We start from the raw sequence: 72,089 nt of genomic DNA, 5'->3' as shown, positions 1-72,089 counted from the left end.
TCAATAACAAACATTCAAGAATAAAGAAGAATTTTCTTTTTGTATGTGAAAACATGTATCTTGAGAGAGAAGCACGAATATCTGGTTTTCAGTTATATCATTTCTAGTTAATGATAAAGGGTCTCTGAGTTATTTTCAGACTTACGTTATAAGTAGGACTCACTTGAGACGTTTTGTTATGTTGTTTTATTCTTTTTTCCTGATAATCAACAAAACACTAAATGGAAATTATCAGATGCGTATTGAAATCAATGAAAGCTACGCTGCCTCTATAGGTAATCTCCATAATTGACTTTTTCATTGCACTTGAAAACACATATGGGATATCAATAGTTATTCCCGTTTATTGTATCATCGCTTTTCGTTCAAAATGCAAGTTCTGTTAGTTTTAAAAATCTTGACAGATGACAAAATGAGGCCTTTAAAATATATTTTTACTACGCAATTTACAAACAAAAGACACAAATGTTTTAGACGCGAGACTTGAATATGTACATTATATTAGAAAAATAACTATTATATGTTATATTTAGCTTAAGGTATTGGTTTTAAAATCAAAATGTATAGGGATTTTTAGTTTAAACAAAGTATTTCGAGTGTAATACTTCTATTGGTATTTCACGACTGTTATATAAATGACCTAGTACGAAGGGAGAAAAAAAAAAAAGAAACACACGTTCAATATAACAAGACATGGTATCTATTTTTTGTTTAAACAACAGGTGTTCTGCTGTTGGAGATAACGATGAAAGAACTGCTTGTATTGGCAGCTTTACAACACAAGCAGTTCCTTCGACCACATTGTTTGTAGCAACCGGGAGATTCTTTGTACTCTAGAACTTCTAGAGTACAAAGATAAGAATAAAGCAGCTAACAGAACACCCCTTGTACTCACTTACCACCCTGATTTTAAAAATGTGTCTTCCATTGTTCAGAAGCATTGGAAAATTATAGAAAATGATTCAAATCTAAAAAAAGTATTTTCCTCACCACCAGTCATGGCCTTCAGAAGACCTAAAAACATCCGTGACAAATTAGTGACATCTGTTTTAGCAAAGCAGCCTACCCCATCTCCCGGTTGCTACAAACAATGTGGTCGAAGGAACTGCTTGTGTTGTAAAGCTGCCAATACAAGCAGTTCTTTCATCAGCTCCGTTACTAAACACAATTATACCTACTCGAATTCCAACTGTAAAACGGAGAACTCAATTTATATATTAACATGTGACACTTGTGGCAATCAGTATGTGGGAGAAACAATGGACAAATTTAATATTCGGCTCAATAACCATCGTTCATGGTACAAAACCAACAAAAACTGTCCTCTCACAAGACATCTTCGTTCAACGAAACATTCTTTTGATAATGTTACTTTCCAAATCATAGAAGTCAACACCGAGTGGGACACCACGGCGAGAAGGAGAAGAGAAAATGTTTGGATCCACCAACCCCACACTTTAGAACCTGATGGTCTGAACGAAAAAGATGAGAAAAGATACAGGAACGATAAAGAATAATTTAGTACACACCATCGTCCTTTTTATCCTGTAATATTGGCCAATGGACGTTGCTAACTTCAACTACCAATTTTGTAAAAATCTTGAACTTCATCCAAATTATGTATTATTTTCAAGGCAGCTAAATTCAAGTGCAACATATACATTGAGCTGCAAAAGTTTCTTATCATCTACATTCGATTTCACCTGGATAGATGCACGCTTGATAAAGCTAGTTAGTCTAGCGAAATATTGCGTTTATTTTCATCATTTTGTAAATATTTTAAACATTCTTATATTTACATACTAAATAGTGTGTTAAAATTTCATTGTTAGGCAATCTATCTATATATATATATATATATATATATATGTATTAAAGCATAGAGAAGAATGAGATTTAAATACGATGGTATCAATATACAATTCCCACGATGATAGACTGTGGACTTACATACAGGAATTTTACAAAATAAATCTATGAAATGTAAATGATAACCATCCCGATCCTATTCTTTATAACTGATGCGTTGCATGAAACATGTCATGCTGAATGAATTAAGTATGATAGGATATTTATTATTCAAGAACTTTTTTCATTAAAACAACTGTATCCCCAAATCATGTATATGCATAATATGACGATTCACTGTTCCATTTTACGAACGTCTTTTTGTGTAAATACCGACAAGCTGGTCTTTACTTGAAATCAATTATAATTCTATATCATTTCAACAAAGAAGTGATAGAAGATTTGAGATATAGTGTGCCTATTACTTCAATCCGATTAAAGATAGTTCGACGACATATTAATTGTAAAGATAAATCATCAAAAGAATGTAACCATATGATAAAAAGATTTTTTGACAATTGGAACTAAACAATACAAATCATTTCACGTTGGGCAATGGTTAGTCATTTGTAATGTTTGTGTATTATAATGTAATCTGATAATTTGGATCGCTATTGACAATGATTTACTGGTATTAAAATAAAGGATGAGTTGTATGTCTTTCATACACTCTCCCACAATTTTTCCACAGAGAACAAGCCTTAATAAATAACATTAGGATAATAATACCTAAAATAACACTGAAGGATTAAAAAAAAACCTGATAAAAAAAATCAAACGGTCGAGAGTGGATAAATATCGCACAGTATTTGGTGTTGGAATCTGTTGCTGTAATATAGTTTAAACGATATGCAGAACAATTTAATCATCCCTTTCGAATGTTCTGCCTAACATTGTGTTCTTTCATCGTGCCGTTATCAGGTATGGTCGCCTTTTTTCATGACGTCACAGTATGAAATTCAGGGAAAAGCACACACATTTGACGTCATTATCGAATGTTTGTCAATTAAGAAATGAAATATATTGGAGAAGGAAAGTCTATTCATACACAAATACAATCAATGGAGATATTCTAATTGATAAAGGATCATCTTGAGTATTGTTCTGTTATGGTTATGTCTAATCTCAAAACAAAATACCGCTCTAAGTTTACTTTTATGCCTTTGTCTGTTATGAAAATGAACTTATCACCAACGTTTTTCATTAATCTTAAGCGTATAGAAAAACAAAGTGTAAAATCAACGAAACTTAGATATAACTGTTTTTTTCTGAAGTGCGTAATTCTCTTTTAAAACATGACTACCTTTGTTTGTATAAGCGATCTTTGTCTCAAATGAAGATATTGAATATTATCCAGCATTAGCCCACTTATTTTGTATATACATTTTAGACAGCATTTATGGTCCCGAATCCTGCCCATGCTTATTGTTTTGTTTTAAACTGCAAGATAAATTCAAAGGGGGGAGGGGGGGGGGGGGGGGGGGGGGGGGGGGGGGGGGGGGGGGGGGAGTTCATGCAAAATTACAAAATCAAACCTTATACTACATGTTCATGCAGATGCAGATGCAGATGGAGCTTGGATATGCTAGGATATGCATAAGATCAAGGATGATTATTATTTTGTTCCATAAAGTTCATGTTCTCTGTAACAGTTTATGTAGCCAAATTTTACAAAGACTCATCAAAACCCCGGCATTGTGTTTTCCACACTTTCAGTATATTTGTGTTGTTAGAGACTAAATGTATTCCTTTCGAAATAATATGTTTGAAAAGTAGAACATTTATCACTGTAATCTGAGAAAAGGTAAACTTTGAGAGTAACAATGTGACAGTTACATTGAAAGGAGGATTTTGAATACGTCCATTGCATTGACCAACACATACAAAACTTCAATACACTATTTTTTTGTGTATATGGAACCTTGGTATTTGCATTATCTCCGGAATTGTGTCGTTAGCATTGTTTACGATATTATTTCTTTTGGGATTATTCTAGTATAAAATCAATAATGTTTGGAAGATCTAGGATTGGTATATGTTTGTTTCTTAAGAAATTATAAACAATTTTGTATTGAAACTTTGACATTTTTTGTTCTTCTAATCATTTCAATTTTCTTTAGACTACATTTTAGACAAACACCACTGTGTCCTTAATTACTTTGCTAGGTTTCCTCTCCAATAAACATAGTGTCTTTCTTGTCTACCATTTAAGAAAAAAACAAGTACAGTATTGGACTTTTCATATTTATCATTGTTATCTTGAGCTTTCTACATTATTTTAAAATTTAGAAACGAAAATAACTTTTTATATCAGCATTTTGTGGTCATTGACTGAACTGATTGGTTCAAATTTGTGAATTTGGAAAATTTTTGTATTGAACGCTTCTGAGAAGTGACTATGAATAATATGAATGTTTGTAAAAAAAAAGAGAACAATATAGTTTCAAAATCAACACCAGTCAGAAAAATACAAATTAGGCATAATTGTTTCCTTGTTAAAAAAAATAAATGATAAATCGAGAAAAAATTCCAACCAAGACAAGTCAGAATCAGAGTATACGAAAAAAAAAACACATTCTAGTAGTTGTTGCAAAATATCTCTTTCGATTTTTTTTTATATTTTTATTTTAAACGTGAGTTTGGCATGTTCAATCTTCCTCATGTATCTCGATTGTATTTAGAATAGTTCATGGTCATACGTGTTCTATTTTGTTTGTGAACATTTGAAAGGATTAAATAACATCATACATCTTATTCACATTTTTATCTTTTACGAGACTTTTCGTAAACCGGTTTTGCAACATTGACAAATGACTCAAGATAAAAAAATAAAATAAAACACAATGTAAGCTATCTTAAAACGTACATTATTAAAAACTAAAAACTTGCACTTTTTACACGTATTCCCTTGAATAACGTTCCTCATTTAAAAAAGATCAAGGATGAGTATACTTTTGTTCAATAAAGTTCATGTTCTCCTTCACAGTTATTCTAACCAAATTTTACAAATCCTCACTTTCAGAATGATCCTGCTTCACGACATTTGTAAATACTAGACATACTCATTTTACACCTCTATATCTAGAGTTTAAATGTTGCAATTGTTCAGAAATTATGATGTCGGATGGGGCGTCACTTTTATTTATCGGTACAGTTGGGTACAGACCAAGCATTACATGTAGACGGATGGAAAAAGTATTAACTCGTGTGCACTTCATGGAAACGCCGCGTTTACTCTGTGTTAACTCTGAAATTGCAGTAGACATAAAACGTAAACGGTCGTTTACTTTCACATTTACCTCCGTGTTCACGAGAAAACGGCGCGTCATCTAATTTTGTAAAGAGTAAACGGGCGTTTCCTTTCGCGTTTACTTCTGTGTTAACGTTAAACAAGGCGCGTTATCTACTTTTGTAACAAGTAAACACACGTTAACGCAGATTGTCATCTTATCCTGGATGCACTGACCTAACACATTGGATAATAAGGTACATCAAAATGACCAACTGTCCATTTTCGATTGAGATATTGACGATTACACCTTTTTAATTAATTGAAAATGTACAAATAGTTTTGCAGTTTTCAATTTTGGCATATTTTTTTAAAACGTATTTGTGAGTCGATATTTGTACATGTAAAAAGAAAATCTGCTATTTTAAGTAATTGGAACTGATTTTTTGCAATTAATAGAAGATAACGTTTCTAATTTAAAGTGTTTTTTAATTGTTACGGTTTTAAACACACAAACGTAAAATATTGAGATAAACGTCATTTTAACAAAATAAAAAAATGTACAAATGAACACGAAGTTCATTTCATATTTCACACAATAAGTTAACGCGAAAAGTAAACGCGCGTTCACTTTCAAGTGCAAGTAAAAATACACTTGTAACATCTGTAGTAAACGCCCGTTAATTTCTAAGTGCACGTGAATATAAACTCGTGAAATCTGAAGTAAACGCCCGTTTACTACTGACTAAACGGACACAGAGTAAACGCACGTTTACTCGGTTGGACGCGAAAGTTGAAGTTAACTAACGAAATATGTGCATAAGACGTTAACATGCCTTTACTTTATGTTATGCTTGGTTTGCACCCAACTGTAGATGGCACCTCATTGTGGTCACACATTTTTTTTAAATTTTTTATTTATTTTTTCAATAGTCAGGATTTTACATCACCCTTTCAAAAATCTCAGCACCACCTGACTAAGGTGTTACAGGGTCTAAAATATATAACAACAAAAGATTATTGTTTTACCAAGATATAAACAAACTAAAATATAAATTATAAAATTTCTTTTTGTCTCTCTGATTCTCTCTCTCTCTCTCTCATTCTCTCTATCTCACTCTCTCTTTCTTTCCTTTTTCACAATTTTTTATATAGATTATTTAATAGAAAAAAAGGTTTATATGTGCTATGCATATATTACATGTTGTTTGCTCTGTTCCATAAATAGGTAAAAAAAGATATATATTGATAAAAAATGTAGTTGTTAGGCTACCATTCATAATAAATAATTTGCATAGGGGCCCAAAGTTTTTCAAGTTCAAAAACTTTGTTGTATTTTCTTGGTGTATAAAATTCTAAATTATAAAAGTTTTTCTGACTATTTTTTAATTCAATTGCAATTGGAAACTTTTCTTCTGGCTTGCATTTATAGATGTATTTTTTGGCAAAAATTACAAGAAAATTAAAAAATAAGCTTTCTTCTACAAAACCAAGAAAAATGTTCCTTTTGTTAAATTCAATGTTTACATAGAATTCTTTTTTTCTCTGAAATTCAAACTGGGCATACATTCTAGATCTAAAGAGTAATTTAATTCTAAAACCTTAAAGCTTGAACAGGACCAGCTTAGATTTTTTTCAGGACACAAACCAGGCCAGAATATCTTTTACTTCCAATCCAAACAACTTTTGTTTTAGTTGTATTTATCTTTAACCGTGAGACTTTATGAAATTTCCAAAACAAGAAAGGGTCTCTTTTAATGAATCTTCACTTCCATCAAGTGTAAGAAATGTATCTTTTGCATACTGACTAATCAGTGGCAGATTCCCATTTATATTCACCCCTTTTGTTTTTGGATTCCCTTTTAGCTGTATGGCAAGTAATTCCACCCCAATAATAAACAAATAGGGAGATAATGGGTCCCCTTGGCGACAGCCTCTTTCAAGGTTGAAAAATTAGGATATATTACCATTATTAATGACATACCTCTTAGCATCTGCATAAAGCACATCAAACCATTTACAAAATGAAGGACCACAATAGGTCACAAATGTTGGCTAAATCTGACAAGGGTGGACACAAGGAAACCTTAACCAGTTGGAATTTTAGCCTCTTTTCGAAATAAAAACCGACCAAAAACTGATCAATTCGAGAATTGAAATGGGGGATGTGTCAAAAAGGCAACAACCTGACATAAGAGCAGAACATTATTTTCCAACCCAACGGAATAAATTGCGTTTTTCAGCTTTCAATTTTTTATGTAGAAACATCCAAAATTTTGAGCATTTTAATTGATGAGATTAGCTAAAGCTTGTTTTATTTTTAACAATCTAAATTTTAAATTATTATAATTATAGGTATACCTTGAATTTAAAATAGACCTACTCTATCGTATGTTAGACATGATAGCGAAAAAAAGCTGCAATTAGCCTTTTGCGAGTTATTATGTTGCCATCATGAATATAATTGATTTCTACAGTGCATTTGAATGTTTTAGTGATATTTAAATCAGTAAGGAAACACATATACCCTATCATCTCTGTTTGCCATTATAACATATCATTGTGACGTCTCTTACTATCGGTCGTTAAGTTAACGCATATGTTATTGCTACGGTTGGAGGTTTTGTAAATCGTTGAATTAGGTTACTTTTTGTTTTAGCTGGATAATTGGAATAATAAATTTTACATTGATGATGTAAACGCATTAAATTAAACCATTAAAAGATGAAATTACAGATATACAAATAAATCGTATTACTGTCATTTGATTTGTTGATTTTAATCTTTGCATATTATGTTTAAACTTAAAGGGACCGGTGTCTGATATTTTTTCGTATTTAAATAAACTAACGTGTAATTTCAATAATAATATATATTCAAATTTGTACCAATGTCATTAATGTAAATCAGTTTTAAGCAATACATTATGTTCAGCACATTCCTATTCTTCTAAACATGTTTTTAAATATTTGAATGGTTTTAAATATTTGACTTTTATGCATGTTTTAATATAATGTACCGGTAGTCAAATTCATATCTTTAATTTGATTTGTTGATTTTAATCTATGCATATTGTTTCAACTTAAAGAGACTGGTGTCTGATATTTGTTTGTAATTAAATAAACTAACGTGTAATTTCAATTATAATAATATTTTCAAATTTGTACCAATGTCATTAATGTAAATCAGTTTTAAGCAATACATTATGTTCAGCACATTTCTATTCTTCTAAACATGTTTTTAAATATTTGATTGATTATTGGTTGGTTTTAAATATTTGACTTCTATGAATGTTTTAATATATAATGTGCCGGTAGTCAAATCCATATCTTTAATTGCTTACGTGGGATAGTGACTGTCATAATTAGTTTTTTAACAATTGTAAAATCGAAAACAATTGTTTGCAATCCTCGTAGTCATATATGATTTGGTTAAATGTTGCTTCCAGACATGTATATAAGGTGTTGAATGTAACGAAACAGCCTACATTGAGTCATTGTAAGTAACAGACTACACACGTTGCCCCATGAATATTTCCTGTGCTAAATACTTTTACCGTTTGTTAGATAAAATGGCGAAAAACATTTCAAAATTCTGCTAAACAAATGAAGTCATTTAACAATTTTCCAACAGGTCGTATCATAATAAAAATAAAAGTGATAATGCTTATAAAAAGAATTACTGTTTAAGATAGCAATATATAAATATTTTTATTAAACTGTTACATCTGGATAATTTTGCGTAATAGTTATAAAATTGAGAATTAGAATGAGCAATATGTCAATGAGACAACAACCCGACCAGAGAGCAGACAATAGCCCAGCAAAGTGCAAATATGGTCAGTTTTATTTTTTGCGGTCAGGTATTTTGATATACAAACCAGCTTGAGATACGAAGCTATTATAATTTATAACTACAAGTAAGTGTTGTTTGTAAAAGGGGTACATATTGGCACTCTAAATTGATGCCAAAATAGGTTTTAGTCAGTGTGTCCAACTATTGCTGTCATTTGTAAAATGAAGAATGAGTTTACATATTTACCTAATGAAATATACAATTTTCGTAATAAAGTACAGATATAGTCATCTTTGTTTGATGCAAGCAAATAATCGTATTATACAAACCAGTCTGAGATATGAAAGCTGATGGTATGATGAAGACACTATTTTTCAATCAGTTTGAAATAGATGTGGAGCTGGCATGTGAATTATTGCTAGTGGTCCTTTGTTAATTTATGTATCATTTTCATTTTGCTTAGTTTCTTTTGTAACATTATCTGTCATCGGAACCGGGCTTACTGTGTGAATACTGTGTTTGTTTATTCTACATGGGTTTAAGGTACAGGGGGAGGGTAAAGATCTCACAAAATATGGTTAACACGCCGCGTTTCTGCGCCTGTCCCCAGTCAGGAGCCTCTGGCCTTCGGTTGTCTTGTATGATTTTTAATTTCAGTTCATTTATATGTTATTGAGTTTAGTATGACGTCCATTTTCACTGAACTAGTACACATATTTTTAGGAGCCAGCTGAGGCCTACCTCTGGTTGCAAGATTTTCGCGCTTCATCAAAGACCCATTGGTTGCCTTTGGCTGTTAGTTGCTCTTTGCTCGGGTTATTGTCCTTTTTACATATTCCACATTTCTATTCTCCATTTTATGATTTTTGATGAAAGTTAATAAATTTGAATAGAAGAAGGAAAACACTGGCATTTCAGATTGAATTGTGGTAATTATTTTCCAATATTGCTATCGTTAGTTTTATTTGTATTTCTGATCGGATATTGTTTTGTGTCTTATCGTTTGTAGTTGTGATTCTATTTTTGTTTTCTATTCGTATGTGAAAGTAAAGATAGATAACCAAACTCTTCATTCATATAATTATAGCTTGAAGCAACTATGTGCAAAGGATTTATTTGTTTTACATTTTGATTCGGAAGAAAGGCCGACATAGCTAGTTTCACTATTCTTGTAATTCTTATGAAATACACCAAATAACATAATTAGAAACCTAATCTTGATAATATATCCATTTTTTAGAAATTAACCTGTGTTGTTCTTTTTTGTGGCGTTGATCAATTCGTGTTACAGACACACAGTTCGTAATTCTATTAAGCTGTTTTTGTGTACTATCCTAAATCAATTTTAGTTATTCGTTGATATTCTGTGATTAACATGTCGAAATTTACTATTATATCATCTATTTATGATTTTTTTTGTCTTTCGTGTTCTTGTATTAATTTGTACTGTATTCTCGTCATGTAACGTGGTTATTTTAACTGTCTATTTAACATTGCCATAAAGTGCGGAGGTCTGGCTCGCTACAAAATCAGGTTCAACCCACCATTTTGTCTTTAAATGTCAGGAATAAGGCACTTGTGTCTAATAGTTTGTTCCTATGTTTGTTGCATTGTTGTTTGTTTGTTTTTTTGTTTTTTTTTGTTGCATTTCAGTTTTCTATTGTTTCGTTTTTTTCCACTTATAGTTGATGTGTTTCCTTCATTTTTAGTTTGTTACACATATTTGTTTTTCTCAATCAATTTATGACTTTTCAACGGCAGTATACTACTGTTGCTTTTATTAGTTCAATTTATGCGGAGTTGACAAATTTACTGATCGATGATACGGCTATATAATTTCATAATAAAGTGTTAATATGGTCAGTTTTATTTGATGCAGTCAATTATTTGTGCTTTACGAACTGGCCTTAGATATGAAAACCACTAATATTTCTTGTGACAGTTCAGTAAGTTAATCAAGTAGAGGAGAGGCAAACATTCTTCCTTAATGCTTAATATTATTTTTTGTTCTTTTTGGTCGATGGTAACTGTTTTTTAAGGGTTTTTTGGCTTGAAGCCTTATTTCTTAATATCTTATTAAACACAAGATAAGATTATAAATTAAAGCTTTTTCAGTAATAAAAATGCAAAAAGGCATATTTCTTTTTCTTTCTTTTTTTTTTGCAACACTCTTCTGCGGTATTTATTTCTAAATTCGCGTAACTTAGTATTATGACATTTGAAAAAAGGGTTATATTTGGTCTTTGTGCATGTAAAGTATCAAAACAACATACTACCAGTATGATTGAAATATCTAAACAAAGACATAGTAATACACCTACATCAAGCCAATAACCTCAAATGAAGATGTTTTTTTTTTTATTTTTATCATATACTTGTAGAAAATAATGGTATAAATGTACCCCTTGATAAAACTAATTTATACATATATTTATTCAATAAATTTGAAGAATTGTCTTAGCCGTGTGATATGACTTTTGTTATCAACTGCTTCCGGTATATATCAACTATTTCTGGTTTATATCAACTGCTTCCGGTTATTATCGCATGCCTTTCTTAACGTAATCGCAAAGCATTTCGACGTCATTCTGCAAATTCCGGAAAATAAACCTCAGTGGTACATTTAAGTGAAAAACATAGCTAAGTAGAATAACAGAAGGAATATTAGGAAACGGGAAAATATATTATTAAAAAACGCAAAACAAATAATACAATAAATGAATTTTATAACGTTTTAAAAAAGTTTTCATGTCTGTATGGCTTCTGCTGAAGTATATGATAAAAAGAACATAACATGTCATTTTTCATATCAGACCCCTTATCAGCTCATGGTCAAAATCATCCCTCGAGCCTGTCGGCTCTCGGGCTGATAAGGGGTCTGATATGAAACATGCCATGTTATGATCTATATATATATATAACTAACTAGCCGTTAATAACACTTTGTTGTTTTTTTGATTTTTTATACAACTTGTCTATCATCAGCTTTTTTAAGAGCTCATTATATATAACACACTGTTGAAGATGGTATTTTGAAGTATAGTGTTCGGTTAGGTCCGTAAACTCAGAAACCGTTATTTGTTTTTTGGTCAAGTTATTGTCTCTTCGACATATTTCCAATTTCCATTCTCAATTTTACTTTGGATCTTCACGAATGATCATATACTTAAATGTCATTTAAAAGGGCAACATTTAAGGTTGTCATTGAACTTCGACCTTGTTTTGGAATAATCTCTTAAATAGAGATACTTAAGGAAAAACGTACATTATATTAGATGTTCATTATATCAAAATGTAACCGTCTTCATTTTATGCTATTTAATGGAGAGAAACATTGCTATGATTGAGTACTTCAACATACGCTCACATAATGAATAACACATGTGTTTGCTGCATAAGAATGATTGTTTTAGTTTTACGGTTAAAATTGTATGTTATTGTGTTGTTGTATACCTGAAAAATGGATCAAAATCTGTATTTGCCATTTTATATATATTCCTTCAGGTTGCGTTGCACATATTGAATACAATGAACATTCATATCATTTTCAAAACATTTAATACAAAAGAAAACCAACGTTCACAAATAAAGTATTAAATAGCATTGTATATGGAGCAAATATTAGTCTTCTTAAATAACCAATTATTCAACTATTTTGTCTAAAATAAGACAGCTGCACATCGTCATAAAGTGAACTATTTTTTTGTTTCTTAATCTAAAAGCTTTGATGTCAGTAAATATATATAATTCTACCTTTAAGCTTGAATTTAAATATCATTGAAATTAACAACTTAACATCCTGATTATTCTTCAATTGATGTATAGTATATTTCACAAACCACAACAAAGTACACAGATTAATTTAGCATCAGGTTCTCTAGCAAAAGTCGTGGCAAAACGGCATGTGGAAAAGATTGCAAGTTCTGGACTTCACAAGCAATGCATTCTATATTTAGTTATATAATATATTATCTTATACTATAATATAATATAGACAATAATTGTGTATTGACTTGACATATCAACGATATAAGGATGAGGTTTAGAAACGGGGAAATATTAGGCTCCGCCGAGCTTTTTCCCCGTTCCGAGCCGAATCCTTATATCGTTGATATGTCAAGTCAATACACGATCATTGTCTTTATACTGCAATCTAGAACAAAAAATGTTCAATTATAGTTTATTGTTGTATTGTCATTATGTTGATTTAAATATTCGAAAAAAGACCTTTTAAAGAACCTCCACATCTGCTGGAGAAATATATAACACAAAAATGTACATTACCTGGTTTCAATGACACCAATCGATGGTGAACGAATTCGTTTGAGTATGTACAACATATCAACAATAAGCATAAAACATAATTCTAGTTCATTCTGCTCAAATATACCGAGTGCAGTATAAATGATATTATATTATACTATATTGTATACTATACTATACTTGTACATTATATTATATTATATTATATTATATTATATTATATTATATTATATTATATTATATTATATTATATTATATTATATTATATTATATTATATTATATTATATTATATTATATTATATTATATTATATTATATTATATTATATTATATTATATTATATTATATTACACCATATTATATTGTATCACATCATAAGCTTTACACTGCAACTATTCAATATGTATTATCTTTATAATATCAAACACACCAATAACAGATTTCAACGTCTATGAAAACAGTTTCTTCTAGAAATTCACCAAACTAAATTAAGGTCTCTCCTTCTGTCTTCTCAGACTGAAATAGACAATATTAACATTACAAATGCAAACAGGTTTTGAAGATTAATTTCAACAGAGGAATGATAGCAATGAAGTTTTAATTAAGGAAAACAAAACTTATTCTCGTTACACTAAAAGTTTTACGCTATATATATTATTTCATCGCTAGTGTTGCGATAATATTCATTATAATGGTACTGTTTATCTTCTGAATGTTAAGGTCTTTACTTTTCCAAAGGGAAATATATTATAGTTCTTCTGATTACAAAGGTCATTCCTTTTTCCAAAAGAGAAAGACCTTACTGTATGTCATCTACTAATTATAATTACCCCTTTCCACAAGGTTAATATACCTATGTCGGATGGCTACTTAAACTAAAAACGTGTAAGTCGAATAAACTTCGAATCATCTATAATGTCCTTTAATTCAGTTGACCATTATACTGCCTCAAGGTGACAATTATAGGTTGACCTCAACCGCTGACTACACTACAAACCAGTAAAAGTCTGAAATGGCCTATATCTGTACTCGACTGTACTGATTTTTACTCGACCAGTCTGAATTGGTCTGAATTTTACTCGACATTACTCGACCCCAGTCTTAACCATACTCGACTGTACTGATTTGTACTTGACCCTTATCTTTGCCATTGAAAATAGTCTGAACTATTACTAGACCAGTCTGAAACAGTCTTAACCCATTCTCGACCTGTACTCGACCTATTTTTTTCAGTCTAAACCATACTCGACCAAAGGTCTGAACAATACTCGACCAGTCTGGACCATACTTGACCATATAACCTCTACTTTTTCTAAATTTTAACTGTTAAAATAAATTTCTTTTTAACTGACATGACAACAGCCACAATAAAATAAAGATATATTCTAAAAACAGATTTTTACATTCTTACATGATTCTCAGATTTATCGAATAGAGATAGTTAAATCAAATTATCTTATATAATAATTTAATTATATTTATTTTAAAGTTTTAGAGTTTTGTTAAAAAAAGATTTTCTTTTACCTAAAAACCACACCTATACTGAGGGTAATTAAACCTTACTAAGGTGCTTCTTGTTTGGCATGTGTTTTTTTTTTAATTTAATTTTCCAAAATTCCTAAATAAAAACTACATAGGTTTCATATTTACATACAAAAAATGTACAATAGTTGTATAATTATCTTTTTAATGAGGTAACAACAGCCAACAAAATCACTGAAATTGTTTAACCTTATTTAAGAAATATATCTATTATTATAATTTGGGATATATTATATACAATATATATCAAAAAGGGATAAAAATTAAAAAAAATAATAAAATTGTTCTTCTGATTAGTGGTGAAGTATAAAGTAATACCCCCTGCTTGGGGCAAACTCATGAAAAAGATCACACCTGGTCAGAGAGTATTAAATTCTAAATAACATTCATTCAAAATTGCAACATCCTGTGAAACTTAAATCGCAAGGCCTTTTGAATTCACTAGATAAGTAATACACGAGTTTAAGAAAAATAGGGCTTTCTTTTTACCTGTAAAACACACATGTACTGAGGTAATTAAACCTTATAAAAGTGCTTCTTGTATACCATGTCTTTAATTTTGACAAAAATTATTTAAATTTAATTGAAATAAATTTTTACTGTAACTTTGGAACACATTTCCTTTTTTAAAAGTTTATCACCGGATTACTATGGAAGTTCTATTATCATGATTATATTAAAATCTTGGTTTAACAAAACAAAGGTGTCATTTTTAAAATTTATTAAGTTGCTTTATATGCTATTTTATATATATTTTAATTAAAAAATGTGTTCACTGCATTATTAGCTTAACTCAACTGACACCATTAATCTATACGAGGCTTAAGTTAATGGTGAAAATTGTCCAGTAATCATAAAATATATCTGAAACATTCAAAAAATTTTGAATAACATTGAAAATATTAGTCACAATTCAGTTTTGAGATTATTTGATCAGCTTGTTTTATTTTTATTTTAAAGGTTTTATATGTGTATGTATATAAGTGTTGATGAATATGGTGATGAAGTTATATTATGTTTATTGTGAAATTTTGGTTTCAATGCTATATCATGTATATTGAATACATTTTTAATTTCAAATTGTTATTCAAATTTCTAGCCAGGGGAAATAGCTGTTGTTAAAAACAGTTCCTAAATTGATGAAATTCAATAGATAGATACAAAAAATAGGTCTAGGTTGGTTAAGACTTGGTCAAGTATGGTTCAGACTAGGTCGAGTATGGTTCAGACTAGGTCGAGAATGGTTCAGACTAGGTCGAGCATGGTTCAGACTAGGTCGAGCATGGTTCAGACGAAAATAAAATGGTTAAGTACTGGTCGAGTAAAGGTTGAGTACAAGTTCAGACTGTTAAGTATGGTGCAGACTACAGTCGAGTATTATCAAGTAAGTTTCAGACCAATTCAGACTGGTCGAGTAAAAATCAGTACAGTCGAGTACAGATATAGGCCATTTCAGACTTTTACTGGTTTGTAGTGCTATACGGCTTGTTGAGGGATATTGGTATCAGTTAGCATTCTTACAGAAGTCTTTATTTCTTTTCGGCTCAAAGGTAAGTAAATACTACGGTAAAACCCGAAAGAAATTTCAAGATTCAAATAACCTTTATGGTGTGATATCCCGTACTAAGTTTTTTTTTCTATTTTGGAGAATAACTACAAACCATTTAAACAATTAAATTCACTGGTCGAGTTATTCTCCTTTAAAAGTTAATTTGTAACGGTTGGTAACTTAAACTTAAAAACCCTACAGAAGATCATCAATTCATGTGACCTTCAACATGCCTCAACGTTAAATTTAAATTGATCTTTCTCTTTGACTGCACACCTTGTTTAAAACACAACTTCTAAATTCATTTTTGCATTACAAAAGTCTTGACTGTTAACATTAATTTGATCAAGGGGCAACTTGATTATATTCAACCATATATTCCGTAAATGGCATAACCCCAGTTGAAGGTTCGTTCCTGAAAATACACTATAAACTACTTAAACTGAAAATCCTGGAAGGATGGTGTCTTCAGCAATAACATTGCGGACTAATGACGCTGACAAAGGTGAAGTCAGGTTCTTAATAATGAATGTTGTGTTTAGTGATCTCTACGTATCTCCTATATATATATCCGTTTATTTGGCAATCGCCAATGGCAGTCAGCAGGGTTTAAGAACATCAGTTGTTCGACCTGCTAGTCAAATGCGTTTTGTTAAAATATACTTTTTCACTTATTTTGTCTTTTGGAAAATGTTGTTTGTGCTGTATTTAGACCCCTCTACCAAGAAATTTGTTTTGCATGCACACGTTTAAAAATTGCGGTTTTTATCCAACGCAATCATATGTTTGAACGTTGTTTTCAATTTAGACTTGTTTATATATATACATATATATATATATATATATATATATATACTAGTCAAACACACAAACGTTACATGTTTGTAAGATCATTCATATTTTTATAACCAACAAATGATAACAATGATATTACAATGGAATAGTTGGCTAACATCATTTTAAGAGTACAATAACAAGCTTTCTCTATGTAAATCAATATTGCACATTTTCGGACAATTTTAACAGGACGAGCACATAATTCAGGTTAACATGTCAGTATCTTCTATAACCACCCCTTGCATTTATAACCGCCTGACACCTCCGTCGCATTGAATCAATAAGACGTCGAATAAAGTCTTGAAGGATGTTGTACCATTCCCTGAAAAGCGGTGTTCGGAGCTGGGCGAGCGTTTCCGGTGAATTTTGGCTATTCTTGATACGTAGTCCAAGTTCGTCCCAAAGATGTTGAATTGGTGATAAATCGGGAGACATTGCTGTCCATGGCAACACAAGAATATGGTTCTTTTCCAAAAAGGTCATTGGAATGAGTGCCACGTGACAACGGGCGTTGTCCTACTGAAAACGTGATTAAACGATGTCTTCGTAGAAACGGGAGAACAACTGGAGTTAGAATTTAGACCTTATACCTTGTTGCATTTAGATTACCACCGATGATTTTGAGCTCTGTGCGTTCCTGGTACGTTATTCCGCCCCATAAAATAGCTCCACCACCACCACCAAACCGATCTGTTTCATGTACGTACGCATCAGAAAATCGTCCATTGTGCCTCCAGAAGACCCTGGCTCTGCCGTCGCTTAATTCCAAGTTAAATTTAGATTCATCGGTAAGAAGAACCTGTCTCCATGTTTGCCTATTCCATCGAATCAGTACCCGAGTCCATTGAAGTCGCGTCATCATGTGACGCTGCGTCAGGATAGATCCTTTCAACGGACGACGAGCTCTTAGACCAACTTGACGCAATCGGTTACGAACTGTTTGGGCAGATATTCTGTGGTTATATCTTCCGTGGGTTTGTCGTGCAGTTTGTGACGCGTTTACAAATCAATTCCGGAGATGAATGATGCGGATGTGCCTGTCTTGGCGGAACGTCTTTTCACGTGGTCTGCACTAACGTTGTGGTACTAGTATCTCTTAGAAGAGCCTTAACCCTTGTAATAGTAATTCTAGATACATTAAAATCATTGCACTTGAGTCATTCCTGCTGCCAACATCTCAATAGCTCGTCCTCTCTCAGTTTGGTGTAGACAGGACATTGCCTTACGTGTAACTTTTTCAATTTTTTAATGCGACCTTATGTTAACAATCGTGTTCGACACAATTAATTACATAAAAAGGACACCTCTATACAGGTTGATTTTTGAAAAATAATGTTATTTGTTTGAAATCAGAAAATGACGTGACGTCATTTCCGATATTTTTACAAATGAGTAAATTTGATAGATAAATCATACAGGTTACTAGTTTTAATCTTAAAAATATTTGAAATTAATATATGTGATTTTTCTCAAATTAAAAACTAATGAAACGTTTCTGTTTCTGCCTAGTATATAATTACAATATTAAAAGCAACGACATCCCAAATTTTAACGAACGAATGACAAGACGTTAAGATTGTTTATTTTCAAATCAATTCCCATGTTTAAGGAATACATTTCTACTCGAGAAGTGCATTCGTAAATATTTCCTAATCAGGAACGCAAAAACCTCAGCATATAAAAGCCAGAGATGGGTACATACGCTGCAACGTTAATAAACATATTACCAAAACAGAGCTCACATATCCCATTCTATACACTACGATGATTCCAATGTGTCCAGTTATTAAGAAAATCATTCTGATTGTGAATCTCTTAGTCACCGCAAACAATTAGACGCGCGAGGTGGGAAAAAACTATCATTCGAAGAAATTTACTCTTAAATTATTGTAGTAGTATTATTTATTATGTGTGGGGTGAAAGTTCCTGAAATGGGATACCTGTGCTGTAAACTTAGAAACAAGAAAGTTGTTATGGGGTTGCTGACATTTTTTTTCAGAGGACGGACTGTTTTTGTTTTTGTCGTTGCGAGAATATATTGTTTTTGTTAAGGGTAAAACATTTTTTTTTCATTTAGACACGAAATATAAACGAGTTCCTCCTTTATCTATGTTTAACTGCAGTATGTATTTATACATTAATGAATAACAAATACTTTATGTTTTATCTTTCGACCTAAACCTTTTACCTTAGTACAATGTCATATAAATGATGCCATGACTCATTTTCCATGTACATACGCAGCAATACATATATATATTTATATATATATATATATATATATATATATATATAGACCTCCCTATCAAGAAATTTGTTTTACATGCACACGTATAAAAATTGCGGTTTTTATCAAACGCAATCATAGGTTTGAACGTTGTTTTCAATTTAGACTTGTTTATATATATATATACATGTATAAAAATTGCGGTTTTTATCAAACGCAATCATAGGTTTGAACGTTGTTTTCAATTTAGACTTGTTTATATATATATATATATATATATATAAACAAGTCTAAATTGAAAACAACGTTCAAACCTATGATTGCGTTTGATAAAAACCGCAATTTTTATACGTGTGCATGCAAAAACAAATTTCTTGTTAGAGAGGTCTAAATACAGCACAAACAACATTTTCCAAAAGACCAAAAAAGTAAAAAAGTATATTTTAACAAAACGCATTTGACTAACAGGTCGAACAACAAATGTTCTTAAACCCTGCTGACTGCCATTGGCGATTGCCAAATAAACGGATCACAAGGTGTAATAAACGGATCTTAATTTAAAATTTAATACCAAACAGAAAACAATAAACTTGCGGCAAAGATGGTATACCGCAAACAAAGGTGCAAAGATTTGTGTACACCATATCCGGATTTCGACAATTAATGTCTCATCAGTGATGTTAGGAATCGAAACAGTATTTGGAAGGCCATGTAATTTACCTCAATTTAGGATAGACTCTCGAATTTTGAGGAGTCAAATAAGGATGAACGGATCATATAAACCCGAAGGCAAATATAATACAAGCCCAAACGAAAAAAATATAAACAAGTCTAAATTGAAAACAACGTTCAAACCTATGATTGCGTTGGATAAAAATCGCAATTTTTTACGTGTGCATGCAAAACAAATTTCTTGTTAGAGGGGTCTAAATACAGCACAAACAACATTTTCCAAAAGATCAAAAAAGTGAAACCGTATATTTTAACAAAACGCATTTGACTAACAGGTCAAACAACAAATGTTCTTAAACCCTGCTGACTGCCATTGGTGATTGCCAAATAAACGGATCACCGATAAAATAAATGGATCTTAACTAAAAATTTAATACTAAACAGAAAACAATAGACTTGCGGGAAAAGATGGTATACCGCAAACAAAAGGTGCAAAGGTTTTTGTACACAATATCCGGATTTCGACAATTAATGTCTCTTCAGTGATGTTAGGAATCGAAACGGTATTTGGAAAGCCATACAATTTACCTCAATTTAGGATAGACTCTTGAATTTTGAGGAGTCAAAATAGGATGAACGGATCATATAAACCCGAAGGCAAGTATAATACAATAACATATATAAATATCTGAATGTGAGATGTAAATACTAGTAGTTGAATTCAATGTTTTATCGTAAAAAAATAATTCATCAGTGCACTAAGCATATACAGAAACGATAAAAAGATGATAAAAGATTTAGTCTTGTATTTATATATATATATTCTTTATTCGAATTCGAAACATACTACATAGAAATGGCATAATTAAGAAACAACTTCTTTAACCTTTAAGCATACTCTGAATGAAATCATGTAAAGGTCAAATTGCTCAACTTCGTATTAAAGATTGTCTACATATGAAGATTTTAATAACCAACATGAGTTCAGTATATACATAGAGTGACAAGTACAAAACTTATTCCGTTTTTTAGCACTCATAACCCATGTAATCTTGACATATTCAACGTCCTCAAGCAAATTTTCCGGTTTTACAAAAGACGAAAAAAAATTAAAAAAAAAAAAACGCTTTTCACTCAGACAAAATCCAGAAAAGTGAAAGACTTCCTCGAAATCTAAAATTAATTTTAACAAGAGCTAAACTTTATACCCAAACTGGAATAAAATACAAAGTTTCAAAATGTAATGACCCTAGATGTGGTCTTTGTGAATATATGGAAATGATGTTGCAAATAACATTATTAAACAGCAAAAACATTGTTCAAAATACAAACATTAATTGCAAAATGGTAAAACTCATTCACTGTATCGTATACTTAGTAGGAATAGTACACCAGAAAGATTGGTAATTCAATTTGTCAAAGAGTCCGTATTCACAGGCATTATAAACTAGATCCAACCATACGAATACAAGATGTCAGCGAACATTTAGAAACGTAAAGTAGTGGAAAATTGACCGTGTTTCCTTTAATAAAATGAAAACATCTTATAAATATAAAAGTCGAATTTGAAAACAACGTTCAAACCTATGATTGCGTTAGAAAAAACAGCAATTCTTATACATGTGCATGTAAAACAAATTTCTAGGTAGAGGGGACTAAATACAGCACAAACAACATTTTCCAAAGACCAAAACATTGAAAAAGTATATTCACTTAACCTTTCTAAAATTGTCCGTTTATAAATTTCGAAATTATAAAGAAACTAAGGTTTCAACTCCCTCAGGCAAAATTGACCTTAGATGAATTTGGCTATTATTTTAGGTATTTTTGTCATATAGCTCTTCAACTATTTCGGTACTTATACATCCTCGGATTTCAAATGTTTGGCTTTGAGCGTTCCTGATGACGGTAAATCAAGAAAAGCTCTTCGGACGCATGAAATTATTAAACGTGTTGTTTTCAATTTTTTTACAAATATAAATATACTGCACTATACGAGCAAAACGTAAACTGATGTTTGAGGTAAATATGTTTAAAGATCCAAATCTTATTACAAACGTTTACAGTCTTGATAGTTTTGTAAAAAACATCATCGTCAACGTATGCTGTCATGTCCCTTTTGTAATGTGATTCGTACAGATCTAACTACCATACTTAGTGATATATCATTTATTCTAGTGAGAACGTTAATACATGTAAAAAAATGTATTTGGTATTGAGTAAGGCACAAGTTAATATTGCTCGAAAGAACATTTTTTTTTATATAACAGGATAGAACATACAATATTTGCTGGTTCCAGTATAGAGCTTTCAATATAGCTTTGGAAACAGTTACATATATTATATAATTGGATTTGTGAAATAAAAAAGGTTTAATTACCTTTGAATTTAAAAATTGGCCATTCGGTATTTTGAAAAGTATTTACTTGTATTATGTAAAAATAACCGATAATTTTGATTGCAAAATACTTTGTTTACAAAACAAAATAATATTGTATTGTTACATTAAGTGCGATTCAAAAATATTTGAGGCAAAACCCGATCTTAGAAAAACAAATCTTTCAAACAATTACTGAAAATGAATATATTAGAATACTGGCGCCCCTGGTTATAAACAAATTTGTCTTCATTTTTATTAATCAAATACTGTGCTAATTAAATTTGAAATAACAAAAAAATAAGAATTTCTTGTTTTTTTTTATACAGGTTATGTTCAAAATTTACTATATATTATCTAGTGGTATGTGATATTAATATTCTTCTTGTGATATCTATCCGTACACGTGTGTATGTTTTACTAGCAAGTTGTTTTAAAAAGTCTATTCATTATAAAAAAAAAAAAAAAGATTTTTGGGTATCGACAATTTCAAAGTTTGAATTTATAATCAAAATGTTTGTTTCAATGTTTTAACTTTAAAAAAAAAACTACAACATTCAAGCTTGTTTAATTCGACATTTCAACTTTTCGAATATTATATATGCGAATCTTAAACTTTCGTATGTTTACCACCAGGTATAACATACAATGTGGCGAGCAGTATGCATTAGCCACTGAAATGTGTCACAATTTCAACCTGGCTTATATATGAATTATAAGGTTGTTATAATAGGTGCATTAGGTTTATAATTAGAGTGCATTTCTTCAGCGATTTCACTGAAATTATCATATTTGATTAAGCACATACTCATAGTATGTCAACATTATGAACAAGTATACACAAATAATTTAACAATGCATGAGCATTTTATAGCTATAACGCAAAAAACAATGTGTATGTATTTTTGATTACACTCCATGTAAATAACAATCGATATGCCCTCCGACGAAAACAAATTCTCAAATGACAGATATCAATATAAACATAAACGAATAATATGAATATAAATACACAAACAATCACTAATATGATTAAAGGAAGATTACTGCAGGTATGTTCACGTATATCTTTGTAAAAAAAAACGTAAACCATCGTTTTGCATTTATATGCATGATTTTTTGCGTTGAGAATGGTTCAGTCGAGGAAATTGTTCTTCTTATAAATATTTTGTTCCACCTTTCAATAAGCTTCTCAATAGTTTTACATGCTTAGCAACTGTGTAATCCCATCTTCACATAAAGATCAAATTAAATGTCGCATGCATACAAACCCATTTGAATTGAATTATATTCAGTTTTTTCCAGCAGATAAATATTATATAACCTTTTCAAAGTATGGTTATTTGCATTATACTATCATAACTACAAACAGGTGATACACATCTTATTTTCAGCAGATTTTGTATTGGTTTGCTTCCTATATATACTTTGCTTTACTTTTATCTCACCAATGTTATGTCAATAGATGTGAGGTAGGGCATTGTTATTCTGTCCTAAGTGGGACTCACAAGCCCTGTGACATATATACGAATCATAATAAAAGATACTACAAATTTCAGTTCATCGCTGTCACTGCTTTCAGAGATATACAGTCATTGGGCTTGCATACAGAAGAGTTATTGATATTGAAAAAATCCAAATTAAAACAAGACAGCTCGAGCACACAACATCATGCCACTGATACCGAACTAAAGGTCAACAATATATATACTAGAAAACTATGAACAAATACCTGTACTTCTCTTAAAGGACATTTGCTGTCAACTAATTGTTCACCGATTTGACTCATATACTTATAATTTAGTTATACTATACGTAAACGTATATACAATTCACACACAATTTTAAAAAAATCAATACATCAAATTGATAATATGTATAAGCATGTTGTGTGTACCTAGACGCCATCCAATTAATCATCGAAATGTCTTCCTAAGTCTACCGAACGGTAAAAAAACTACATATAAACGGATAGCTCGCACGTGCAAATGAATTTTTCAAGGTGAGTATGATTTCATATTAGAGGATAAAAAGAATATTGATCATCGTTTTAATCTGTATAAGATTGATTGTTTTGTGGATCGAATCAGTCAACCAAACACTTCAACCTTGTGACACTTTTAATGTTGACTTCCTTTATTTTATTTTAATGTAGCTGACACATCTAGTACATGTGTAACCCATTTCTAAAGTAGAAGTTAAATTGAAATTCACCTATATACGGATTTAATAAAGTTATTGACATGCAACTCAACGATTTAATAGCGATATTAATGAGTTTGAGAAAAATGGTCAAATTGCTTGCTAATAATGACATATTATTTCAAAATTAATAATACTTGAGATATCGCAACGTGCATCAAATAAATTGTAACCCTCGGATTCCAGCACATCACATTTAAAACACCAAAATACAAAGTAATATAATAAAGTCTTAGATTACCTTTTAATTTGATCAGTTTGCAATTCTCGATTGTTTTGGCAATAGTAAAAACTTTTGATAACGACCACAAATGATCTTGAGATAATGGAAACATCAAGTAGGGAACCTTTATTTTCATGTTGTTTGTGAGATTAATATAGTGCTGTTCCGGGAAGATTAAAAATTGATTCAATGACATAACGGGTTTGTCATTATGTCTTTTTACTGATGTTTGTCTAGTTGACATTCATGTTTCACATATGTCATCTTACCGATTAAAACCTATTGAACAACTTTAATTTTGCTAGATTATTGTGTTTAATTGAAATCAGTGTATCCCAAAATTGAATTATGTACCACGATGCATACATACACGATGCAAACGCACTGTCACTGCTATTCAGGACTAAACTATTGGGGGAAATATTTGAGATGGCATTATGTCAATCAATTAATATTATTAAAAAAAACATATGTGTTTATTGAATGTATCTATCATTTATAACAAATAAATCCTGTAAGCCTTTTTGAAAATTCATTTTTTATAAGGAAAACAAAGGTGTTTAATAAATTAAGCATAACATGTGAGTTGGCTAACAAGAAGGTCATCGATATTGATCTTGATTATTATAAAAAATGTTGACGCTATATCAAACCGACAGTATTCGTAGATTGTCGTAAAGAATTGGCAGACTAAACATTTCCAACGGTCATAATAACCTATTTTAAACAGCCGTCTTATTTTCGTTTGAGTATATATCATCTCCTTCAGAGAGAATAGACAATTGGGGTAAAACAATATTAAAACTTCTGTTTAAAACCTCTTTTGTCAAAATCGTTTTAATATAAAAAAGAAGATGCGGTATGATTGCCAATGAAACGACTATCCACAAGAGACCAAATGACACAGACATTTACAAATATAGGTCACCGTTAATATGTTTACTTTACGTCCCCTTGTCAATTAGAATCTGACTTATATTCATACGCAAGTAGCTATTTCGGAAATTCAAACGTCTGGCAAAGAAAACGTTGACAAATACAAATGGTATACAATAATTTAACATCTGTTTGCTAAGGACAAATATATCCACATTTTTAGAAATTCTATGGGCCCGCTTTTATTGTTATCAATTTAATTTATCTTAGATCTAGTGTTCTAGCTTCAGAAATAACAGTGTTTACAATTGTCAAATTATTTGTATTACGGCAAGTTTACCTATTTAGTATTCCCGAAGCAATTTGCAAATCTGATACTATAGTATTGAACAGCTTTCCTGTAAAATAAAATCATCATATAAGGACAATTGCTCCTAAAACGAGTCAACTCACCCTTTCGGTCATTTTGACTTTTTCGCATAAGTTTTTAGCTCATGCTTTTTGCAATAAAACATGACTGTCTAACTATCAATAAAAATGGCCATACGCCAAACAAATAATAACAATCGTCGTGACAAGGCAATAACTAATCACATGATTTGTCTAAGAAAGTTTGTACAATTGACAGAAGGAACATTTATTTTCTTAACTGTCATGAGTCATACATTTTTCTTCAACGGGGTTTAGGACATTAGTCTTTTTTCACAGTTTTATTTTTCAGCTATATTGTACAAGATGGTATCCTGACGGATAGAGTCACAATCGACATAATAGTGGACAATGTGGTACACGATGACAGACGATGTGTGACAGAGGACACACAACAGACGCGAAGCATCGGTGATAATTTCGGTATAACAGACATCTGTAACAGTTATCAGTATATCATTAAAACTGTTTCAATAATTGTTTCAAATTGAATATATTTGATTAATATTATACTTTACTATATCAACTACTAATGAAATAATTAAGATATTACTGTATGTTTTTGTTTACTCTTTCGAGGATAATAACCCCATTTTCCTATGGCAAATATTGTGTAGGCAAAATAACTGTTTTGGATATTGCATGTAGGCACAATTACACTTCGGGAATATGTTCGTACGCAAATTAGTGCATAGCAAAACATGACTGTTTTTTGTTTACATTTTCACGTCAAAATGATATCAAGCTAGAGACGTTATATAGCCTGTTTACATCTTGGAAAAATATAGTGGCCGCTTAGAAAAAATCCTCATTGTCGGATCTGGACATTGAAAACATCATGAGTCACAAAGATTCAAAGACTTTAAACAAGCTACTAAAGTTGCTTTAATATGCTTGCATAAGTATGCAATACATACAGATCTATGGGAACCATGAATAATCTTCATTTTTCTAGTTACCGTCTAGAGGACCTTTATTTCAAAATTTATTTTTATATTCATTGAAGAAAATATAATTTTTAATGATTAAATCACCATGAAAGAAACATGGTTAAGATAAACATTTCAAAGAGTTTTTTTTTATATCGGGATTGATCGTTTCACTTGAAAAATGACAAAAATATTTTGCAAAGTAGACAAAATTACAAACATACTTTTGCATGCCATGTTCCTACCTTCTGCATTTTGAAACTCTTTGGCATATTTAATAAAAACAAAATCAGTGTTTATGTTCATGTAAATATATTAGTATCCAGCCTTTTGTACGGGTAAGCTAGTTTATCACTTTATCATTTCAGTGTATGAAAGACAAATAGCATAGATATGAAATATAAAATGCACAAAATTGAATTAAACAAAAGACTAGCCGCATGATTACAAATAATAAATGATTTAATTAAATACCGTGTTCAAGCAAAACGTTTCCGTTTAGTGCATTCGCGTGTCAGAAATCAGAAAAAAATATTTGCAAACCTTCAATTGTGGGTTTGACTTTGAAAAAATTAATAGCCACGCAAATACATATGAGGCGGTTTAGATACTCATGAAGATTATTTCACGTGTACCAAAATAATTTGTTTACTTGGTGTTTCTACTTAAGACATAGCTTTTCACACGTTTTAGTGTGCATGTAATTGTTAACAGTTATTCATTGTCTTTATTACAAAAGCAATATCACGTGTCTTTTGATTTGCGTCTAATATTGTTTACAACACAATTTAGGTTGTAACCTTTTAATGATAAAAATAAATTGTACAGTATCTTACCTTTCTAGAAAATTCCAAAGATTTCAACGGCTAGTGCGACTGTTAATGCAGCTAAATACCAAATATACTAAAATAAAACCACGCAGTCTCCTTTCTATTGTACTAACAAGAAACCAATGCAAGCTCATCCATAATGGTTTATAAATTGTTACAGCTATTGCGTTTTACTATGATATACCGTATCTTAAAAAGTTATGTAAAAGTTCGAATTGCTCATTCTGCCAGTTTTTTTTATCAGCACCTGATTTCAAGTGTTTCTATGCTAAGTACCATCCCTATATATAAGTGGGCTGAACATTGTCTGCATTAATATTAATGGGTTGGGGGGCACTTTCTAGTCGCACTTCTGTACCCATTTTTAACCGAAAACCGAAATAATCCCTTCACCCTTTTCATGTTGAAATGCTGCGGTTCCCCCGGAAGGAAAAGTTCTTGACGTGTAAAAATCTCTTGTAAATTGCTGAGGCTGTTTAGGGAATGTGTATCACAAAGTGTTTCAGTGTAAGGTCAATCCGCATCTGATTGCAGGTGTTTTCGTGCTCAGAATCACCCAATATATGAGTAGGCTGAACATTTTATCCATTAATATATGAATGGGGTGTCACATTCCAGTCCCACTTATGTACCTATTTTAACCGAAAAACGAAGTAGTCCCCCACCCTTTTAGGTATACTTTTTGCTGAGCAGACCATAATACTTGCAGACAAAGCGGAAACGATGACGACACGTAAATGTTTGCTAGTTTACCCCAAAGTATATCGCAACATGCTTCGCTCCGCAGAACAATATTTTATGCAGCCCACCCTAACATTAAATCCTGGATTCGCACCTGATTTCTGGTGTTTCCGTGCTCAGAATCACCTTCATATATGTGTTGGCTGAACATTTTACGCATTAATATATGAACGGGGATAGGTCACATTCTAGCCGCACTTCGGTACCCGATTTTTACCGGTAAACATTAATATATGAATGGGGGTGGGTCACATTCCAGCCGCAGTTTGGTTCCCATTTTTAACGGAAAACTGAAGTAATCCCCCAACCTTTACATGTTAAATTGGTGCGTTTCCCCGGAAGGAAAAGCTCTTGACGTGTAAAAATATGTTGTTAAATTGCTGAGAGCGTCAAGGGAATGTGTAACATCAAGTGTTTCAGTGTAAGGTCAATATTTACCGTTTCTGCTACGAAACAAAATTTAATTGTGCCGGACAGACGTGCAACGACGGAAATGATGACGGCACGTAAATTTCAGAGCCGAACGTCACGCTTTTTTTCCGATTGTAACCCCTAAATACCCCTCATAAGATCTTGAAATGAACACATAATAAACTTCGCTGGTCATTACTCCTTTGTGGTATAACACAATATTCGTGGATTGTATGTAAAAGAAGAAAACGCGACACCCAATTTCAACTCTATTCATTTAGCAATATAGATGATCATGATAATATACTTGTATCATGCAAGACCTCCTGATTTACAAAATTACTGATTTATCATGGGGCTAAATACATGGTTATAAAAAATGCAAACATGGTCAGATTTTGGTTGATGGGATCACATATAAGTGTTAAAAATGCAAGCCGGAAGCAACAAAACTACTGATTTTTTGTGACAAGTCAATATTTTCAATAAACAAAGGACATACTGGCACCTTAAATTGATACAGACAACATTTTGTATATAAATTTTCATGATGAAGTACAAACATGGTCAGATTTAGGTTAATGCGGTGACATATTGTTTTTATACGAGACAGCTTGAAATATTAAACTGCTGACTTTTTGTGATGCGTCAAAATATTGAATAACAAGGGACATTCCGGCACTCTGGATTGATGTTGACAAAATTTGGTAGTCATTGTGTTTGAATATTGCTGTCATTTGAATTTAAAAAAACCTGCCCCGACATTAATAGAAACTGTCAATGCTAAATTTCAAAACAGATCCAAACTTCTGAAGTTAAGTTAACTTTGAATGTTATCGAAATTTGTGGGTCACTTTCAGGCCTAAATGTTTATCGAAAAAAACAGAGGGAATATGGCTCGGTAATTTAAATTCTTACAACGATAAAGTTAAAACAAATAAGTGGACACAAGAACTGATAAAGGTTTGGGAATATTCTTTGGACTTAATAAAAAGGATTGTAAAACATTAACATTTGTATTCAATTTGGTAAATACTTTATGCTTAGTTTATGTATTTTATTTGGATGCTGTGCTATGATGGTTATCCCAAAATGTTATTTATCATAATATTGTAATTTCTAATAAATTAGACAGTTGAGTTTTATAATAGTACGGATAAAAAAACGCACAATTACGGAAATATTTCTAACGATTTAAAGCTTAGGTTTACATTGGTGGCCTTCGGCATTTATCTAGTCTTTGGTCAGGTTGTTGTATCTTTGACATATTCCGCATGTCCATTCTGAATTTTACTTCAAATTTCAATACACTGATATTCATGTCAAAACAATTATTCTATGTCAATAAAACAAAGTACACAAGCATAACAAATTAACGGAAACCATCTGAGTGTAAACCCTAATGCCATTACATCGTACTGAAAATGAATGTAATTGATATGCAAAACACTGCCTATAATACAACAATCTGCAAATTATCAATAAGCTATTGTAAGTCATAGAGTATTTACTAGCCAATCAAACGCCAAATTATAAATTAAACAAACAAAAATAAAATATAACGAAAATCCCACATTCTGCAATTACAAAGTAAAAATTCAGTTGGTTGTAACGATTGATGATGTATGATGTTTTCCTACCGTTTGCAGAAATACTAAAAAAAACATTTTTTCCTATTTGAAACGCTGATATCACATTGAACAAAGAACTAGTTATGACTGAATTTAAGATAGGACAGTAAGGACAGTCGAAATAAATTTTTTCAACCGGTTCTTCTATACAACGCCTCAAGCAATATATAATTTCAATAAACGCAGATAGGGGCAAAGTAGATATCTAATGTTCAAAATATCACAAACTGATTAGAAAGACAAGCTTATTTAAGAAACAAAACATGAACTTCAGATAGAGCGAACCGATCATGTGGTAGTGTCACCATATAATAACACTGCACTTGCCATGTATATCCACACTCAATTACAATGTGGGTCAACATATATTTGAGAAGACGATACCATCTGTAAATTGACAAATCAGACGACTATCTGTTTAAGAGAACTAGGTTGGTACAATCATGTCACTTGTAAGTTAATACACAGACAATTTGTATGGTCAATCAATTCGTGATAGTGAGTGTAATATCTACCTAGCTACGAGTTCAGCCTTTCTAAATAACAGCTTTTGCAGCAAATGTTGTATACAAAAACCAGTATTGTGTATGCAATCCATAAAGTGTGAACATCAACGAGCGTAATGTTTCAAAGGAGATTTATATCTGTTGCGAAATTTGAAATTTAAATGAGAATTACGTGAGTCATATATTTAAGTCTGAAGTCGTCTATTGTATCAATACGAGGAAAATGTCAAGACATGAGGCAGCCATTCATTCTCGATAGTACTATTAGAAAAAAATGTCAAATTTAGTACGATATATGTTCATGTTAACCATAGAGACTACATGTGTACCTATGGCATAAAAACAAATTGCATATTCTATTATATTTGACGTTTAATCCCTTAGCGTGTGTTATCCTGTTCATGGACATAACGTATTTACCTTTTGGAAAGTTTTGTCATTGTTGTCTTCAAAATGCAGATGTGATCTATGTATTGATAACTTCTCTGTAAACTCGTCTAGCACTTCCTTGATACTGTCCGGAATATCTTAAAAGATCAAAGTTAGTAAATATATAAAAAATTGCAATATTTAACCCCTTTTTATAGATTTTAAAAAGTGGATGTAAGCTTCAAATACATGATCGTTTTCTTATCTTTTCTTGTTTTGTTTTTAAACAGTTTCTTAAAGGTTTGAAATAAATACCAAGATTGAGTTTCGTTTACTTTTAATCAGAAGATAAAGATATGTGACAGTACACGTCTTTCTGACGATAATTTAAGAGAGGCAACTGATACGAAAAGGAGCATTTTAACTCATCAGTAAAAAAATAGACCGACAAAGCAATGAAAAATTCCTTCCTTTCGTTTTTCTTTCATTTTTTTTTCAATATTTTCCCGTATTACAAAACAAAGTCAGTAAATAATAATATATAGAACCTTCTTCCTGCCACTCCATTACTTTTCTCCAAAGGACCTCAATTTCCTTAGCAGTAATTGTTATGTCACCTTTTCCATCTCTGTAATAAAAAATTCGAATGCAGATTTTAGACATGTTAGAACCAGCTAAAACTGAAAATGTTTATTTACTTTTTATCTTAAAATTTGACGACAAGGCTCCACAATAAATCCCGAATATGTTTCATGTTTGTTTTATTTTCAAGAAGACGATTCGAAATCAAATCACCAATGGATGTAGTGGTGATGAAATCCCCAAATCAGACCTAATACATACTTGGTTTATATGTCAGTGTTGTGAACACTTTTTAGAAGTTTATACATATATTTCACAATTCTTACTACATCTATACTTGTCCTAACCTGTTGATTATTTCTATTTAATCAACGTGTGGTCCGTTGACAATAGGTCAACATTCAATTATGACATCTTATGTTCTTGCTTTCTGCTGATATTCCGTTGTGACGTCTTGCAACTAGATGCTCAAAGGAGCCTTTGTCGCTCACCTGATATTTTTTATTTACAATTGATCCACGAAATAATGCAACCGTTATACTTTTGCTTCAGAGATATAAGTCAAAAACTGCCCTTTTCTCTAAGTTCTATTTTTAACCATGCCAGTCATGTTAGTTGGCAGGCAAGGTCATCGGACACATTTGTTATAATAGATATCCTAATGTTGATTATGGCCAAGTTTGGTTAAATGTGTCTCAGTTGTTCAGGAGAAGACTTATAGAAACTATTACAAAAATTTACGAAAAATTGTTAAAAAATGAATATAAAGGGCAATAACTTCTTAAGGGGTAGATTTACTATTTTGATCAGGTTGACTTATTTGTAGATCTCACTTTGTTAATAGTTTATCTCTATCTATAATAATATTTAAGATATTAGCCAAAAACTGCAAAATATCCTTAAAATTACCAATTCAGGTGCAGCAACCCAACAACGGGTTGTCTGATTCATCTGACAATTTGAGGGCAGATAGATCTTAACCTGATGAACATTTTTGCTATAAATGCTTTAGTTTCAGAGATATAAGCCAAAAACTGCATTTTACCCCTATGCTCTATTTTTAGCAATGTTGGACATCTTGGTTGGCAAGCGGGATCATCAGAAGCATTTTTTGAAAAAGATACCCTAGTCATGATTGTGGTTAACTATGGTTAAATTTGTCCCAGTGGTTTCAGAGGAAAAGATTTTTGTAAACGTCAAGAGACGCCGACGACGACGGACGACAGACGACGGATGCCAAGTGATGAGAAAAGCTCACTTTGCGCTTCGGGCCAGGTCAGCTTAAAAGGCGACCATGCCAGATGACGTCACATAAAAAGAACTCATCTTTTTTTCTTCAGGATTATGATTGTCTGCATCTCTCTTCTTAAAATCTTTAGAGAAACAGATTTCATCTCCAAATTTCGTGCATTACGATATTTTTCACCCTCGACAGTAAAATTTTGAATATTAAAAACGCTTGGCAAGCCCTGCATTTGGAATTTAAAAAAATAGCTGTCTCTAATGGATTAATATCTTATGACACTAGATGCAGTGATAGGATATTTAATCACATACAACAATGTATTACTAAGCTAAACTGCAATCAATTCAATCTTCGTGCCTATTATACCATGTAATGTGTAACATGTCTAACATCCACTGATGAGGAAAAGTAACACTAGCGCTAGACACAGTGCAGGTGGTTTTGTCTTGATATCGCAAAAGCATGAGCTCGAACCTCGTCGATGTTAGTACACAGATTTGCTTTCGCAAATTTGCAGATTTAACATTGTTGTGTTGACATTTAAAGTATTCACTTACATTAAACTTGAATATAGACATACAGTCAGAGCTGACATTTGCAGTAACTATTTTGGTAGTTGCAGTTTGGTAAAATCCCTTTTTTTTGACGTTTATAAAATATGCAATCATAATTTCATAAGATATCAAAAAGGAATGCTGTATTCGGATAAACAATCCAAACCGAAAAAAATACAGCTCTTTTATTATGCGACGCCAGGAACCATATTTTACAACATAGTAACTTCATTAACTGTCTGCATAATCGACTGAAAGCGCTTTTAGTTTTAAACATGCAATTCTTTGTGTTTTTTGTCTTTATACCTTTTAAATATACTATTCAACAGAAGTAACAATACACAAGTTTGAACTAAAATGTATGATAAATAATGATAAAGAGGAAAAACTGTTAAGTTATCTAATGAAAAAACACTCAGTTGCACAGCAAATGCATATTATTAAAAGAATCTGACCAAATTGAAAAGTGAGAAAATACGGTGTTATTGAACACAAGGGTCAAATTAATTTTGCCGAAAATAATGACAAAAGTCGGTACTTAATTTCACAAAGATGAGAAAAAAGTATTAAAATACGCAAAGACGTTCAAAATACTACGCAGCCCTCATTTGAGTTCATAGTTTCAAATATTAATATCGATTTTTTTTTTTTTTGGGGTGAAATTACGACTTTTGAAATAACAAAAATTCAAAATAATAATTCGCGTATTTCCCTTAAATCAATGGTTTTGATAAGAAATAACACTTTGTAAATATTAGACCATTTGGGCAATTATTTGCTTTTGATACTAAGTTCAATATATATGGCAAAAATACTGTCTTGTATCGTTTCTTTTGTTAACAAGTATATATAAAGTATGAACTTTCGGTTATGCTCAGCCAAGTACAAGTTAACGATATGTGCAACAAAAACGTGTTGAAATAAAGCATTTTGATTTCATATGTGTAAAACCATTTTGGATGAGATAGTTTTTGAAACGTACAAGTTTTCCAAAATGGTAATGCATTTTCTGTAAAGATCAAGGTGGAAACGCACTTCATCAACATCTTCAATGTCTGACAATCGAACAATAATTTTCATAGTCTGTTTCTTTGCAAGATTGAGTTCACTTTCAAACCGTTGAATAGTTTCGGTCAGCGTTCGTTTCTACAACATAATTTGAAATTAAAGCATTCAATATAATATTTTAGCTTGACTTCTTTATAACATTAAAATTAATTCATGTATTTTTATACGTTTATTCTACAAGAATTACGTGTGGAAAAGAATCAAGTACAGTGTAGTAAATTATAACAAGTGTAAGTCCTAACTTGGGAAATAAGATAAAATTGGATTATAGCTTACATTTGTACCATTCCTCTGGTATGTAGTAAATGGTAATACATTATATATTTTCCGACAGTGAAAGGTTATTGTGTTATTCCGAAGTTCCATCAGAGCGAGGAAAATGACATTGTATATTCTATGTTACAGATTTTGAAAAATATTTGAAACAAATTTTTATTGTGAATGTCATCAAACTAGCTGGCTCCAAGTGTTGCTGTTGTTTGTAAAGCATACAACCCGTCATTGTGTTGTTGTCGTATATCCCTATTTTTTGACATTTTTACCTATTAAGTTTGTTTGTTTTTTTCACACATCGTTGTCAAGATAATGGATTACAAGTTAGAGGTTTATCTAGCTATAAAACCTGGTTTATTCTACAATTTTCTACATAACAAAAATGCCTGTACCAAGTCAGGAATATGACAGTTCGTTGTCCATACGTTTAATGTGTTATAACTTTTGATTTTGCCATTTGATATGGTACTTTCCGTTTTGAAGTTTCCTCGAAGTTCAGTACTTTTGTGATTTAACGTTTTATACTAACAAAGTAGTCCTATTATTTGGACAGTGTTTTGCTCTAGCATTTTCGGGTATTTGCATGTGCGCTTCTTCCATTGTATATTTTAGTCAGATAACTAGAAGGAATTAATTATTTAAAAACATGTTAATATTTAAACGGGTGATATTTAAATTACTAGTAACAAAGGAAACCAAGTAGCACAACACTTATTTTTTTTTTTTTTTTTGATGAAACGAAAAAAAAATTCAAGTGGATACGTTTGACATATAATGTACAGCAATATTCTAGTTCTAAATTATAATATGTGATGGTGTAACCTCATTTTGTGGAAGGAGAAGATGTTTTTATAAGTGTAGAGTATGTGGGGTCGATAAATTAAGAACCTGCCAAAGTCTTTAGTAAATGTTCCCAGGTTAACCTACCTCCTCTACCAGTTCTCTAATTCTTTCAGATTTTTTTGTCATATTCGAAGAGTGATGCTCCATAAGTACTTTGATGTCTCTGCTATGATTATCTATTTTGGTTTTGATATCTAATTCGTGCTGTTCTCTCATTGACTGCAGCATTGCTTCATATTTTGTCTGTTCAGACAAAATATCGCTAGCAGCGTCTTTACGTATCAAGTCAAGCTAGTAATATAGAACCAGAATACATGGTATAGAAAAGATAAATATATTTCATCTAGGAGATATTTTTCGATGTATTTTTTTTCTGAAACGTATAATGTAAATAATCATATTGTATGATGTTATTTGCTGCATACGATCACAGGCATACAATTTTGTAACAACAGTTCTGAAGCGTAATTTGTCTACATACGGATTATCAGTTGTACACACTTGAAAACAATTGAAAGTCCAATATAAAACAATATATTCAAATGGGTTGTTCCAAAAAGCATAACGTTCTACTGTAATTGTTGATAAAACCCGTAGTGTTTCGAGTAATTTAGCATATACAAACATATGTCAGTTTTTTCCTAAACAATTATGTATTGGCATTATTTATATTTTGGAACTATTAGTACCTCAAGATGGATGTTTTTGCAAATTGGTAGCCATAAAAGTCGATCTTACTTAATTGGTGTCGTCATCTACTAAAATTGCCACTTTTTGTGTCTTGTTCTTTAGTATCATATATTGGCATATTCTGAATATCTATAAAAGACGGAAGCGTAAAATTGTCGAATTTTAAGTCTAATTAGTCTAAAAAAGATTTTCAAATTGTAAAAAGAGCTCATAGACTGATCTTCAACATACGTGCTCGGTTTAAAAGTTGTGCGACAGTTTCCCGTGTTGTCTACATAAGGCTTATCAGTGACGCTCAAATCAAAACATATGTATTGAAGTTTTGTTTTTATTTGACGTAACAACATTACTATCGATAAATGTATCGGTTATTGCTATATTTACTTACCTCTTTGGTGAATTTTTCCGTGGATTGCTGAATAAATTGCTCATACTGAGCTCTCTCTGTTTTTTCAAATTTCGAAGTCTGCGAAAAAGAATCACATGTTTTTTTAGGTCCTACTCAACAAATTGAAACTACAACTTTTTTTGTTGAAAAAAAAACCTAAATTGATAACTTATATGTTTCTCTTATTTCAAGTGAGAAGTTCCCTTCAAAGTTGTCAGCCAATTTTATTTTATAATGTACATTAAAAAGACATATCCAGTTTAATAAAAAAAAACCTATTCCTGACATTATATGTGTGAAAGGTCTCCATTTCATAATACACCAGACCTGTTTCTTAAATTTTTTTAATGATCCGTTTCATCCGAAACCAACAGTTTCAATCATTGAAATAATAGTGTAAAAGAGCTCATCATATTGTTTTGAATTGTTGATAACCACTAACTGACGTATATATTTCTTGTATTTCGTTACGTTGTTGTGTTACTGAGCCATTGAAATAATCCCACATATACAATAGGTAATACGTTTACTGAATTTATAAAATGAAAACTTTGTTTTGAAAAAAAAACTGGAAGTGGAATAATAGATTATGAGCAATCCTACTACGAATGGCTCTGACAAGTGGTAGTGATATAGAATCATCTTAAAGATATCTTCTTTAACGCCAAAACTGTCTTGTTATGATCGTTTTCAGTATATGCTGTGCTATACCTTTATATGATGTGCACCTGTTATTATATGATGTGCAAATCCCTTTATATGATGTGCAAATATCATTATATTATGTGCAAGTATCATTATATGATGTCTAAACATCTTTCTATGATGTGGAAATATACTTACATGTTGTGAAAACATTTTTTAAGGATGTGCAAACATTTTTATATGATGTGCAAATATCCTTGTATGATGTGCAAATGTACTTATATGATATGCACATATACTTATATGATGTACAAATATACTTATATTATGTGCAAGTATCTTTATATGATATGCATTTTCCTTATATTTTGTACACACATCTTCATATGATGTGGTTGTGTCGTTATATTATGTGCATGTTACCTTATGTGATTGTGTTCGATTTACTTCATTATATGAAGCCAAAATCTCATTTTTGGATGTGCTTTTATGGTCGTCTTGGTAAATGAACATGATTACCATTAGACTGATTACTGTCTACGTCATAACTGATTCCGATCTGCTTCTGCGGAATTAATATAAACCTGATACAAATCGGTAGCTGTAGTTTGGAAAATGGTAGAGATTTGAAAAGATATAAACCTTGGTATGTTGGTACCTCTTTTTAAGATGAAACAAATCACATCAGCTATTGTTGGAAAATTGTCAAAATATCAATTGCAAAGTTTAGTTTTAATGGATAGATCTACAATAATGAACATACGGAGTCTACAATAATAACCATACGATGAAAGCTATGAACTTAAAGATGCTGTATGCTCACTTCAACAGGTGTAGGTATTATATTTGTTAATATCTTTATACCTAGCGTTAGCGTTTTTTCTATAAGAAGTTCAGATATGAATTATCAGTATGTTAATTTTTTTGTTAAATTTGCCTTGCTGATCATTTAGGCTGTTCAGGTTTCTCTTTTTATATTATTTTTCTCAAGATAGACACACAAATGGAAAGAAATCGGACATTGATAGGGTAATGAGTCATGTAATGAACCGGTCATTTCAAACCCCAAAAAACAGGGGGTAGGAAGAAATTAATGAAGCTTTTACGTTTTTTGAATAGAAAGGTGGTATTCAATTGTCCATAGTTAAAGATTTGCTGCCTTATAATGTTATGGCGATTTCTCTTGTGGAAGAAATTAATGGAGCTTTTTTTTAATTTTATTTTTGGAATAGAAAGGTGGTATTCAGTTGTTCATAGTTATGGATTTACCGCCGTATAATGTTATGGCGTTTCTCTTATGGTTGGGGGCCTGTTATCTATTTCTTGAATGAATAGAAATGTCTCGTATCACACTGCACGGAGTGTGACATGAAAAAGTGATACGAAAATCCGCGTTAATCTGATTGGTTTATCCAGCATCATAAGACGACATTACAACATTTCCATTGGCTACTCATTATGTCATTGCTGACTGTCAAAGGTTACGACGATGAATCTTTCGTCCATGACAATGGACATACATTATGTGCTTTCGTCAGTACTATACAAAACACTCACACTTTTCACATGGAAATCTTCTTTTTGTCAAATTTAATTACATTCTGAAGCATAAAAAAAGTCTTAAAATGTTTGATGTTAAAGTTTGACACCAGAAAAGGACATATGACGGCATACTGTATTGTGCAAAAGACTAGATTGACGATTCGCGGATTTTTTCATTAAACACAATGAGAGTGTTGACCATAAGACAAATGGGTTTAACAACTTAAGATATTAGATTACAAGCACATAATATAATGACACAACCACATCATATAACATGTATAAAGATGTTTGCACATGATATAAATATGTTTGCACATAATATAAGGCAAAATGCACACAATATAAGGGAAAATGCACATCATATAAGGATATTTGCACATCAAATAAGTATATGTGCACATCACATAATTTTAGATACATGGTGTGTCTAAATACCACATGTGAAGACAGTCGGTAAGATAAATTCGTTATACCTAATACGATATATATGGAGTCAGTAGATTACATATGGGATGAAAGCATATGGAATTAACTGACCCAATATATATCGTATTAGGTCACTAGCACACCATGTAACGAATTTATCTTACCGACTGTCTTCACATGTGGTATTTAGACTATCGGCCTATCAAAGTGATTAAGTTTTCAATACTTAGTTTTAACATGTTTAAGAAACAACTTCCATTTGTATATACACAAAACAAATGTCAACAATAACAATGTGTTAGCTTTAAGTTTATTTTATGAATGTATTTCATTCGTTCATTATCAGTTTCGTCGTCTGTTTAAACCTTTCAGATTCCTTTTTATGTTGTGAAAGGGAAGTAACTCAACATGGTAACTTACCATGTATTTTTTAGGGCACCCTATACCAAATATATATAGTCACCATGTGTAGTCCGTTAACCAATCATATCCCCATAAATCTATTGGAGGTACATTTGCACATCATATAAGGATATTTGCACATCATATAAGAACGTTTGCACATCATATAAGAATGTGTGCACATCATATAAGAACATTTACACATCATATAAGTATATAAACACATCATGTAAGTATATATGCACATCATATTAGTATGTTTGCACATCATATAAGGATATCTGTACATCATATAAAGGTGTTTTCACATCATATAATGCCAAGTGCATATCATATAAAGGTAAATTCACATCATAAACTGAAAATGGGCATACCAAGACAGTTTTGGCGTTCCATACTATCCAGTAAAATTATGTTCATATCTTTCAGTAATAATAGTGGAAATGATACAGGTATTTTCTAAACTTAAAGTATTTCAGAAGGTTAAACCTATGAACGGAAACAGCTGGAATGTCTTGTAAACAAAATATCGAGTTACGGTCACTGCGTCTATGTTCATTTTCTTAAAAGGCTGATTTCAAAACTATCATATATCGTATTATTTTACAGATTTAAACAATACAACAGTTTCGTCAAAACCTTATTCTAACTGTAAGAAAACGGATACTTACAAATGTTATAACCACATTCCAGACCTCTTTTCCCCAGAATATGAACTACCGAATGAGACTGATTATGCTGCTCAGTCTTTAGTTTTTCTATCTATTGTTATCTGTTTGTTATTACGCGTTATATGTTTAAAAGTCCCTTTAGTTTTTTTTTGCCTCTCTCTAACCACTGTATAAAGGTGAATCATGAGAATAACAATGTGTACATTGCAATGCTAATAGTATGTAGTTCAACTTGAAATAATACTTTGAATAACTTTAACGAGTAGTTAAAAGTTAATCTCATAATTAGTAGATACAATGAATACATTTCGTTGTTCAATTATTTTTTATCAATATATAAGGCAACAACCGTAGGAATTGTATAATTGCTAATCAAATACATTGTTCGTAGTAATCATGGTAATTTATGAGAATTTCCCCCCAATTCTTTGTAAATCAGGACCAATAACTTCTTTTCCTGCTCGGAATTATAGCCTTCTCTTTACAAAGATGATTGAATACTGCTATCTGTATATGTGTTTCTTTTTTTGGTATGGCAACCTATTCATTTTTCATATTGGTTTTCATTGGGCTATTCGAAATCTGCATGCAGGTAAATATAATTTAAGTAAATGCAGAAATTTGGGGACACTTTGCAATAACAAATATTTAAATTTCAACAGTAACTAGAGCCACATTCGTTTTTTTTTATCCGAAATGATTGAGTCGGTTGATAGGTGAACGAAAAAAAAATGAATTGAATGAGTAAAATTGTGATTCTAAATGTTTTCAATATTGTTTAATCTACTGTTACCATGCAACTCAGAAACATGTCAGTGTATGTTGGTTGTATTCAGTTTATCTATTTGTTAACTCAAAATTTTCCGTTAACCTCTTAAAATTATTTATATCCTTAAACTTTAATTCTATAAAGACGCGGTAAAACTGTTTAATAAAAATTATAAAGCAGATCTTATGACATATATCTTTCGTGTATAAATAGAGAACAACCGTTTTTATTAAATACTTAGCATATAAATACGAAAGTTCAAGTGTTTCTTGGAAGAAACAAATTGCTTGTATAAAATTTCCAAAGTGTACTAGTATGTTTAGTCAGCAATTTCGAAATATGAAGTTGCATTTTCCGAAAATGTGCAAAACCTCAATTGTATACTATAAAAACAATTTACCTATATGTATCATATCGTACAGTGACGGTTGCTTGTCAATTTGTATTAGGGCCTTTCTTTACTCTGAATAAAAACATCATTGAGATCCCAGTCTTTTGCTTTTTGATGGGTATTAGTTAGATGTCAATTAATTACCAACCCCACAAGGGTTTACACCTCAATATGAAAATCATTACCTTCTCAAATAGATTCAAATAGAAATATATTCTAATAAAATCACAGAGTGGATGTGAAACGGTATTAACACATCCCAAAACTAAATGAGATAGGGAAACGACAGTTCTATTTAATTAAGATTATAATCTGCTATTGAAAGGTCACAATTTCCTCTTTTTACACTAGTTTTAACAAGCGACGAAAGAGAATCTTAATTAATCTGACGACTCTGCTTCCAAATATTTTCAATAGATGGCAATACAGTTTTGTTTGTCCTGTTTTCAAAACGTTTGTAACATCTTGACCTTAAACGATGTCATGGTAATTACATTGCAGTAGTGATCACATCTTAACTTCGACGTTTCAGTTTGAAATTGTAGATTTGTTTTCTTTTTTGACGTGCGATTTTACTGACGTATGATAAAAAAAAAACTTTTAATGTTGTAGATGGTTAAGATTTATAAGTGAATCTATGTTATCAAAATAGAGAGCATAAATTTTGAATAATAGAATCAATGGATTTAAATTAAAAAAAAATGCTTTTTATTATCTTCAAGATTGTCAATACAAGGCTTTGACTTCTTTATCTCTATTTTATTTTTGTTGCCTACTTTGGTTTCCTCAGTATTTACCTCTTCTTGAAATATTTCCACCAAGCTCGCCGTTGCTTTTTTTATCCTAGAACGAAATGTGTCTTGTAGACTTGATATTGCTCTGCAAATGTCTCCCACTGATACAGAAATAAGCTGTTCTTTAGTAAATTCTTGTTGAACTGCTTGTAGCCGCTAGACATACAATAAAAAAATGATCACATATCATTACATGTATATAACGTATTCCTTGCCCTCTATAAATACATTTTCGGATTATACACAAATGAATGTACAATGCAAACATACCTTATATCTTACATGTTTTCATTATTAATATAATGTGTTATTCATATTATGTTGATCTAAACTATATGGCGATTTTCCATTACAACTACCTTGATATAACACTGACGGGCTTGTGTACGAGTTTATTGTATGTGTTGTGCTCTATTAGGGGTTGAATCCTAGATATACTAATAACGCACATGCTTGTATTTGACTAATCGAATATTTCGACTGGGTTGAGGATCCTTGTGAACGAGACAATCTTAGGCAAGAGCCAAAGCACAGTTTTTCCATGACAATATTGGGAAATATACAATTTAACTAATCCACGTGCATCATGATTTATATTTAAAGATTGATGTGATTTTAGTTATGTTTGCACGCAGGTATCTACGAAAAACGTAAATGAAATCAGTTTTATAAGTCATGTATATAACAAAGGAAGATGTGGTATGATTGCCAAAGAGACAACTCTCCACCAGAGACCAAATGACACAGACATAACAGCTATAGGTCACCATACGGCCTTCAACAATGAGCAAAGCCCATACCGCATAGTCAGCTATAAAAGGCCCCGAAATCACAAATGTAAAACAATTCCCACGAGAAAACTAACGATCTAATTTATGTACAAAAAATGAACAGCAAAACTAATATGCCAAACAAATGAAAAAAAGACAAATATGTAATACAGCAACAAACAACAACCCCTGAACTACAGGCTCCTGACTTTGGACAGGCGCATACATAGAGAATGTGGCGGCGTTAAATATGTAAGCGATATCCCAACTCTCCCTTAACCGGAGAGAGTGTAGGTGTAACAATACAAGATCAGAACGAATTATACAAGTCAGTTGAAAAAAGGATTAACTCGTCAGATGGATACATATAGAAATACATCTAAGTGACGTTGCTGGGTACATCCCAACAACGTAAAGCCACTTTGTACAGATCTAAGAATACTCGCAGTCACTGTCAGTTTAATCAAAGCCAATAACAACGAATAAGGAAAATCATGCATCTAAGACTAAGTTATCAATCATTACACTTTCAACATTCAATTGGTTTAGTGTAAAGAAATTATTAGCAGTCAGATAAAAACATGACCTAGTGCAATGCCAAGATAAAAAATTTCTTCAATTATGACAATAGTTATAACATAACTATCACTGGAACAATATTGATTTTTGATAACAGTTTGTACGGTGATATCGTGACCTCTCCCTAATAAATGTCTGTATCTGCTCTTGATAATTCAATATAAACTGTTGGTCACATGACATGAGATAATTTATATTCGACGGACAAATGGGGCACATTACAGTTCTATTTCTCTACAGCCGTTTAATCAAAAACCGACTCATGATGAGAAGGACAATGGATTTAAAGCAAGCTTCAAATAGTAGCGAAATTAATTCAGAATAACTCGAATGATGCAGTCGAATATTTACCGAATTTGTATACAAAAGCCATGTGGAAATAAAAAGCCTCAAATAGTCTCTATCGCCAACGTGGTATTAATATTAATACTTATGAATTCAGGAAACAACATATTTTGAGCTTCAGTAGTGTTAATAATGTCAATTTTGCCAGGCCGACTTTATGTCCATCCATATCAAGATAACAAACAGATTTTGAAACAAGTTTACATAACGATTCATTTGGGGGGAAAAAACTGTCAGGTTTGTATTGCTGATTCATGTCGACTCTTTTTGTAGACTTCGTGAGAATTTTTTTGTAATTTGGCAAGAAAAGAAACGTTACGTTGGTTTTTAACTAAAACAAACATATGTTAATTTCAAATATTTTCAAGATTAAAACTAGTGACCTGAATTATTAATATACCAAATTATTTCACGTGTAAATCATTTTGAATGACGTGACGTCATTTTCTGATTTCAAAGAAATTATATTTTGTTTTCATTTACCTGTGTAAAGATGGAATCTAGTTGTCCTTTTGGTCATTAAATGTGTCGAACAATATTGTTAATAAAATGTCGCTTGGAAAATTGAAAAAAGTTACACGAAAGTCAATGCCCCGTCTATGCAAAAATAAGAGAGAGCAAGCTATTGGGGTGTTGACAGCAGGTTGGACTCATATGCAGGTTGCAAATTATTTTAATGTATCTAGACATCTAGAATGACTATTTGTAGGCTGCAGACTTTAACAAAACGCATTTAAATAGCAGGTCGAACAACGGTTGTTCTTCAAAGTGCTGACTGTAATGGCGACTGCCAAATAAACGGATCACCAGATTTAACAAAATGTATTATTATTAATTTATTACTAAACAGAAAACAATAAACTTGCGGAAAAGATGGTACACCGCAAACATGAGGTGCAAAAATTGGAACACCATATCCAGATTTCGACAATTATAGTCCTTTCGTGATTTTTGGAGTCGAAACGGTATTTTAAAGGCCATATAATGTACCTCAATTAAGGATAGACTCTTGAGTTTTTAACAGTCGAAATAGGATAAACGGATTATATAGACACCTAAAGGTAAATATAATACAAGCCTTAACGAACAAAAAATAAAACAAGTCTAAATTGAAAACCTAGGATCGAATTGCATACAAATTGCAATTTATATACGAGTGCATCCAAAACAAATTTCTTGATAGAGGGGTCTAAATACAGCACACACCACATTTTCCAAATTACCAAACAAGTGAAAAAGTATATTCACTATACAAATATATATATAAGAGGGACGAAAGATACCAGAAGGACAGTCACACTCATAGATCGTAAACGAACTGACAACGCCATGGCCAAAAATAAAAAGACAAACAGACAAATAATAGTATATATGAAATAACATAGAAAACTAAAGATTAAGCAACACGAACCCCACCAAAATTGGGGTGATCTCAGGTGCTCTGGAAGGGTAAGCAGATCCTGCTCCACATCTGGCACCCGTCGTGTTGCTTATGTTATTACAAAGCCAGTAAATAGTCTAACTCGGTAGGTCACATTCGTGAAACGGGAAGGGTATTGTAGTTACGACATAAGGAACATATCCGATATCATCTGTGAAACGGTTATTCCATAACGATCAACTAACTCGTGATGGCGTCCGTAAAATTTACGAAGGGATGATTTCAACTTCACCATTTGGAACTCTTTGTTTAATAGCTTCCTTGTGAACAGCAATCCTCCATCAATGAAATCATGATAGGAAATACAAGACCGGGAATATCGTATCAATTGGAAGATATATACTCCGTATGCAGGCGCTGCTGGAATGTTGCTACATAGAAATGGAAAGCTCACAATTGGGAAGCTGAAATCATCTCTTTTGTCGTAAAGTTTTGTTTTCAACCGACCCTCATTGTCAATTTCTAGATGTAAGTCAAGATATGAGGCAGACTTAACTGTATCTGGAGTATCCTTTATCTCTTGTTCGATGGGATAGATTCGTTCAATAAAGTCACAAAATTTTGTATTTTTTAGTAAGAGAACATCATCTATATAGCGGAACGTATAGTTAAAGGATATTGTAAACTTCTTATCTTTCTTCTTAAGAAGTTCCTGTATGAAGTCAGCCTCATAATAATAAAGAAACAAGTCGGCAAGAAGAGGGGCACAATTGGTTCCCATTGGAATTCCGACGGTCTGTTGAAAAAATACGTCCTCCAAACGTAACAAATATGTTGTCAACCAAGAAATCAAGCATCTTTATAATGTCAGTTTCAGAGAATTTTTTGTTTGAATCAGAGTGATTCTTTACAAAGTAGGATTTATCCCTTCCCAAGACAAGATACTTGTGTCTACGTTGCCCATTCTTTTAAATGAAACAAAGTAATACCAACTCTTTCAATTTGTCTTTTAGTTTGGAATGGGAAATACTTGTGTAAAGTGTAGAAAAGTCAAATGTTTTAATACTATTGCAAGATGAGAGAGTCTTAGATTGTATGTACTCTAAAAGATCTTTGGAATTTTTTAGTATCCACATCTGATTCACGCCACATCTAGAATAGGCAGTTTCACAATAACTTTGGAGCCCGGCTTTGTTTGCTGATAAAATAGATATTAATAATTCAGAAAGAGGTTTCGTGGAGCACTTGGAAGACCCAGCAATATACCGTTGTTTGTAAGGACACTTATGTAGTTTAGGTATCCAATACAGTGATGGAAAATTCAGTTCTTCATCTTTGGTTGAAATTCCAAAGGAACATATACTGCACAAGATGAACAAAACGTAAACTGATGCTTGAGGTAAACATATTTAAAGATCCAAATCTTATTACAAACGTTTACAGTCTTGATAGTTTTGTAAAAAACATCATCGTCAACGTATGCTGTCATGTCCCTTTTGTAATGTGATTCGTACAGATCTAACTACCGTACTTATTTGTCGTTAGATAAAAACCGCAATTTTTATTCGTGTGCATGTAAAATACAACGAAATTTATTTTACATGCACACGAATAGAAATTGCGGTTTTTATCCAACGCAAACATAGGTTTGAATGTTGTTTTCAATTTAGATTTGTTTATATTTTTTCGTTTTGGCCTGTATTATATTTTCCCTGCGGTTTATATAATCCTTTCATCCCATTTCGACTCTTTAAAATTCGGGAGTCTATCCTAAATTGAGGAAAATTATATGGCCTTCTAAATACCGTTTCGATCCCTAGCATCACTGAAGAGACATTAATTGTCGAAATCCGGATATGGTGTACTAATTTTTGCACCTCATGTTTGTGGTTTACCATCTTTGCCGAAAGTTTATTGTTTTCTGTTTGGATATAAATTTATTTTTAAAGATCTATTTTGTTACATCTTGTGATCAATTTATTTGGCAATCGTCAATTGCAGTCAGCAGGGTTTAAGAACATCAGTTGTTCGACCTGTTAGTCAAATGCGTTTTGTTAAAATATACTTTTTCGGTCTTTTGAAAAATGTTGCTTGTGCTGTATTTAGACCCCTCTACCACGAAATTTATTTTACATGCACACGAATAAAAATTGCGATTTTTATCCAACGCAATCATAGGTTTGAATGTTGTTTTCAATTTAGACTTGTTTATATATATATATATATATATATATATATATATATATATATATATATATATATATATATATACCTGTTGACTTTATACATCGAGTACAACCCCGTCAAACAACCTTGCAAATAGACACAAAAGAGAATGGATATTTCATTTTATACAATTTCTTATCATAAGTTTTTTATCCTTTAGGTCTACAAATAAGTAGGACTCGTCAATAAGCGATACTTCACGTGTATCAAGGATTTCCAATATATAACACTTTAGATAGCAGACCAAGCCAATCTTATTCTTTATGTTAACAGAAATCAATGGTTTTTTTTGCAACTTAGATGTACATCTGAAGTAAAGTGACTGATCGTAAATTTCTTGTTTCAATTTGGGTTTGCTTACCTTCAAATTGCGAGCTATCATACCCTTTTTCATTAAACCTTAAGTTAATAATATCATTTGAGAAACTCTTGAGATATATGAAATCAATAAGACTACTAATTTTTGAATTCGTGCATAGATTTTTGTTTCTTATGTCTTCAGGAAAAGGTTGATGATAGTGTACGGAATAAAAATGTAGCAGACGCACATTTTAATTCTGCTACATAGTCTTTTCGTATCATTTTACTAAAGGCAGTTGATAATCCCAAATATTTATATTAAGAATAATAAAATTCAAAACTAAAGTTCAATTAGTTTTATTCGAAGTGGAGGTGTTCATGTTTCTCAATCGCAATGTTTTGTTTAATTTAGTTTGTCTTTTCTTCTTCTTCTTTTTCTGTTTTTTTTTATAATAGTTGTTAAATCAATCCTTGGCGTAATCTCCCCATTTTTGTTTAATTTTTAATTTTTAATTCTTTACGTAAAAAAATGTTCATCAGTATATCCCTTTAAAAAAATGGTATATGTGTAATAAAATCCATCTAGGTTTTATATACACTTTAATGATTATTTATTTATATTGCCAATATGATTATATCATTGTTTGTTTTTATTTATCGGTTGAAAATTTCTCAAATATCGAACGGGTTTGGCACATTTCACCATACGTCAACGTTTAGATGGTTTCATTATGTATATATTTTTGTAATAATTGTATTGCTGATTTTCGTATTCATACATATAATATTATCTAACAATTAGATAGAACAAAATGAAAAAGTGTTTCATTAAGAAACCAAACTGATATTTGCTAAACGTTATATTTATGAAGCATTATTAAACAAAGCCACCAACCAAAAACCAACAACTGAAATAATGAAAAACTAATAGTATCGAGTAAAAAACAATAGATATAAAAGCAATAGTGAATGTGAAACTTAATGTATATATTTAGCTGTTGTAATTATATTAAGAAAAAGTAAAAAAAAAAAGGGATAGATATAATGAACACAATCTACCAGAAGACCAAAATACTAAATTATTTAAGCTTTTTCAAATATGAATAGGATTAAGGGCATAAATTTGCCATTTAATATACATGATATCGAATCACTATCTAAAAAGTACTATATATAGCACAATAAACACTTGTCAAAGTTATTCGTTATCAGTCATGTCATAAGTTGCAAAAGGCATAACTGTACAATTGAAAAATAAATTCAAATAGCGGAAAAATGACGACTTACCCTTATTTCATTGAATTTATAGTGGAGATCCTTTTTCATTACTTCAATGGATGTGAAATTTTCTTTTTTGATCTGAAAATGAAAATGACTTCGTTTACCAACTTTTTTTCAATAAATATAAACGTAGTACATTCATGAATATAATACAATTAAATACAAGATCAAAAGTCGTGTGTTGTGTAAACATTTTTTTTACACATGTTTATCTTAAAAAGGGATTGTTTTATAAGCTGAACAATATATAATATGGACAGACATTTGCAGTGACATTGGTTGAGTTTAAAAAAAAAGCTAAAGTCTACCATTATAAAAAAAAGATAAGACAACAAATATATTTCAATTTCAATTGTGTGTTAAACACTGCAAATACGTTTAATTTCTATTCATATATTTATATATATATATATATATATATATGTGTGTGTGGATATAGATATAAGTTACTTCTTTGTAAAGTACACACACAAAATGACATATATACACATGTTCCAAGTTGATAAGGAAATATCAGATTTTCAAAACAGTTAGCGTAGAGATCTCACTGAACTTCACATAGTTTCATATTACAGTGGTTTGATTAATAAAAAAAATTATATGGAGAAACTTAGTTTCTATAAAGTTGTCTTAATGCAGAAATTGAAAAAGCCTTAACTAGATTTTACCGTTGAAAGTTCTTCGATTTTCTCTTCAGCTGATTTTAATTTGTCGATACTTCGCTCATAATTTGTTCTGGTTACTTTTAGTTCCCTTTCCAATTTTGCGTTTTCACTCCGCATGTCCTGATCTGATTCGAAAATTTTTCTGTTGTTAGCATCCAAAGTATTTGCCCTGTAAACATTCATAGATTATTTTCATCATTTATAAAGCCTAGACTTAAAACTTGTGGCTGTACAATAAGCGAAGCTCGGAATCGTCCTCAGTCTAAATAAATTGTTGACACATAAAAGTATCTCGCCTGTTTATAATTGTAATACTAAAAAAATATAGTTACATTAAAATGGAAATGCATAGAAACTTTGAAAAAACTTTCAAATTCCATAGTTATCCTTTGGTTGAATAGAAAGTGAAATGAATCTCCGAAAATTTAGAATGGTCTTAACACGTCCATATCAAATACACTGTATCAGAGACTTATCATAGCCGGTACATCTTCGACTTATTTGAGCAAAAACAGTAAATATAAGAATATGTAATATCTGCGGCAGTACGTGGTCCATCTTAAATTGACATAGTTACAATCTTTAACATGTTAACTAAGCATAAGTTTCATAGTCAATAGACTATAACTGATGAGGTAGGGCTAATTAGTTTTCATGGCAATATGATGTGTCAATCCTTATATATCTGCCTTTCATATAGGATTGACTACAATTATCGATATCCCTTTAACTCAGCTAATGACAAACTTTGTAATAAATTAAGCATAAGTTTTATTGAAATAAATCAAGATTCAGGAGCTTAGCCAAAAAAAGTTCATGAAAATGAGATATGTCAATTCTAACATAACATCAAACCAATTATCATTGACTAACTTTCAGTAAATCCCTTCAAACTGACCTTATCACAAACTTTATCAACGTGTTGACTCCGTGGACTCTACTTAAAACAGCATACATAAGTCTCGTTTTGACAACTTCGAAAATGTGAATAAATTTTATATTATTATAAAATGTCTGCATTCAAATTTATGTATATAACGAACATACGTCACTGTATTTGTTGTATTGCAGAAATATTGAGTAATTGCCTTAAAAAAATACCGAGTTATTCCAAAAGGTTAAACATGAGATATATGTGGGAACATATTAACGACACAAAACAGAAAACTGTAGATTCATTTATTTTCATGGGTGCCAATTTCATGGATAAAGCAAAACTTGCATATTCCTTGATAATTAATCTCTTGGTTCTGCCAAACTCTGCATACAAGCCTAAAAGCAATTTGTCATTCGTTGGACATTTAATTTCGTGGTTCACATGTACCAACGAAATCCACGAAAATAAGAAACCCACGAATAATAATGAATCAACAGTATTGAACAAAAAGGAAATTAGAAAAATTCATTATAGAGCTCTCACTTAATGTACTCGTTTTAACAGGATAACGGCGAAATATTTAGCAGTCAGCAATAGAAATTTTACAAATGACTTCTCACTTTAAAGATGATTTGCTCTTCTGATCAATTAATAGATAGAACAAAAGGAAGTTGATATGAAATGGAAATCTTGCAATTATTATTCAGGCAATCAAATGTAATAATAACTTTCTGCATTTTGATTAAGCATAAAAGAGATAGTTTAAAGGAATAAGTTGACATTTTTATAAACATCAATTTGTATTAAAGAAATATAGTTTATAATAAAATAAAGAGCTACAATGTATGTGCCTACAAAAGATGCCCTAATACTTGGTATATTTAACAATATGGTATATATCATAGTAATGGTTATTGGTCTGAGCATTACAGTTAATTTTTGCACTTTTCTAAGTTATTTTGTAGCTATGAAAAAGAAAAGGAAAGTCAATAGAAAAAATAATAAGAAATTATATTGGAGCTACATTATCAAGCTCATCATTTCTTATTAATTTCATTTAATCTGTGTATAATTTTTGAAACATCAGCAGTATTAAAAAAACCAACTTCTCAATACTTTCCTGTTGATATCATATATAGAATATTTTGAAAAAAGAAGTTGTGTTGCATAGGGATTCCAGTACAAAGTATAAATGTTTGTTATAAAGTTTTTGGTCCACTGAATCAATTTTATTATCATAAAAACAAAATCAAAAAGGTGAAGTATATAGAGTATTGATGAACTATAAAATCAATATATTTTAATTATTATATTCTAAAAAGACTTGCAACCTAGCCTTCCAATTACGAATTAAAACTTTTCTTAAAGTAGCCATTTTTTTCTATTGTATATAACTAAATCAATTACCATACATTCTGTCATTGATGACTTTTATGTATCATTTTTTTATTTATCAAGTATAGATTTAAGCTATGTTTGTATTATTTACCAGTCAGGGGCATTACTTAAATAAGTAACAATTAAAATTACCTATACAAGTAATGTTGAAAACGAGGCTATTTTAAATATTACTTATATAAGTAACTTTTCTGAATATTATTTTTATAGGTGTCCAATTATACAGATTTTAGTAGCTTTAACAAATTTTCACAGTCATCTGGTTATTTTTCCCATGAAATATAAAATCTAATCCTTCTGAAACACTAATTAACTTTCTGACGCACTTATCTTTCATACTGACGCTTCTGGGTCAAAGATTGGTCTCATGGGACTATTAAATTATCATTTTCCTCCAAAATCTTGAAGGTAGACTGATATAAATAGATAGATACTTGTGAATTAATTAAGACTTGAAGTTATTTATAACTTGTAACCAAAATCAATTACATATGTTCCTTCAATAAGTGTTATTACTATTTTTTTCAAAAATGTATAAAATAACTTATTCAAGTAATATTTTTGTCATTATTTTTAAAGTAACCCTTTATCTCTATACTCCTCTCAAATCTAATAAATTCTTTATTTTATGATATAAAATGATGTAAAAATTCATGAAAACTACATTTGGTCTATGCTTCTATTGAAATTTAAAATAACTCTATTAAGTAATTTTATTATTTTTAAAAACAAAAATTACTTATATAAGTAACTTAAAAAAATAACTTGTTTAAGTAACGCCCCTGACTGTTTAAACATAAAATTTGAGTTTTTTTTTTTTTTTTTGTATTTGAAAAAAATGAATATTGAAAACATTTACTTGTTTGTGTAGACTAGATATTTCTTTCCAAGCATTACACAGTACTATTGAAACATTTCTTAACTTTTTAATAGTTCAGTAAATTTCATGCAAGATGTATTTCAATGGACCAGATGTTTACAAAAGGTGTTATTAGAGCTATCTTTAAAATGCTTTACTTTCCTTTTTATAGAAGTGGTAAATATTGGATTGACATCTTAATGGATGATGATAATTATCATCACATAAAAATGATGAGAAGAGCCTACTTAATGAGGTGCAAATACGATCAGGCTTGTTTGATTTGGTCAACAATTTGTTATACAAGCTAGCCTAAGACATTCATACTACTAATTTTTTTTTTCTGTAGCGATTCAAAATTTAAAAAAAGTTGAATAAACAAATAACAAGCTGGCACTGTAAATTGATGCAGACAAAGTGGAGTAGTCATTATGTTCCTATATTGCTGTCATTTGTCATGATTGTATTAACCAATCAATTTGACATAAAACAAAACAGTACTGATTTATTATGCGGCCATGTAAATTAACATAATAAAATGCAAATATGGTCAGTTTTTGGTAGATGCTGTCATATAATTTTTATTATACGGGTCAGCCTCAGTTATCAAAACTACTGAATTATTAATACGCGTCATTATTTGAATACAAAGAGGACATTTTTGCACCCTAGATTGATGCGGACAAAATGTGTAGTCATTGTGATGTAATATTGCTGTCATCGGTATTATGCAATCAATCCTGACATAAAAAATGATGTATTATGCGGTCATATACATTTACACAATGAAGTGCAAAGGTGGTCATTTCTGGTTGATGCAGCTAAATGATTTCGTTACACTAGCCAGCCTGAGGTATAAAAACTAATTACTTATTGGTACGCTTCAATATTTTTAATTAAAAGAAGACATGCTGGCACTCTTAATCGATGCGGACAAAATTTAAACTCATTGTGATCCAATATTGCTGTCATTGGTATATATGAAATCCATCCTGACATAAACAAATAACTCATTTATTATGCGGCCATAAACAGTTACATAATACACTGCAAATATAGTTAGTTTTGGTTGATGCGGTTAAACAATTTTGTTATACTGTCTAATCTGAGATATAAAAACTGCTGATTGTTGGTGATGATTCAATTATTTGAATAAAAAAGGACATGCTGGCACTGTTAACTGAAGCAGAAAGAGATACAATAGTAATGTAGGCACTCTGAATGATAGCCCACAATACACATGATATATATTTGTAACTGTACATCAATATTGCTTTCAATTATCCTGATTATTTTATACAATTAATGAATTATTTGTTACTAGTATTGTCATTTTTTGTTATGTAATAACCAAGTTTAAATAGCTACATTTTAAAACAAAACAGAACGTAAACATTATATATAGAATACATTTATATACATGTATGACTTACAGAATATATATGTATTGAAGTATATATTTAATGCACGTTAGCAGTGTCATCAATGCTGTTTTAAATTTATAAAAAGGCAAACAAACGGTGAAAATTTGTATAACAAAGCAAAGTTTTATGCGTACTTTATGCACACATGTGTTTAATCTTAATTGTTTATATTAAGATACAAAGACATTTAACAATATTTGATGAATATATGTGGAGTAGTCCTGATTACAAGTTAACTTGGTGTTGAGAAGACCAGCCAAAAATTAACTTTAAATCAGATCTACTTTGATCAGAGTTGTTAACATTAAAGTTAACTTTTTGCAGGACTGGTATCGAAGTTAACTTTTTCTGCAGTCATTAAAATAGTCCTAGGACCAACTCCGCTTTTCAAGTTAGCTTGATTGTGGTCCTAGGACTGGTGAGAGCAGTCCTAAATCCTATCACAGGTTAAATTTGACTAGTCAAAATGTCTGGTTAGCAAGTTAACTTGCTGTACAGGTATGTCTTTACTTTTGGTCGGAATGGAGACGTTATAGACGATGACTGAGACTCGTAAAGGAGAGTCCTACGATTTCTGTACATAAAGCCAACAGTAGTATATCGCTGCTCAAGTTGTATACCAGCCTTTTCATAACTGTTATTTTTGTTTGACAATAATGGAAACAGAAGGGTATAGCCTACCTTTCTTTCCAAAAGGCTATCTCTGCATGAAGCTGTACGGTCATTTCTTCTCTTTTTCCAGCCTGTTCCAATCTTTCGCTTACTTCTTCTTTGTACTCTATTAGCTGTTTTGTAATCTGTGACTTCACTTGTACAACTTGTGATTGAATATTTTCTTGTTTTTTTACACTTTCCGTCAAAATGTAATTCACTGCTCTTTTATTGAGGCCCCGCATCTCTTCTATAAAATAGTTTTCCATGCTCTCTACCTTTTCCTGAGTAGCCATGATCCTTATTTCAACTGTTTATCTCTTATCTACAAGATAAATGGGTGAAATACCAGTACAGCTACATTATTCGTGCATATTTCCTAACTTGTAATCTGAGCACACAATGATACATTAATTTAATATTAAACTACAATCAGATTGAGAGAAAACTTATGTATTATCTTTAGTTGTAAAATGAATAGCAAATATAACTTTTTATCATTTAATTTTTTTTAGTAATAGTAAAAGCTCAATGATAAGTTAATATTGACATTAAAAGATCTCCGAACAAAAAGGGATGTTAAGATTTGAACAGCTCTTTTTTTAGGAGGTCTTTAAATGTCAAATTTAACTTAATCATTGAACTTTTACAGACTTACAAACCGTCAAAACATAATAAAAGTACACTAAAAACACTTGCAGAAGCCTAATTCTCCCGAATTGGTGGAGTATAAATATATTCAAATTATAGTTAAACAGTACTCAGGCTGATATAGACAAATAACAGTTACCTAATTGCATTCAAAACGGACCGATTAAATGTCATTACTCATTTAATTATTTATTTCTTATATTTTTTTAGCATTTAGAAAAAAACCATAGGATAGTTTTATGAAATTTAGGGTTAAATTTATATTTTTGAATTCCAACTTTTCAATATAACGATTTTCTATTTTATAAATGAGGAAATCAAAACCCTATACAGACCTCATTTACAACTGACCAATAAATGTTCTGCACCAAAACTTCTTTTTATATATGTATATGATGTTTTTAATCTGTCAGTAATCATGAAATAGATTCATTAAGACCATACCAAATGAAAACAGTAAGTAAATTCTTTCAACAATAAGCTATTTAAACAGCTTCTGAGTAACGGGCAAACCACTGAATAAACATGTTATGTGAATTGAAAATTATATTATACGAGTTTCTTATACTATGTTCCTAATTTTGTCATCTTTTTTAAAGGGAGGCGGATTTATATAAGTTCTTCTTGTTTCCGAATCCCAGTATTTATATTGTATAATTGTATTTTGTGCACTTTTGAAAATAAAATATTGTTTAAAACTAAACAGCTTGTTTGACAACTTCTCAATCGAACAGACCTAAATGCATAAGGTCCTTCACAATATTAAGGTAAATGTTCATTATGGTTTTGATTCTTTAATTTTCCTACACTACGTTTCATGCAAATGCAAAATAATTAGTGAAGTCTGTTCAGTCCAATTAATTAATAAATCGTTTTTTTAGGTTTGACTTTGCGGTATGGGTTTTGCTCATTGTTGAAGGCCGTACGGTGACCTATAGTTGTTAATTTCTGTGACATTTGGTCTTTTATGGAGTGTTGTCTCGGTAGCAATCATACCTGGCTCGATAAAAACGTGTATAGATGGGATATTTTCGCAAGGTTGGTCGTCATTCTTAAACTGAAATACAATGTATTATATGAAAACAAACACTTTTATTTTAGTCGTCCGTCATTGCCTTTTCACATCTAAATGTAACATAAACAAACAACTTGAAAAAAGCTTTTTACCTTTCTTAGTTTTATAATCGCCTGACAATACCATATATCATTAATCTCAATTAAATCGTAGATAAGAATCATAGCAAAAAAAATTTAAAAAAAATTTAGGTGTTTAGCTATGTAGTAAATTGCAAAACGTTTGAACTATCATTGAGTTATTTAAAATAGAAAATTAACATACTAGCGTTATACAAGATCCTGTTTTCGTGTACTATGTACATCATGTACATTGAAAAATTTATGGAGTTGGTTGATTGTTGTTTGCTTTACCTCCAGCGGCAAATATTTCACGCATGTTCATGACGAGAACATATAAATCTTAGTTACAATAGGTAGATCTTGCAATAGAAGGTAGACATTGAGGTAGGACGTGAAAATTAGAATATCACTGGAATCTGAGGGTATATTGAATAAAAACAGAAAATCAACATCTACACCCCTTAAATAATTGGTGAAAAAAATATTTAATTTTCAGAGGGCGTTGATCCCTGAAATCTTTTCTGAAGTCGGCCATCCATATTTACGTGTAGTTTTCAAAATTATTAACTTTAGAAACTGTGAAATATTTGTGAAACTGTATTTTATTTATCTGTGTACATTAGTTTTTGGTATGATATTCTGTACTATCGCTCTCCTGTTTGTTTCGTGTGTGTTTTCTCTTCGAGATCGCGAGGTCGTTGGTTCGAATCTCGACCGGATCTAACAAAGACGTAAAAATTGGTACATGTGTTTGCTGTTTCAACTCTCAACTAGCGGTATTTAACAGTAAGAGCACAGACTTGTCGGCTCGGAGCCAGAAATATTTCCGGGTAGGTTTCTTGTGAATTTGCGCGTAAAATAATCTGGCCCAGCGTGTCAATCTAGTACAAAGCAGGGTTAATACTCATATTATATTTACATGTAATTGTCCTGAATATTCTTTAATATGCTATTTTACGTCATTCATTATCATCATTTATTTTACCGTTATTCTATACAGTGAAGTGTTGTTCTTTTACTGGTTTATAATAATCCTCTTTAATTTCCACCGATCGCATTTGAAAAAAATGGCAGGCGATGTTTTTCAACCAAACACTTGTGCCTGTTAGGATATCTTAAACAGTAAATCATATTAAATTAATTGTTCCTGTTGTGATAGATATTGTTAAATTAACTCCATAATTTTTAGTCAGGGGACAGTTTTGAGCTTATTCTGTATACGCATCTTTCTGTAACAAAAGACTAAGTTAATATTTTGATTTGTCTGTGTCCTTGGGTAGCTGCTACATTAATGTATACCTTTATCTCACTTTTTTCAAAACCAAAGGCTTGACTTGGGTATAGAATATTGACATCTATGGACCTCTCAAGTCCGACAGTATACCCTTGCTAAAAGGGTGTGTCAGTTCGGCTGTTCGGCTGCTATTATAACAACTATTATACCAGATATAAAAATAACTTGAATCAGCAAATTTTGTCACTTAGACGAGACTGCCGTCGTTGTACGCTTATGCGTTATTGCCACTCAATGCCGATTTTTTTTTCTGTTCTGCTCCCCTCCTCTTAGTATGGTTTTATAGGATATAATATAACCCCTAATGTGGACTACGTTATTTCATGTTCATAAAGATTAAATGTAAAGAAAAAAATAAGAAAAGAAATGCTAAAATTAACGCTTAAAAAATCTAATATATAAATATTGGTAAACTGCCTGAGATAATTATCTACTGACGCCTAATGAGTGTATATCACTTAATGGTGCTAATTAATAAATTGCTCCCTTGATGTCCAGTGGCAAATATGTCATGCATATTTACGACGAGATGTAAAGTGGATCAAACTAAAGAAAATCATAACAATTTCAGAGCATCACTTTAATAAGATGGAGCGTTGACTAGAGGTAAAACGTATGTCGTAATAGAATAAATTTGAACCATGTTGAAAATCGTGTTAAGTTATTAGCCCTCCCCCCATTTTTTTCTCCAAGGTAGAAAAATGCCAAAAACGAAACGACATGAATTTAGAATCAATAACGACCACTGTAAGAAAATGAGATATGGATTTATTTTGAAAATATCTTCCTTTTACAGCATGCATTTCCCGGTTTCGGACATGCTTGTATTTCCACTCAAATACGGTTTGATTATTGACCGGTCCTATTAAATCCACCAAAATCACTTTGATTCTCTGAAATTGTACATACTGGTATTTCATTTTTAACCCGATCCTATGTTGCAACACCCTCACTTTTTTCGAGCGTGTTGCAACCTTTGATACAACAACAGGATTATTTCAACCGCAAATTTACAATGAAATTAAGAATGCAAATCCTACCTTCCGTCTCTATTCCAGAATTTAAATGTACGAACCGAATGTATTCTGATTCCTTTGATACCAATTGATTGTGGGCGTTTATAAAAGATATTGACGTTTCTGATAACACAAATATTGTTAAATGTTATATACTCTTTGATTATACGATACATGTTGTATATAAAATGCACGTTTTATTTTTTTAAAAGCAAATAAATATTATGTTTTCTTTTTTGTTTGCAATTATTCTTGTATTTTTTAGTAGACGCATCACAAAAGATCATTTATGAAAATGGAAATCATCTGTTATAGTCACTTTTTAATTTTATGTGACTATCCTGTAGGTTGAAATTGTATCGTGAAATGTTTTATGTCATTAATAATGTACAAATAGATTTACAGACGCATTCAGACTTCTGTCGAAACTGACATGGCTTCGGCATTTTTTCCATGCAATGATGTTTTATTCTTGAAACTAGGATATTTATTTAACATTTTAAGATTATGTACGAAACTTAGTACGGAGAAATACCCATTGTATGGTTGTAAAAATTCATAAAACATATCAGCATTTCAATTTGTACACGAGACGCTCGTTTCGTTTACAGAAATCTCATCAGTCCCCTCGAACAAATGATTTACAGGTCATATAATAAAATGAAGTTGAAATTGTGTTGAAAAAATGGCTTTACCAATTTATGGCTGTAAGCGATTAGACAAATACATACTTTTAGATACTGAAGCAAACAAACAGTTAACGATATATACCTAATATCCTTTGTTTTTCTATTGAAGTAAAAGAGAATAATACTAATTTCTTATCAAACACTATACTAAACTATTTAAGATACTAAATGTAGATTTAATTAATGCAAATTTGATTTTAATTCACTTTGTTAAACTCTATCTATGGAGTAGAGCCAAGAACCCAATAAACGATCCAGGAGATGTGTTTTGTTTAAACTTTAATGATCAACATAAATATAATATGTATGAATTCCTTAATGTATGATATTTGAAAGTATCATAAGAAAAGGTGTATACCTCCTTAAAATGTATATACTGATATTAGCCTCAAAAAGAAAAAAAAACATTTCATTCATTGCGTAGAAATTTTCAACTTTTTCAACCTTGTTAAATAGTTTTATGTATGGGGCCAAAACTCGCCCATTAACCAGAACGGACTGATCAACAAAACATTCGTGACACGAAAATTGTTATTACTGATTTCGTGAATTACCTAAGTTTACCACTGAGTAAAAATATAAGCAGGTTTCAAAAGGCGAAGGCAACACAAATACCGAACGATTGCATGATAAAAAACTTCTCACAACTTGACCGAAAACAGTTTACAAAATACTGTACAGAAGAATGAAAAAAGCAACACAATCCCCGTAAAGGATCCGGAAAAAAGTTGGATGATCCAAACAATTTATAGGGTATTGAACCACTTGTGACAACATTTGGTGTATACCTTAGCAAATCGATAGTTTATTTAAGCCTAAAATGAAACATTGAACAATTCACGAATGAATAATCATTTAGCATTATCTCACCACAAAACATTAACAAGTGTGTAAAAATATTAGATTTAGATGTGCTACGTTTTGTAACCTAAATTGTAAACTTTGAATATCAGATGTAGTTTAACTCCACGTCAGATTAACAAATATATATATATATTTTAAATATGTCAGTTTACTTCTTATCAGTTACCAGGTTATAGCAAAAAGGAAACATCAATTGAATCGAAACATTTTCCGTCAAAAGCTTTATTTTAAATTTCGGAAAAAGTATAATAGGATAATATGATAATATGATAACCATCTCAACGAATTTTAAATGATTTCTGATATCTTAAATATGAAAGAAAACTTTTTATAGGAGAAATTTGGTACATATGCCCTATAATCTTTTACAGTTTTATCGACATTTAATTCACATTCCAAAAGGGATTAAAATGATGGAATGTAATCAAGTACAACATCAAGTCGTGGTTATTTTTTTGGAAGGAGAGTACCTTCTTTGTTGGATATTGACAGTAATTGAAAAGTGGTTGACGAAAAAAAAAAGTTTGTTCTTTTAAATATTTGATTGATAAATACATTATAAAATCAACCCGTACATGATAATATCGTGATACAATATCTATTTTTCAAAATGATAAAACAATTGAATACCCAGGAAAAAATGATGTATGAATGGATTCTTTATGCCTTTATCGTGTAAATGAAACACACATCTTGTATGTATCTACTGTTTAAAACACTGATTGTTTTCGAGATTTGTGTGTCAACAGCAAAACATATTAATAGCACAAACAAAATTTGAATGACCATTTGAGTAGAAAATGAATACCGGACAATAAAAAGTAGCAATTGAAGTTTATATCGCATGTATTTAAACTGGAACACAATTGCTGAAAATATTGCAGTTGTTAGTTTATTAAATTTTAAAATCATTAAGAAGTGTAGGTGCGTTATAGAGTACACACATTATGTGAGACGTTGCAAAATTGTTTTACTAGTTTCAGCTAATGCAATTTTTTTTGTCTGGACCAAATGTGTATAAATCTTAACAAGTACTGCACGATCTAAGATATACCAACTTGTTCATTTTAGATTTTCATATTAACATTCATCAGATAATCTTTTTCGTACATGTATATAAAAATTTGAGAAAGCGCCCAGGCTTTTTTTTCAAACTATTACGATAAGTGTTTACCTTTGATTGCTTACTGCGCAATTAGATAGATATTGTTAAATTAACTCCATAATTTTTAGTCAGGGGACAGTTTTGAGCTTATTCTGTATACGCATCTTTCTGTAACAAAAGACTAAGTTGACTCTTAATATTTTGATTTGTCTGTGTCCTTGGGTAGCTGCCACATTAATGTTTACCTTTATCTCACTTTATCCAAAACCAAAGGCTTGACTTGGGTATAGAATATTGACATCTATGGACCTCTCAAGTCCGACAGTATACCCTTGCTAAAAGGGTGTGTCAGTTCGGCTGTTCGGCTGCTATTATAACAACTATTATACCAGATAAAAAATAACTTAAATCAGCAAATTTTGTCACTTAGACGAGACTGCCGTCGTTGTACGCTTATGCGTTATTGCCACTCAATGCAGATTTTTTTTTTCTGTTCTGCTCCTCTCCTCCTAGTATGGTTGGATAGGATATAATATAACCCCTAATGTGGACTACGTTATTTTATGTTCATAAAGATTAAATGTAAAGAAAAAAATAAGAAAAAAAATGCTAAAATTAACGCTTAAAAAATCTAATATATAAATATTGGTAAACTGCCTGAGATAATTATCTACTGACGCCTAATAAGTGTATATCACTTAATGGTGCTGATTAATAAATTGCTCCCTTGATGTCCAGTGGCAAATATGTCATGCATATTTACGACGAGATGTAAAGTGGATCAAACTAAAGAAAATCATAACAATTTCAGAGCATCACTTTAATAAGATGGAGCGTTGACTAGAGGTAAAACGTATGCCGTAATAGAATAAATTTTAACCATGATGAAAATCGTGAGTTAAGTTATTAGCCCTCCCCCCATTTTTTTCTCCAAGGTAGAAAAATGCCAAAAACGAAACGACATGAATTTAGAATCAATAACGACCACTGTAAGAAAATGAGATATGGACTTATTTTGAAAATACATTCCTTTTACAGCATGCATTTCCCGGTTTCGGACATGCTTGTATTTCCACTCAAATACGGTTTGATTATTGACCGGTCCTATTAAATCCACCAAAATCACTCTGAAATTGTACATACTGGTATTTCATTTTTAACCTGATCCTATGTTGCAACACCCTCACTTTTTTCGAGCGTGTTGCAACCCTTGATACAATAACAGGATTATATCAACCGCAAATTTACAATAAAATTAAGAATGCAAATCCTACCTTCCGTCTCTATTCCAGAATTTAAATGTACGAATCGAATGTATTCTGATTCCTTTGATACCAATTGATTGTGGGCGTTTATAAAAGATATTGACGTTTCTGATAACACAAATATTGTTAAATGTTATATACTCTTTGATTATACGATACATGTTGTATATACAATGCACGTTTTATTTTTTTAAAAGCAAATAAATATTATGTTTTCTTTTTTGTTTGCAATTATTCTTGTATTTTTTAGTAGACGCATCACAAAAGATCATTTATGAAAATGGAAATCATCTGTTATAGTCACTTTTAATTTTATGTGACTATCCTGTAGGTTGAAATTGTATCGTGAAATGTTTTATGTCATAAATAATGTACAAATAGATTTACAGACGCATTCAGACTTCTGTCGAAACTGACATGGCTTCGGCATTTTTTCCATGCAATGATGTTTTATTCTTGAAACTAGGATATTTATTTAACATTTTAAGATTATGTACGAAACTTAGTACGGAGAAATACTCATAGTATGGTTGTAAAAATTCATAAAACATATCAGCATTTCAATTTGTACACGAGACGCTCGTGTCGTTTACAGAAGTCTCATCAGTCCCCTCGAACAAATGATTTACAGGTCATATAATAAAATGAAGTTGAAATTGTGTTGAAAAAATGGCTTTACCAATTTATGGCTGTAAGCGATTAGACAAATACATACTTTTAGATACTGAAGCAAACAAACAGTTAACGATATATACCTAATATCCTTTGTTTTTCTATTGAAGTAAAAGAGAATAATACTAATTTCTTATCAAACACTATACTAAACTATTTAAGATACTAAATGTAGATTTAATTAATGCGAATTTGATTTTAATTCACTTTGTTAAACTCTATCTATGGAGTAGAGCCAAGAACCCAATAAACGATCCAGGAGATGTGTTTTGTTTAAACTTTAATGATCAACATAAATATAATATGTATGAATTCCTTAATGTATGATATTTGAAAGTATCATAAGAAAAGGTGTATACCTCCTTAAAATGTATATACTGATATTAGCCTCAAAAAGAAAAAAAAATTATTTCATTCATTGCGTAGAAATTTTAAACTTTTTCAACCTTGTCAAATAGTTTTATGTATGGGACCAAAACTCGCTCATTAACCAGAACGGACTGATCAACAAAACATTCGTGACACGAAAATTGTTATTACTGATTTCGTGAATTACCTAAGTTTACCACTGAGTAAAAATATAAGCAGGTTTCAAAAGGCGAAGGCAACACAAATACCGAACGATTGCATGATAAAAAACTTCTCACAACTTGACCGAAAACAGTTTACAAAATACTGTACAGAAGAATGAAAAAAGCAACACGATCCCCGTAAAGGATCCGGAAAAAAGTTGGATGATCCAAACAATTTGTAGGGTATTGAACCACTTGTGACAACATTTGGTGTATACCTTGGCAAATCGATAGTTTATTTAAGCCTAAAATGAAACATTGAACAATTCACGAATGAATAATTATTTAGCATTATCTCACCACATAACATTAACAAGTGTGTAAAAATATAAGATGTGTTACGTTGTGTAACCTAAATTGTAAACTTTGAATATCAGATGTAGTTTAACTCCACGTCAGATTAACAAATATATATATATTTTTTTAAATATGTCAGTTTACTTCTTATCAGTTATCAGGTTATCCATGCGTTATTGCCACTCAATGCAGATTTTTTTTTTTCTGTTCTGCTCCCCTCCTCCTAGTATGGTTGGATAGGATATAATATAACCCCTAATGTGAACTACGTTATTTCATGTTCATAAAGATTAAATGTAAAGAAAAAAAAATAAGAAAAGAAATGCTAAAATTAACGCTTAAAAAATCTAATATATAAATATTGGTAAACTGCTTGAGATAATTATCTGCTGACGCCTAATGAGTATATATCACTTAATGGTGCTGATTAATAAATTGCTCCCTTGATGTCCAGTGGCAAATATGTCATGCATATTTACGACGAGATGTAAAGTGGATCAAACTAAAGAAAATCATAACAATTTCAGAGCATCACTTTAATAAGATGGAGCGTTGACTAGAGGTCAAACGTATGTCGTAATAGAATAAATTTGAATCATGATGAAAATCGTAAGTTAAGTTATTAGCCCTCCCCCCATTTTTTTCTCCAAGGTAGAAAAATGCCAAAAACGAAACGACATGAATTTAGAATCAATAACGACCACTGTAAGTAAATGAGATATGGACTTATTTTGAAAATAAATTCCTTTTGCAGCATGCATTTCCCGGTTTCGGACATGCTTGTATTTCCACTCAAATACCGTTTGATTATTGTCCGGTCCTATTAAATCTACCAAAATCACTTTGATTCTCTGAAATTGTACATACTGGTATTTCATTTTTAACCTGATCCTATGTTGCAACACCCTCACTTTTTTAGAGCGTGTTGAAACCTTTGATACAATAACAGGATTATATCAACCGCAAATTTACAATAAAATTAAGAATGCAAACCCTACCTTCCGTCTCTATTCCAGAATTCAAATGTACGAATCGAATGTATGCTGATTCCTTTTATACCAATTGATTGTGGGCGTTTATAAAAGATATTGACGTTTCTGATAACACAAATATTGTTAAATGTTATATACTCTTTGATTATACGATGCATGTTGTATATAAAATGCACGGTTTTTTCTTAAAAGCAAATAAATATTATGTTTTCTTTTTTGTTTGCAATTATTCTTGTATTTTTTAGTAGACGCATCACAAAAGATCATTTATGAAAATGGAAATCATCTGTTATAGTCACTTTGTAATTTTATGTGACTATCCTGTAGGTTGAAATTGTATCGTGAAATGTTTTATGTCATAAATAATGTAAAAATAGATTTACAGACGCATTCAGACTTCTGTCGAAACTGACATGGCTTCGGCATTTTTTCCATGCAATGATGTTTTATTCTTGAAACTAGGATATTTATTTAACATTTTAAGATTATGTACGAAACTTAGTACGGAGAAATACTCATTGTCTGGTTGTAAAAATTCATAAAACATATCAGCATTTCAATTTGTACACGATACGCTCGTTTCGTTTACAGAAATCTCATCAGTCCCCTCGAACAAATGATTTACAGGTCATATAATAAAATGAAGTTGAAATTGTGTTGAAAAAATGGCTTAACCAATTTATGGCTGTAAGCGATTAGACAAATACATACTTTTAGATACTGAAGCAAACAAACAGTTAACGATATATACCTAATATCCTTTGTTTTTCTATTGAAGTAAAAGAGAATAATACTAATTTCTTATCAAACACTATACTAAACTATTTAAGATACTAAATGTAGATTTAATTAATGCAAATTTGATTTTAATTCACTTTGTTAAACTCTATCTATGGAGTAGAGCCAAGAACCCAATAAACGATCCAGGAGATGTGTTTTGTTTAAACTTTAATTATCAACATAAATATAATATGTATGAATTCCTTAATGTATGATATTTGAAAGTATCATAAGAAAAGGTGTATACCTCCTTAAAATGTATATACTGATATTAGCCTCAAAAAGAAAAAAAATCATTTCATTCATTGCGTAGAAATTTTAAACCTTTTCAACCTTGTTAAATAGTTTTATGTATGGGGCCAAAACTCGCCCATTAACCAGAACGGACTGATCAACAAAACATTCGTGACACGAAAATTGTTATTACTGATTTCGTGAATTACCTAAGTTTACCACTGAGTAAAAATATAAGCAGGTTTCAAAAGGCGAAGGCAACACAAATACCGAACGATTGCATGATAAAAAACTTCTCACAACTTGACCGAAAACAGTTTACAAAATACTGTACAGAAGAATGAAAAAAGCAACACAATCCCCGTAAAGGATCCGGAAAAAAGTTGGATGATCCAAACAATTTATAGGGTATTGAACCACTTGTGACAACATTTGGTTTATACCTTAGCAAATCGATAGTTTATTTAAGCCTAAAATGAAACATTGAACAATTCACGAATGGATAATTATTTAGCATTATCTCACCACAAAACATTAACAAGTGTGTAAAAATATTAGATTTAGATGTGCTACGTTGTGTATCCTAAATTGTAAACTTTGAATATCAGATGGAGTTTAACTCCACGTCAGATTAACAAATATATATATTTTTTTTAAATATGTCAGTTTACTTCTTATCAGTTACCAGGTTATAGCAAAAAGGAAACATCAATTGAATCGAAACATTTTCCGTCAAAAGCTTTATTTTAAATATCGAAAAAGGTTTAATAGGATAATATGATAATATGATAACCATCTCAACGAATTTTAAATGATTTCTGATATCTTAAATATGAAAGAAAACTTTTTATAGGAGAAATTTGGTACATATGCCCTATAATCTTTTACAGTTTTATCGACATTTAATTCACATTCCAAAAGGGATTAAAATGATGGAATGTAATCAAGTACAACATCAAGTCGTGGTTATTTATTTGGAAGGAGAGTACCTTCTTTGTTGGATATTGACAGTAATTGAAAAGTGGTTGACGAAAAAAAAAGTTTGTTCTTTTAAATATTTGATTGATAAATACATTATAAAATCAACCCGTACATGATAATATCGTGATACAATATCTATTTTTCAAAATGATAAAACAATTGAATACCCAGGAAAAAAAAGTTGTATGAATGGATTCTTTATGCCTTTATCGTGTAAATGAAACACACATCTTGTATGTATCTACTGTTTAAAACACTGATTGTTTTCGAGATTTGTGTGTCAACAGCAAAACATATAAATAGCCCAAACAAAATTTGAATGACCATTTGAGTAGAAAATGAATACCGGACAATGAAAAGTAGCAATTGAAGTTTATATCGCATGTATTTCAACTGGAACACAATTGCTGAAAATATTGCAGTTGTTAGTTTATTAAATTTTAAAATCATTAAGAAGTGTAGGTGCGCTACAGAGTAAACACATTATGTGAGACGTTGCAAAATTGTTTTACTAGTTTCAGCTAATGCAATTTTTTTGTCTGGACCAAATATGTATAAATCTTAACAAGTACTGCACGATCTAAGATATACCAACTTGTTCATTTTAGATATTCATATTAACATTCATCAGATAATCTTTTTCGTACATGTATATAAAAATATGAGAAAGCGCCCAGGCTTTTTTTTTCAAACTATTACGATAAGTGTTTACCCTTGATTGCTAACTGCGTAATTAGTTTTTGTTTTTGTCAGCCTGCAAATATGGATTAAACAACATTGGTATATAAAACAAACAACTGAAATCATTTCAATATTATCAAATCTGTATAAAAAAATAAGTAATAGCTATTTATTTTTTTTATTTTTTAGTGAAGACTGTATTATAAGACAAATTGTTTTTTTTTTCTTTTAATTTACTTTTTGCTTGTTTAGGTTCTATTGTCTAGTCATGTTAACGTTGTTAGTAAATTTTCGACCAATGATTTTTATTGTCCCTTTGATATCTTTCGCCGCTTTTTCTCAATTCATGTTCAGAGAAAGTAATAAGTCTTTGTTAAATTACCGTATTTGTTTTTGAATATTAATGGTTTCTTTGCCAAAAACGTCAATGACCATAGATAACTTATTAAGGACAAGTTTAATAATGTCTGAAAAAGAGTAAAATCACAAAAATACCGAAATTTAAAATTTAGAATTTACCGAATAAAACGGAGCGTCCCCGAATGGATAACAACTCTCATATTCCTGACTTGGTACAGGCATTTTCTTATGTAGAAAATGGTGGATTAAACCTGCTTTTATAGCTAGCTAAACCTCTCATTTGTATGACAGTCGCATACAATTCCATTATATTGACAACGATGTGTGAACAAATCAAAAAGACATAGTAGGTAAAAATGTCGAAATAGGGGTACAACAGTCAACATTGTGTTATTATCTTAATCACTATAAAAACAAACAAATATGTAACAAAAAAACACAAAAGGGCATATAGACAAGGCACATAAGCAAAAATGAAAGACAAAAATACAAACTTTTACCATAGCACAATAACACAATGACGGGATGTACATGTACCGAGCCACGTCAAATGGATATCACAAAAAATACACTAAACAGTAAAAGTAATATTCTAAAAGACAAAGAAAAGAATACTATAACATGTTATTAAGATGATAAACAACGTCAATTCCTAGAATCTACACTTCAAGATCATCGTCAATTATTTGTGAAGTTGATACGGAATATTTATCAACAAGGGCTTGGTATCTTCCGATGAACCTTTTTAGAAAAAGAACGAGACGTTCTTTGACACACCCCTGGTTCATCAACCTTCTGCTGAGACACTGGTGACGTTTTACAAAGTCTGCGTAATAGCTGCAAGCTCTTGAATACCGAATAAGTTGGGAAATGTATATCCCATATGGAGGTGAAGTTGGTATATTGCTATTAAGGTGGGGGAAATTGATAACTTTAAAATTGAAATCGTCTCTTTTGTCATAGATTCTGGTACTGAGATGACCGTGTATGTCAAATTCGAGGTATAAGTCTAAAAATGGGGCGGAGGAAGCCGTGTATGTTGTTTCTTTAATTTCTAGTTCTGGGGGATATGTTAATGGAACACAATCAGAAAAGTTTGGATTGTTAATGGAAAGAACATCATCAATATATCTGAATGTAAAATTAAATGACCTGGCTTCTTTGATCTTCTTGTTTTTGACAAGTGTCTGAAGGAACTCCGTCTCATATTAAAATACAAAGATGTCGGCAAGGAGAGGCGCACAGTTCGTTCCCATAGGAATGCCGACAATTTGTTGAAAAAGTCTACCTCCAAATTCAACAAATATGTTGTCAATAAGAAACTCAGGCATACTGATCACTTGTTCCTCTGTGTTGCATGTTTTACCTGTTTGTTCATTATTAACAAAATATGCCGAATGGTATCCCAAAGTAATAAAGTTATAGCGTATGCTACCATTTATATGTTGCAAAGTATTGTGGATTATTTCATTTAGACAATTTTTCAATTTCTCATGGGGAATGGTGGTATACAGGGTTAAAAAATCTAAAGTTTTGATAGAACTTATTTAAAAGTACTGTATTATTTACCGTAATTTAGTATGTGACTTTATACTTAGGTTTAAACTAATTTACTCCGTTGATGTGATTTATGAACTTTTCTAATTTAATACTTCTGAGAAGTATATCTGAATTAGATAGAGTGTGCCAAAAATTAATAATGTGTAAAACAAATACAGATTACTTTGATGTTTTCAATTTCCACAATATAATTTCTTGTTAAAAAGTCATTTATAATATGTTATAATAAGTAGTATGTGTAAACGTTAACTGCTCCGCATGTGTCTGCAGTAATATTCAAAAAGCAGTTACATATCAATATTGTTTTATATTATGTACTAAACTGATCAAAATTCAACCAAGTACTAATTTGGCGAGAATGTTTATACAAGTTAGGCATATCCAATCATTAGCTAAAGATCAGCATTTACCAGAATTGCACACTCAAAGGGTTTCTGTATTGGGTAAAACTTCTAATTCTGTACCAGGTAATATAACATGGGATAGACAAGTTTTTTTTTATATTACATCATGCCCTTTAACAACAGTGAGATAAATTGTGAAAACCCGTTAGACTCTTAGTTAAAAAATCGTTCAACTTTTATATACAGACAAAATAGCGTTTAAGCATGCATGTGTGTTGATATGAATAAAAAGCATAAAATACAAAGCAGACCATCTAGTTCCAATATTATATGTTGTTTTAAAAAAAAATCTTCATGTAGCTTTTGGATGACTCTAAGCAAGGTATTTGCATCATCTATTTTAAATTTTGTCATCCAAAAGATTTTGTTGAAAATGAAATTGTCTTCGATCTTTAAAATATGCATTTACAAAAGTAGTGTATAGCGTAGAAAACAAAACGTTTTTGGTGCTGCTGACAAACTGTGTATTTTGAAATTGAAGGGTTTAGTGCATATATGTATAACATTTCAGACTCCTCATCTAATCAACGTCAGTGGAAAGATGCCAAGTCAAACAACTAGACTTCGTGTCGTTTTCTCTTTATTTGTAAAATGTATGTGAAGTTGTAGTTACAATGACTTTTGATTGCTAACGTCAATTGTTTTCCTCCGGAAAGTTGTGCCACTGGCAATCATACCACATCTTATATTCATATAAGTATATGTATCCAGAATAACGAGGAATGTTCGTTTTATGTTAATACATGTATCATGGGAGAGAAGGATGAATTGTGATTTTCAGTAATCTTATTTCTTGTTAAATGATAAAGGGTATCTGTGAAATTCTAAGATTTAAGTTATAATAGGACTCACATGAAACGTTTTGATCTTTTTCCGTCATCATCAACAAATCATAAGATGAAAATTGGCAGATACTTAAGAAACTATTAAATCAATGAAGAGCTACGCTGTCTTTCGTAGCAAAAAAAACAGTTTTGTTTAGCTAATCTCCTTAATTGGCGTCTTC

The 72,089-nt window shown here is 31.0% G+C and overlaps 1 protein-coding gene across 3 annotated transcripts; it reads right to left on the bottom strand.

Annotated features, from left to right (window-relative positions):
- Positions 1 to 12,413: 12,413 nt before the first annotated feature.
- On the bottom strand, positions 12,414 to 66,105 carry LOC127736802 (tropomyosin alpha-3 chain-like). 3 transcript variants are annotated; one of them, XM_052247401.1, is made up of 11 exons: positions 66,090 to 66,105; positions 55,560 to 55,854; positions 50,324 to 50,489; positions 49,662 to 49,733; positions 42,777 to 42,929; positions 37,131 to 37,208; positions 36,137 to 36,343; positions 34,851 to 35,014; positions 32,035 to 32,114; positions 31,538 to 31,644; positions 12,414 to 13,651 (listed from the first exon to the last, which is right to left on the bottom strand). In XM_052247401.1, the coding sequence occupies exons 2-11, from the start codon at positions 55,823 to 55,825 to the stop codon at positions 13,619 to 13,621; spliced, it is 1,326 nt and encodes a 441-aa protein (XP_052103361.1). In that variant the 5' UTR covers positions 55,826 to 55,854; positions 66,090 to 66,105; the 3' UTR covers positions 12,414 to 13,618. The 3 variants fall into 3 exon arrangements, with proteins under 3 accessions (XP_052103361.1, XP_052103362.1, XP_052103360.1); XM_052247402.1 differs by lacking the exon at positions 66,090 to 66,105 and adding an exon at positions 63,560 to 63,575; XM_052247400.1 differs by lacking the exon at positions 66,090 to 66,105 and adding an exon at positions 59,652 to 59,667.
- Between the last annotated feature and the right edge of the window lie 5,984 nt (positions 66,106 to 72,089).

Source organism: Mytilus californianus, unplaced genomic scaffold, assembly GCF_021869535.1.
Source record: "Mytilus californianus isolate M0D057914Y unplaced genomic scaffold, xbMytCali1.0.p SCAF_37, whole genome shotgun sequence".
Classification (NCBI taxonomy): domain Eukaryota; kingdom Metazoa; phylum Mollusca; class Bivalvia; order Mytilida; family Mytilidae; genus Mytilus; species Mytilus californianus.
The sequence above is the reverse complement of the archived record's forward strand: the minus strand, read 5'-3'. Positions and strand labels throughout refer to the sequence as shown.

Coding starts and splice junctions, on each gene's coding strand:
- LOC127736802 (XM_052247401.1), bottom strand. CDS start 55,825: ATGGCTACTCAGGAAAAGGTAGAGAGCATGGAAAACTATTTTATAGAA. Junction 35,015..36,136: donor TTAGAGAACTGGTAGAGGAG/GTAGGTTAACCT, acceptor ATTATGTTGTAG/AAACGAACGCTGACCGAAAC. Junction 31,645..32,034: donor AATGGAGTGGCAGGAAGAAG/GTTCTATATATT, acceptor TGATCTTTTAAG/ATATTCCGGACAGTATCAAG.